Source organism: Sarcophilus harrisii, chromosome 5, assembly GCF_902635505.1.
Source record: "Sarcophilus harrisii chromosome 5, mSarHar1.11, whole genome shotgun sequence".
NCBI classification, from domain to species: domain Eukaryota; kingdom Metazoa; phylum Chordata; class Mammalia; order Dasyuromorphia; family Dasyuridae; genus Sarcophilus; species Sarcophilus harrisii.
In genome coordinates this window covers 10896254-10967835 of record NC_045430.1, presented here as the reverse complement: position 1 = coordinate 10967835, position 71582 = coordinate 10896254, and the positions used below count along the sequence as shown (strand labels likewise).

Below are 71582 nucleotides of genomic sequence, written 5' to 3'. Positions count from 1 at the left end.
GTACCATCTCTCCCTTTTACAAATGGGGAAATTGAGACCCAGAAAGAAATGGTCACATAATTAGGGACACAGTTAAAACTCAGATTCCATTCCTCTGGCTCTTCTATCTACTCTGGTTCTTTCCCCTACAACACAAATCTCCCTATTTATGTCAAGAATAAGACACTCAGGATTCCACCCTAAAGATATTAACAAGTGGTCCCTCCCAACTTTTTCCAATTGCCAAAAATTGTTCACTCATTCGCCCACAAATATTTAATTAAACTCCCACTGTAGAGAAGCCCTATCTAGGTGCTGGAAGGGATCCCGGGATAACCGAGTCATGGGCACGGCACCATGGAAACTCATAGGCCGGCTGCAGAGATGAGAGCCAAACACAAATTAACCTGACCCAAAACAGAATGGCTCAGGGATGAGATGATGATGTGAGAGCAGCTGGCTGGGGGTTTAGAAATGCTTCAGGAGCTGGAAATATGTAGGAGGTACTTCCCAGTCATGTTCCAAGCACTATGGGGCTGAGAACAAAGGTCTAGAATCCTCTCTGTCCTCTCAGAGCTGCCATGTTACTGAGTCTCAGAGAATGAAGAGGCTTTCCAGAAGTGGGGCTGGGGATGAGAAGGGTTCAGGTGGAAGCCAGAGGTAAGAAGTAGGGGAGATGCTCATGAGACAGCAGGGACCGGTGGGTTAAGAACTTAGGGTTTCTAGAATTATCTTTTCATCTTCCAAATACAGGCAAAGATAGTTTTCAACATTCACCCTTGCAAAACCCTGTGTTCCAATTTTTTTATCCCTCCCTTCCCCCAGCCCTTCCTTTAGACAGCAAGTAATCCAATATATGTTAAACATATGCAATTCTTCTATATATATTTCCACATTTATCATGCTGCACAAGAAAAATCAGATCAAAAAGGGGGGGAATTAGGGTTTGTAAAGCACCTTAAGGTTAGAGGGAAGCCAAGGGAAACACTGAAATGTGTGTGTGGGGGGGGGGGGGAAATAGGTATAAGCAAGACTCCAGGCCATACCCAGATTGGGCTATTTGGGTCACTTTAGTTGCCCACAAGGCAGACTCTACTTTTCTGGTACTAGAGACAGCAAGAACCATGGCTGGCCTTCCCTGGCCTGAGCTCAAACCCTCATTACTTCTTCCCTGGATTATTACAAAAGTCTCCAAAGTGGTCCCTGCCTCGAGCATCTTCCCATTGTAGTCCATCCATTCAGCTTATGGCCGCCAAAATGATTTTCCTTAAACATATGGCTGACAATGTCATTCTCCTACTCAAGCAACTCCAATGGTATACACACACACACACACAAATACACACATATACACATATATACATAAATATGCACAAATATACACATATTTGCACACATACACATATATGCACAAATATGCATATATACATATATACATAAATATATATAATTTATATATATACCTTCATATATATGCATGGGTATATACATACATATGTAAATCTGTAGATATACATATAACTATACATACATATATGTGTGTATATACAATCAGTTGTTATATGTGATGATCCCATGACAATAAGGAAAAAAGAGTAAAGGGCATTGAATTGAAATCATAGCCCTGCCCTTTATTGGCTCAAGGACCCCTCGTAAGCCCTATCACTTCTCTGAGGTTCAGTTATCCTGTATGTAAAATGGAAATAACCCTCCTTGACCTCCGAGCTCGCAGGGGACAGCAAGGCAAGTGCCCCGTGGCCAGCGCCTTGAAATAAAAGCTGCCATCATTAAGAAGGAAAGCACCCCCCAGGAGGCTTCAGGAAGCTGGCATCCAGCACGTGCTGACTCCCCAGGGAAGGCTGGCTGGCATCTGCTCAGGGTGGTGGCTTCCCAGATCAATGGGAAAGGGGCAGTTTGGGGCAAACAGATGGCAGGATGCCTGGCCCTTGAATCTAATCTGTCGGTCCCTATTCTGTAGGATTACTTCTCTCTGTTTTCTGATAGGATATAGCTATTAAGAAACATACTGTGAATATATGTTATTTTATTGCACTTGCCATAGAGATCACAAACAGTTCATGGAGGATGCGGTTAATAAAATATGTTGTCTGATGATGAATTTATGTGTGTGCTTGCTATGTGCATATATTTGCCAATCAGAAGAGATTAAGATCACACTCTGAACACTCAGTACTTTTCCAGGAAAGGGAATATGTCACAAATTCAAATATCCTCCCTCAGAAGCGTTTATCTCTGTTGTCTTAGGAAGAAATTTTTTTTCCTTATTGAAAAATGAGACCTTTCCTTTGTTGAGAGAGAGGAGGGAGGGAGAGAAAGAGAGAGAGAGAGAGAGAAAGAGAGAGAGAGAGAGAGAGAGAGAGAGAGAGAGAGAGAGAGAGAGAGAAGAGAGAGAGAGACAGAGAGAGAGAGAATAGAAAGACAGAGAGAGAGAGAGAGAGAGAGAGAGAGAGAGAGAGAGAGATCCTATAGGTATAGCACACTGCATATACTGGCAGATTTTTTTCAACATATAGACTAGCTTTGCTTAATTTTCCCTTATTCCTCTTTTTCCTTTTTTAAAAAAAATTCTTTGTTATAAAAGACGCTCTTGGGAAATTTAAGTGATGGAAAAATAAAAGATACACAACAAAATTTAATTTAAAAAATAGATTCTCTGTTTTTTTTTTTTTTAATCCTCCTCACTCACCACCCAAATCCTCTCTTGTTAGAGACTTATGCGCTTGGTGGTGGCCCCAAAAGGTCACAGCTGCCCGCCCGTCTTGTGCTAGGTTCCCTTGCCCTCGCTGGCTGAAGGGCACTCTCCGGCCACTCTCCGGCCACTCCCAAACTTCCCTCTGTTACAGCAGCAAGGTCCCCAGGTGATCTCCCTTGCTTCCCTAGGAAGCTGCTAAGGGAGATGCTTTGCTCCCCAGGGTTGGCTACTGAGGTCAGCTTCCTGATGCTCTGGCCTGATCTCTGGTGACCAGTTTTCTTCCCTAAAGGGGTGGAGGTAAAAAGCAGAACTGGGAAGCTGAGGCAAGGTCTCTCTGCCTAATCGGATTTGGGAAGGAGATTTTACTAGCCTTCAGTACTTGCCTGAGAGATACAAGTCACTGAGCTGGATGCTGGGGAAAAAAATGAAAAACAATATCCTTACTCTAAGAAGCTGTACAATCTGATAATGTTGGGGAGAGGGGAGACTCAGAAAACTGGTGAACAAATTAGGATGTAACAGAGGGGCAAATGTGGCAAGCCAGGCTTCCCAGGGGCGCTGCATGATAAACTCACGTGTTCCAGATAAGGAACAACATGAGATCGCCTCACAGCTTTTGCAGGGGAGCTGAGATTTTTAAATTCCTGTGGATTCCGCTCTGTGCTGGGGGTAGCTGGCAGGCTGCCATGATGAAGAGGACTATTTTTATTCACATTAAATACTTTTTCTGAGTCTATGTTACATGCCTAGATTTTGTCTCAGTATCTAGACTTAAGCCAACCTAGAGGTTCCCATTCTCTTAATTGGTCAGGGTGCACTGAGTGAATCAATATCAATATCAAGACTCATGAGTTACTAGAAAATAACAGCTAACATATCATGAAGGTTATAAAGCACTTTACACCTAATTTTGTAATTAGTTTTAAATAATTCATTCATCTTCACAATCCTGGAAAGTACTTATTATTATGTCCATTTTGTAGATGAGAAAACTGAAGCAGACACTTACCCAGTTTTACACAGCTACGAAATGTCTGAAGCTAAATTTGAACTCAGCAACTTCTGAATCCATTTTGGGTCTCCATCTTCTGTGTCACTCAACTGTCTCCGATACCCTCACAAATACAAACTCAAGTCCAAGAGGCACTAATGCTCTCTAGCATACAGACAGCATGTGATCAATACAAAGGAGAAATCCAGACAAAGTGCTCAAAAATTGCTTAAAATTATAATTATAAGTTGAATTACTTCAATTCGTCAATGGACCCATCAACATGGCAATCCCATCCACCACCCTTGCAGATCACTACTTATCCATGCCTTCCCATCCTGAGATTTTTTTCCATAAATCCTCCTTCCATAACTCCTCCATAAACAGGGCACCCAATGCATCTGAGGCTTTCCTCCAGTCTTTTTAACATTTTCTGAATATCAATGAGACTTACTTGATCTATTATCCCTCCTCCTAGCTAGAGAACTGCCTTATCTCCTTGTGTTATTTGTCTTTGGCTTCCACCCACTATAGAATGTCTGTGATTCCTTAATAATACAATGTATTTGTCCTTTGCCTTCTCTCGGTATTCTTTTTCACCCAGGTTTTCAATAATAACATCACCACTTCTATAAAGTGGTCACTTCCCCTATAACGCTGTGAGATGGAAGCACAAGTAAGAGAAAGAAGCGAGCCTTTATTAAGTGCCTACAATATGTCAGGCACTGTGCTAAGCACTTTAGAAATATAACATGCCTTGACAAATATTACAATTATCATGTGTCATCTCTTTTATAAATAAAGAAACCTTAGGATTTGCACAGAAATTCTAAGTTACTTCTAGAGCTTTTTGTGATTTTTTAAAAAATATAGCAATAATATAATTTAATCATAATTTATATAGAATATTTATATATCATATGGCATCATAATAAATATATTAATATAACAAATAATTTAATAACATATAATGATATATAATATTAAAATAAAATTTAATATAATATTAATATCAATATTATTGGCATGATTGTTTTTCTAATTCTAATTTATCTTCTTTTTGCATCACTTTATTAGGTTTTTTATGTCTTTTGTTCATATTTATCATTTTCCATTGTATTAATATTTTATTACATTGATAAGCCACAATTTATTCAGTGATTTCTGAAACCATGAGGCTTTGTTTTCATCCATGTTTAGCATAGCACTTTATCCATAATAGACATTAATCAAGTTTTATTGAGTTGAATTTATGGTTCCACTTCTGATAATTAGTCATAATCCTTTACTACTTAGCCACTGGTGATTATGCATTATTTGTCCTCCCCCACACCCCATTTCCTTATATATTCTGGTTGTCAGATATTTTATCATCCCTGCCAAGAATGGCCATTTGTTCCTCTACAAGTATTCAGGCTAACAAGGGCATTTAACACAAAAATGGGTTTTGGTGGTTGGTTTTCTTGGTTTTGTTTTTGTTTTTTTAACACAATAAAGGCCCAAGACATAGACTTGGGGAACATTAAGATAGATCCATCCTCCTAGGATCCCTGAGGATCAGGTACAGTCCTGATGATTCACAACTCAATCCTGAGCTGTCCTTGTTTGTCCTTCATTTTTGAAAAGGCCCAGTGACATCATGGATGATGACTTAAGCACAAATTGGATTTAAGTGAAGCAGAATTGTGCGATGATGTCAGCCTCATTTCTCTCCTCCAGAGTCATTGATGTCCATTGACTGGACAAACATCCAGATGACTGGCCTAACAAAGGGCAGTTACAGAATCTCTAAGTTAGAACAGACTTCAAAGGCCATTTAATACAATCAGTCTCTGAATAAGCCTTCTCTTGGTGTTCTCCCCATCAAGACATCATCATTGGATGTGGCTCTTCTCAACAATTCAGACCGGTTCCAATGATCTTGGGATGAAGAGAGCCATCTGCACCCAGAGAGAGGATCATGGGAACTGAATGTGGACCACAACATAATATTTTAACTTTTTGTTGTTGTTTGTTTGCATTTTGTTTTCTTTCTCATTTTTTTCTTTTTTGATCTGATATTTCTTGTGCAGCATGATAATTGTGGAAATATGTAAAGAAGAATTACACATATTTAACATATATTGAATTACTTGCCATCTAAGGGAGGGGATGGGAACAAGGGAAGGAAAAGATTTGAACACAAGATAATGCAAGGATGAATGTTAAAAATTATCCATGCATATGTTTTGAAAATAAAAAGCCTTAATAAAAAAAGTAAAAAACAAAACAAAACAAAAATAAACAAAAAGAGATCATCAGCCTTCAGCTTGAAATGATCTCCTGAAAGGGTGTCCATCTTTAATAGTGTTAATTTTTGGGAACTGAGGCCTCAAGTTACACCTTTTGACGCTAAGTAGACCTAAGACTAAACCCTCTTCCATGCAAAAATCCTTCAAATCCTTAAAAACATGTGTGTCCCACTCTCTAATCTTTCTCTTCTCCAGGACAAATATTCTCAGTTCCTTCAATAGATCCTTATTTATCGAGATCTTCAAGAGGTAAAACTAATCAAATACTAATGCTCCCAAAGTTCCTCTTAAAGAGTCCCCCAGAGTCTAAGATGTAGAGGCTCCCAAAATGACACATCTTTGTTTTGGGGGAGCCCCTTGCTCCTTCTATTATGTATTTACAACACATAAGGCCTTTTATCAGCTAGGAGCTACAGGGGGTTATATGGAGGCAGTTTTGGTGAAGCTCCTTCAGAAGGTCTTAAGAGAAGAGCATATCTTCTCGCTCCTGACTATATGAGCTCAATTCATACAATCAAATGATAGATAGACACATGAGGAGAGGGGGTAAGTCTGGAACCAAAGGAACTGGAGATGTAGATGGGCAAAGCCCTGAGTCCACATTTCCTAGGCTTGTCAGTACAGAACATGTCAATAGTTTGTGATTGTGTCACTTCCCAGGCCCAAGAATCAAATACAAATCCCTTGTGGGATATTTGAAGCCCCTCACAAGCCCCTCTCACATTTTCAGGCTCATTCTGCCTTGCTTTCCTTTGAAATCTCTATATTCCAGTGAAAGTAGCTTCATTGCTGTCCCCATCTCCTCTCTCCATGCCTTTGCCTTGGCTGTGCCACCTGCCTGGAATGCTCTCCCTTCTCAGCTAGGACCCATGGAGACCCTAAGTTCCCTGATTAATATGGGGTGCTAGCTCATGGCTTCTCCCACAGCTTCTAGTACCAGGCTTCTTCCCTAGCAAAATGCTTTTATTTACTTGGCATATATTGGGTCCAAATTGTTTTCCCTAAGTGGAACATAAGCTCCTTGAAGACAGGATCTGTTCACTTTTGCTTCTGTGCTCAGTGTCCAGCACAGAATGATGCCTGTTGGATGCATGTGCTCTCACTATGGAACCTTAGAGTCATCTGGGGATCCCACAAGAAAGGGGAGCTGCCGGAGGGCCAGGAGAAAGGACCTCCTGTCAACTGCTAGGGGCAATCAAAAACCTAAATTCCCCAGGTTCATCTCCAGGCACTCTACCTAGCTCCCTCCAATTCCCCAGATTGCTTGACCTGGGATGAAGAAAGGACTGCCTTGTTATTGGGAGATCTGGGCAGCAATCTTTCCCATGAGCAAGAGTTGTTTCATTCATTGCATATATATATATATATATATATATATATATATATATATATATATATATGTCCAAGGGCCTTAGATAGTGCCTGGTATATAGTAAGCACTAAATAAATGCTAGGGGATTGATTCACTGGAACGATTAATCTAGGATTTTATCTGAGAAACATTCACATGTTTACTTTTACTTTAGACTTAATTTAACCAAGTAGTTGTTATTCAGTTATTTCAGTCCTGCTCCACTCTCAGTGATTTCATTTGAGGTTTTCTTGGCCAAGATACTGGAGGGGTTTGCCATTTCCTTATCCAGCTCAGTTTATAGATAAGAAAATGGAGGCAAATAGAGTGAAGTGATTTGCCCAGGATCACACAGCTAATCAGTTGAACTCAGGAGAATGAGTCTTCCTGACTCCAGGTCTGGTGCTCTATCCACTGCAGCGCCACCTAGCTGCAGTGAGCAGGGTGAAACTATCCGATTTTTCATTTCTTTCTTAGATTTCATAAAAATCATATTTAAGCTGCTTTTTTTTATATCTTTTGTGTATTGTTCTAGGCTAATGGCCCCAAATCTGACACATTTTTGTCATAACAATAGGGAGGTAACATTTATCTCCCTACAACATTTTCCCTGTGTTAGTGAAAATGCAAAAAAAATGAAAATCAGTAGATGGATGGCATACAACATTGCCTTACTAAAGACATTTATTACTTCAATTTGTTTTTTGTTTTCTCTTGGATTTTCTAAAGAAACAATTCTATCATCTGAGACTGGGAGGTTTTAGCTTCTTCAGTTTGCTTTAATGAATATTTATTAATCGAGGACAGTTACAGAAGATAGAGCACTGGCCCTGAAGTCAGGAGGACCTGAGTTCAAATACAATTTGAGATGTTTAATATTTCCTAGATGTGTGACCCTGGTCAAATCATTTAAATCCAAATGCCTTGCAAAAATTTTTTTCTAAAAACTTAAATAGCTAGGTGATGCAGGGGATAGAGCACCAGCCCTGAAGTCAGGAGGACCTGAGTTCAAATCTAGTCTCAGGCACTTAACACTTCTTGGCTGTGTGACCCTGGGCAAGTTACTTAACCCCAATGCCTCAGCCAAAATAATAATGATGATAAATAAAAATTTAAGCAACTACCATATGCCAAGCACTATAGTTGCTCTGAGTTGTTTCAGTTCGTGTATGATTCTTAAGGATCCCATTTGGAGTTTCCTAGGCAAAGATACTAGATTGGTTTGCCATTTCTTTCTCCAGCTCATTTTACAGATGAGAAAACTGAGGCAAACAGGGTGAAGTGACTTACTCAGGGTCATACTGCTGGTAAGTATCCAAAATTGAGGTCCTCCTGAGCCTGCTCTATGTTTCCTATGGTGCCACCTAGCTTCCCCTAAGCACTATGGTAGGCATTTAGATACAAAACATTGCTTCCACTCAAGGGGATTATATTTCTTCTTGAAGAATAGAGCACATGAGCAAAAAAGAATGGGACAAGGTAAATGAGGAGGCAGCATCACATATTGGAAAGAGAACTGGACTGGAGTAAGAGGGCTGGGGTTCAAATCCCAGCTCTGCTCCTCAGTATCTGTGTGATTTTGGACAAGTTATCAAAATCCTCTAGACCTCAGTTTCTTCCTCTAGAAAAGGAGAGACTCTACCATTTTAGGAAAAGAGAAGGGAGGGAGAAATATTTGGAAGTTAAATTTTTTAAACTGTCTTTACATGTAATTGCAAAAAAAATATTAAAAATTTAAAAACCAAAATGCCAAGGAGAAGAAGGAAGAGGAAGAGGAGGAGGAGGAAGGAGAGAAGAAAGATGAGGAAGGGGAAAAAAGGGAAGGAGGAAAAGGAGGAGGAGGAGAAGGAGGAGGAGGAGAAGGAGGAGGAGGAGAAGAAGAAGAATATTACCAACCTTCGATCCAACTCATTTCTCAATCTTAGATTTGCCCCTGTTGCTTTCTTATTCTGCTTTCCCCACCCATATCCATTCAGTCGCCAGGTTCTATCGCTGGAAAGCATCCTTTTCTCTCCCTACAAATAATCACCACCCAAGTTCGAGCCCTCATCATCTCTCATCCGGGTTGCCTCCACTTCCTTTCGCTCTCCTGTCCAGTCCATCCAGCACAAAGCTGCTGAAACAATCTCCTTACTATGTCACTGCCACTCGCTGTCTGTATAAACTCCTCATCCTCCCTTGGAAATGCGGATTCCACAATCTCATTCTCACCTCCTGTTCTGGTCTTATCTCATCCCACTCATCTTCTTCTTCAGCCAGGCTCTTAGATGGTCCCTGCCCCCCACCCCTACCTCTGTACATTTGTAAAAAGCCCCCTTTTCCCTCCATTTTTGAGGACTTTTCAACCTGGAAGGTTCCTCTCTCCACCAGGTGCCCTCCTCACTTTGGAAGCTCCTCCCAGAGCCTCCCGCCATGCTCCTGACTTTACTCCTCCTGGCTCTGCTCTTGACTCTGGGACCTTCTCCACCATACTCCACATACATCCTTTCTCCCTGTACCCCCTCCTATGCAGATCCCCTCTCGGCTGTGCTCCCGAAATTTTTCTGGGCCATCATGACTTGGCTGCCTTCTCTTTATGTCATACCTACCTTGCCATTGATGAGTTCTTTCTGGGGTTTGCCTTAGGAAGACCGGCCCAGGTTTGCATCAGTCCCTCCTGGCTACATTTCTTACTTTCTAGGTTCTACCACTGCAGATGAGCCCATGCAGATACCTTTTCCTTCCCTTTCAACCCTCTGCCTTTCGACTTCCTTTTATGTATTTTCTTCTCGATTCCAAAGTAAGCTTCTTGAAGGCAAAGACTTTCTCTCTGCTTCTATTTATATTTTCAGTCCTTAGTATACTGCCTAGCACACAGTAAGCACTTAATAAATGCTCCTTGAGTTGACCCAAACACCCCTCTTTGGCCACAATTCTGAGTTCTGTCTTATCCTATTAGAATATAACCTTCTTGACAATAGAGACTGTCTTGTTTTTTGAATTTATATCCCTCATGCTTAGCATATAGTAAGTGATTAATCTATATCTTGCCTCTGGACCTAGCCAGCTCTGGAGGGGAAAGTGAGGCAGCCCTCCCTTACTTCAATCCAATTCATTTGCATGTCATGGTATCACCTCCCTGACATCTCTTCGAGAAGGAAGGGCAATAAAAACAATCAATTTAGGAAAAACCCTCCTATTTAAAAGTTTTTTTTTATTTAAATTTAATTTTAAATTTATTTTATTTATTTAATGAAATATGATTAATAAATAAATGGTGATTGGTTTTTATAATTAAATTAAATTTAAAATGTTTAAACATAAATGGATGCTATTTTTGGTTAAAACTTTTTTGCATCTATTAAAGCTATTAATGGCCCTCCCCGGCAGCAAGGTGGGCACCCACCTGCTGACCATTACTGCTCATTGTCATCCTCCATTGCCCACATAATCTAGGTTTAAGACCAGGATCTCTGCCATTCTCCACAGAACTAAATAGTTGTTCTAGAGACTGGAGTTTAGAAACTTGCCTTTTCCACCTTTCCCTTTCCCCTTCAATGAGATCCTAATTCGATCCCCATGGGATGTAGTATCCTCTCATTCCAGGTATTCAGGGTAGCAGCGAATTATTTCATAGGCCCTAGAAAGGACTTTCCTCATCTCTAAAATGGGGATAATAAGGCATTTATCTCCCAGGCTTGTTGTTCAGATCAAATGAGATTCTCTTTCTAATGAGCTCATTAGTACATGCAATACCTGGCACACAGTAGGCACTATATAAATATTAACCATTATTATTATGAGCCAACATTTAAGCAAATTAAAAAATGCTACTCGGTAGAAGTATGAAGATAAGCTAATATTGTTTTTATAATTTCTCCTTTAGCTCAAATATTGATTAATCTTTTTGAAAATTACAAGTGGATCCATATCTCTAATTCTTATTACTTTATTGTATTACTCAATCAAAGCAAGCACTTAGTGCTTACTTCAATGAGCTCCGTACTGTGCTAGAAGCAACGGCTACAAGCACAGAAATGAAATTCTCCGCTTTCCAGGCATCCATTAAAGGTAAATGCAGTTTATACAATTTCTACTTTTCTAAATTTCCCTGGAGCTTCTCCACACATGGAAATATGGTGAATTTCTGCGCACACTTTAAGGGCATTTTTAAAAAATTACTGTGGATCTGGGAAGGTTTAGCTAAAAGAAGATTGGGAGGGACTTCCATCCCTTATATATTAGCTCACCACCATCAGAATGGGAGATCCTCAGGGGCAAAAGCCGTCTACTTTTAGTTTTTGTACTCCCGGCACTTAATAAATGCTTTTTCATTCCTCATTTAATGCACGCAGGCTTGACACTGGTCCTTCTTTAAGTAAAGGCCTGTCAATTGGATCTGTTTTTTCTGCTTGACCCCAGAAAACACAAATAAGAGCAATGTGGGCTAGGGGCAGTGGAAGGCACAGGGGGATTGCAGGAAAGCAGATTTAGGTTTAATGTCAGGAAGAATGGCTCTCCCAAAATGGGCCAGGCCTCGTCCGGTCCCCTCCACCCTGCCTTTGGAGGCCTTTGCGCAAAGACTCAACCAACACTGGCAGGGACCATGTGGAGATTGTCAGGAAGGTGTAAACCTTGGGGACCGGCTAATCCGACCCTGTTTTGCAAAAGAGGAAATTGAAACATGAGGAAATTAAAAGACTTGGCCACTGGGGAGTCAGAGGCAGGATAGGAGTGCTAGTCATCTCCTGCCTAATGGAAGGAAGAGTAGTGAGTCATTCAGACAGTAAATGTGCATTCAATACCCTGGGCAGGCCTGCCTGTGTGCTCTGAAATCCTCCAAGAGCTACCAAAGTTTGTATTAAATTCAATATATTTGTATAAGCAAACACAAGTACATATTTTATTTTCTAATTATTATATGTTATAATTTATATTATATATAATTATTTTATTTTATAATGCATGTATAATATACACATAATACACACATATATACACATATGATACATGAATGAAGGAACTGCTACTTGACCAGCTTGGGGAACCACCTGTATAGGTGTTCCTTCTGCCTGTGCAGGGCACAACACACGTGTGATTTTTAGGGAGCCCTATCGAATTGTCTGGGACACACTGAGGATCCAAACCTGCCTTGAGCTCACCAGCTTTGGAGAATGAGCTGAGCAGGTTCTAAGAGGCAGGATTTGAATCCATGTCTTGGGCATGTATGTATCTGTGTGTATATGTGTACATATACAAACACATGTATCAATATATGCACACATGTACACAGGTGGGTTGTATTTTTACACTCCCTCATCCCTTTTGCCCTTTGTCCTTAAGCTTGCCCAGCATCAGGGTCTTTTCCAGTGAGTCCCTTCTTCTCATGTGGCCCAAGTCTTTCAGCTTCAGCTTCAGTACTCGCCCATCCCGTGGACAGCCTGAATCCCTCTCTTTGACTGATTGGGGCTCTTTGGGATTCTCCCAGGGATTCTTCTCCAGCCCCACAATCCAAAGGCGTCGGTTCTGGGCTGCTCAGCTTTCCTTACAATCCGGCTCTTCAAGCGATCCACTCCTGGAAAAATCATAGTGAGCAAGGGGATGTCTCTGATTTTCCTACATTGTTCAGACTGGCCAGAGCCTCCTTCAGAGACCCCAGCTGTCACTGCCGCAGTTGTGGAACCCACAAAGGGTTCCCGGCCCCGCTTCCCTTTCTTCTCCCAGTTGGTCAGGAAGTGGTGGGACCAGTTGCCAGGACCTTAGGCCTTGGATGTTAAGCTTCCGGCTGCTTTTCCCTCTCGCCTCGTCCAGAGGCCTCTTAATTCTTCACTTCCAGCAGTCTGAGAGATCCTTAAATCAGGACTGTTCGCATCTCCCCCAGCAACCTTAATCCCACCTCTCCGCTTGTCGGGCGTCTCACAGGTGCGTTCTCTGCATGGCTCGCCCTGCTCTTTCCCATCAGACCGACCCCGCTCCAGCCTAATGTGACTTCCTGGCCTGAACACGGCTCCCTGGGAGGGTCCGGCACTCTGGCGGCCGCATTTGGCTGTGATTCACGGTCAGGCTTTGCTGTCGGCAACAAAGCGGGAGAGAGGGTCTGCTGGAGCCCCCTTGTTGCAGTCTGGTGCATAAATGTGTGTATACCTAAAGGTGGCTTAAATGTGTGCATGTATATACCCACACACATCATATGTAGATATATGTGTCTCTATAAAGATCTGTGTTTGTACGTTCAACAACTGCCCAGTGCCTCATGTGCTCCGACACTTTTCGCTGATCAGTCGGGACCTTCTCTATAACTCAAAGCCTTGGACGGGTCGTCGGGGAATCAAGGTCACGCAGCCAGCCTGCGGCATTTGGGGCTCCTGGCGCTGACTCCCTTTGGGGTCACCGGCCCAAGTCCATGTGAGGAGAGAACGCTGCCGGCTTGGGGGGCGGCCAGGGCAAGCTGGCGTCTGAGCTGCGCTTGGAGGATGGCAAGCAAGGCCTGACCCCGAAGGTAAGGGCCACGAGGGGAAGGGGTGCCCTCCATTCTGGGCCTGGGGCTCTGGGGGCTCAGCCACCAGCCCGAACACGGCCTCTGGGACAGGCTTCCCACCGACCACAATCGGATGCCGCCCTCGGTAAAAGGGGGGGCTGGTATTTCCAAAGCAGCGCCAGGGGAAAAGGAACTCGTGGCAGGCGGAGAAGGAGGCAAGAGGGGCTCTGCTCAGCAGGAGGGCCGGGTTGCCACAGCAACCAGCTACCTCCCAAGTCCACTCATTATGTGGCTTTTGAATCAGGTTTCCTTGTGGGTACAAATTGCAGCATCCCTGGCTCCCCCGCCCACCTGATCGCCTGCCAGGCTGCCCACTCCCCAGCCCACCACCAGCCTGCCCATATTCAGGGAGGGGGGTTAGTCAAAGAATGCCCCCCCAATCTAGCATCAGTCTTCCCTTAGCTGCGTTCTGTTCCTGAGTCACTTAAGAAACAGTCACAGATCTACATGGGATCCCAGAATCAGGGTTGGGAGGACAGCCCATCATTTACAGAGGGGGAAACTGAGGCACAAGGACCCCACACAGGCAGTAGGTGGCAGGGGCAGGTATGAATGGGGGGTGGGGAAGGTGGGAGGGAGAGGGTCCCTAGCCACTTGTCATGAGAAGCAGTGACCACTGGGGGACCGGCGTCCAACTCTAAGCATGGGTATCCACTAAATGTGTGACCCCGGACAAGTCACCTGGTCCCATCTGAGCTGTCAAACCGGCATCCGTCTAGTAGCAGCATCAGACTGCTTGGTCAAGTCCAGGAACATTAGATCGGTTTTCTGAGGTCAGAGAAGTTATATCTGCTCAGGAGGGAACCATCCCAGCCTCCCATTTCTCTCCCCTGAGGCTTTCACCTCAACCCAGCCCTGGAGAAAAGTACCCCCCACACACCATTATCCTTGACACCCTAGAAGCAGAAATCAATTTATCAAAGAGTAAACTTACTTATTGTGTGACCTTTCCCCGACAAGTCACTTCACCCATCTGCCTCAGTTTCCCCATCTGTAAAATGAGCCAGGAAAGGAAATGGTAAACCCAGTCTGATATCTTTGCCAAGAAAATCTTAAATGGGGTCATGAAAGAGTCAGCCACGACTGAAACAGGAAGGTCTGTTTAATTGGATTTCTTGACATTTTAAGCTGAGTGCTTGTTGAGTCATTTCTCCTTTCCCCCCCCCCCCCCCCCCCCCCGAGGATAGCAGGGCAGATCTCAAGTTAGAACAACATTTTGCCCTTTAACCCCACAAAGCCTCCTTCACTGGCATTTTCTTTTTTCAAGGCAACTGCTCAATAAGTATTGATTCCATTGATTGTTTTTCTCCTTCTATCCTCCCTCGAGGAAAGATAGAAATTTCAGAAAAAGTTAAGTCAGAAGCAAGTTAGAGCTTGTTTCTCAGGGAATAGGGAAGGGGCTAAATGGGAGAGCGCTCTCTCCAACTTTGTAGAGGGTCTGCCTACCTGCGGGAGTGCAGCACCTGCTGTCCCCCAACGCCTTCCCTTCTCGAAGTGTGATAGCGGCCTCAGGTCAGTGGCTCTGTGACCTCCCTGAGGTGCATAGTCTGCTCTGTAGGACATGTGCATCTTTAGAGCGTGAGAATCCAGAGGGGAAAGGGAGCTAGGGGCCATCTGGTCTAACTCCCACATCTTATAAATGGGAAAACTGGCTTAGGAGAAATAGCAAAGACCGAGCTGACCCCTGGTCCACTTCCCCTCTGCCTCTCTCCATCTCTAATTCATCTTTATTCAGCACTTGAACACTTGCAATAAGATTTTTTTATCTCATCTGATCTTCCCAAAAGCCCTCTAAAGTGGAGGCTGTTATTATTCCCATTCTACTGATGAGAAAACTGAGGCCCTGAGACACAAAGTGACTTGCTTTCCCTTGTTTAATCTTTCTGGTCATTACTCCCCAGCAAGCCCTAAGACAGGGACTCACATGTTCATCAGAGTCACTTACTTCTCCAAAGTGGAGCCCGAGGTGAGCAGGGCATCCCTGGAGTCCACAGGGTCCACCTGATGCTCCCAGTGACCGATGACATTGTATGGATTGTATTATCCTGCATCAGACCCTTAATTCCTGCAAGGACTCTGGCCTAACTATCCACACAGGGAAAACCAAGTGGATGAGAATGCTCAGTGTCTAGTCATTTATATGCAGTTGAACCCCTTTATTTTAAGGAGCTGAAGTATTGCCCAAGGTCACACAGGGAATCTGGGGGGTAAGATTTGAATCCAGGTTCTCAGACTGCAGAGTGAGGGCACTTCTACTGGACCGCACTGATCTTTGTGCACCCCTATTCTCCTAAACTCTTATTGGTGAAAGGGCACTAAGTCCGGATCCTCTGAAGGGCTAGGAACCCCTGGGAATTCTGGCCCTACAGCCCTCTCTCAGACTTGGAACCAGAGACCGTGGTTTTCAAAGTCACCTTGTCATTTATTATCTGCAAGACCTTGGACAAATACTTAACTGCTCTGAGTGAACTAACCTCACAGGTGGTTGGACTAAGTCACCTTCAAGGTTCTTCCAAGCCCTACATCTAGAATCCTATATTTTCCCTTCCTTTTCCTTCCCTTTTTTCCCCCTCTTCCCTTCTTTCTCCCCCTTCCTTCTCTCCTTCCTTCCTTTTTTCTTTCCTTCCCTCATTCTTTCTTTCCTCCCTCCTTGCTTTCCTTCCTTCATCCATTCATTCATTCCTTTCTCCCTTTCTTCTTTTCTCCCTTCCTATTTCCCTTCCTCCCTTCCTTCCTTTCTCCCTTTCTTTTTTCCTTTCTTTCTCCCTTTCTTTTTTCCTTTCTTTCTCCCTCTTTTTTTCTTTCTTTATCTCCCTCACTTCCTTCCTTCTTTCTTCCCTTCCTTCCTTCCTCCCTTTCTTTTTTCTTTCCTTCCTCCCTCCCTTCCTTCCTTCCTCCCTTTCTTTTTTCCCTCCTTCTTTCTTCTTCTTTCTTCCTTCCTCCCTTTCTTTCTTCCTCCCTCCTTCTTCTTTTCCTTTCTTCCTTCTTCTCTCCCTCCTTTCCTCCCCTCCTCTCTCCATCTCTCCCTTCTGCCATATCAAATTCAGTTCTGTGCTTAGCTGGATGGTCCAGCCTCTGGAGAGGAGAGCCTAGTTAAGAGGCAGATTCTGGAACCCAGTGGGAGGTCTCATACATCACAGGCCCAGGCCCACTCAATTAAGCACTTATTGAAACCCCCTTTATTGTCTATCTGAGAGGCAATGGTAAGAGGAGAGGAAAAGCCCCCTCTTTCTGCATCAAAAGCATAATCTCGATCAAAGGGATTGTTGAGGGAAAGCCGAAGGTGATATTTTATTTTCTTTGAGGACAGGAAGATGGAGAGTTGTAGCTGTTATTCAATGGAAAGCCTCAGAGAAATCTGGGAAATTAAGGCACTGCAAGCATTCCCTTTCAAAAATTATTGAGGCTGCTGATGGTATAATGGGTATGGCTCTCAGCCTGAAGTCAGAAAAATTCAAGTTTAAATAGGTTCTCCCGGGGACCCTGGGCACGTCAATTAATTCTGTTTGTCTCAGTTTCCTCATCTGTAAAATGGGAATAATTACGGCATTTTCCTCTCAAGAGCTGGTGTGAGGAAATATTTGTAAAGCGCTTGGCACTTAGCAGGTGCTACATAAATGCCTATTTTCTTCTCCCTATTACATGAACAAGTTAGCCAGCTGGTGGGACTGGGTGTAAAATGGGGCATACACTGGGGAACACAGTCGGTATCGGTTGTTTTATTTACCCTTTTTGTGAAGAGGGAAGTTCTTGGGGGATGTGAAGTTAATGGGATGTTAAAAAAAATTGTTTAAAAATCTTTTTTTTTTTAAACAAAAAGCTGACTACTTTGAAATTCCACTTACTTCTGCTTCCCTTCCCCAACACACATTCTTTTCCTCTAAAAAACAAATAAATGAAACCCAAATCCCCCCAGAAAAGCCTGGAGAAGGAGGAGGAAGAGTTCTCAGAGACAAACCTCGTTATGGGAATTAGCTCCATTGGCCTTTTTCTCTGAGTCAGTCGCTGATGGAGCTGTTTGTTAATGGCCCAGAAAGTCTGAGGCCTGTTTAACGAGATCCCAGTGGGCCTGGTTTTTAATCTCCTTTCCTTTTTTCTTAGAGCTTTTCTCCAGCTTCAATAACCCAAAAGCATAATAAAGGAAGGGAGTGACTCACAACTCCTGAAGAGAGAGGAGGGAAGGACAGGGGAGAAGGGAGGAAGGGGAATTCAGAGTCTTTTTAGACTTTCCTGGTCGTGTCTACACCTTCCCACTCCCTCATCCTCACAGAAAAAATGAGAGGAACTCAGAAAACAGAGAAAACCATTCTGGAAAGTGTGAGGGCCAGAGCTGTCTGGTCATTATTAGGTGCAAAGCCCTTCTGTGGATAAGGAGACACAAAGGGCAGTCTAGACTGCAAAGAATAAAAACAGGAGGCCGAAAGAATACTCATCATCAATTAGGGTAAAGTCCGTGGTTCTGAGATCACATTTCAGAGATTATTCCAACCATCAAAGGGCACACTTGCATGAGGATTTAGGGTTTAAAAAGAAGTTCCCCAGAATGTGGATCACAACTTAATATTTTCACCTTTTTTGTTGTTTTTTACTTGCTTTTATTTTTCTTTCTTTCTTTCTTTCTTTCTTTTTTTCTTTCTTTCTTTCTTTCTTCCTCCCTCCCTTCCTTCCTTCCTTCCTTCCTTCCTTCCTTTCTTTCTTTTTCATTCCGCCCTTTTTGATCTGCTTTTTCTTGTGCAGCATGATAAATGTGGAAACATTACTCCAACACAGCAAGTAATGTGATATAAATTAAATATGTGCAGTTTTTAAAAACCTATTTCCATATTTGACATGTTGTGCAAGAAAAATCAGATCAAAAGAGAAAAAATATCAGAAGGAATAAACAAAGAAACAAACCAAAAAAAAGTGAAAATAGTATCCTTTGATCCATAGTCAGTTCTCTCTCTGGGTGCAAATGGCATTTTCCATCGGAAGGGGAATATTTTAGATTTGGGATAATCCCCATTGGCCAAGGCAAAATGAGAAATGAAGCATCAGAGAACAGAGAACATTGGTTGGAATGTAGTTGCCCTGAGGGGGAGTGAGGTATCTGGAAAGACAGGTTGGAAGCAGATTATTAAGGGCCATAAGTGACCCAAGAGTTGAAATCTCCTCCTAGGAGCAATGGGGAGCCACTGAAGCTTCTTGAGGAGGGGAGTGAAGTAGTCACTCATGGACTTTAGGAATATCACAGCTGCTGAGCTGTGAAAGGATAGATATATACCAGATAGAGGAAATACCAGATAGAGGAAATAGTGGAAGGAGGGAGTCTGGCTAAGAGGCTCCTGTCCTAATCTAGGAGAAAGATGAAGGGGCTTGAGCTGGGACAAGGAATGGAGAATAGAAAGGACCAGAGATACAACAAGGATTGTGGGGTAGGACAGATAAGCCAGGCTGACTCAGAGCATGGCCTTTTGTAGAGGGAGTTCAGCTGAGATATGTTTGTAAGCCTTCAAACACAATAACAATGATGCTATTATTATTATTACTGTAATTCATGTTTGTAATCCATTTGATTGGAAACTCTTTGAAAGCAGATACATTTTTAAGGCATATAGATTTTATTGTATTTCATTTTTTAATAATAACTTATTTTTAAAATACATGCAAAGATAGTTTTCAACATTCACCCTTGCAAAGCCTTGTGTTCCAAATTTTTTCCCTCTCTTCCCCCCACCCCCTTCCCCAGATGGCAAGTAACCCAATATATGTTAAATTCTCCTACACACATTTCTACCTTTATCACGCTGAACAAGAAAAATCAGATTAAAAAGAAAAACAAAATGAGAAAGGAAAAAACCAAGCAAACAACAAAAAAAGTAAAAATGCCATATTGTAAGGGGAGTTTTTTTTAAAATCCCCAGTGCTTAGCATTCTTCCAATTACCTAGTAAGTGCTTAATAAATGTTAATTGATTGATTGATTATGGTTGTTCAGGGAAAGAGCCTTTTAGTATTTTCTCACAATGTCTTTGGACCTGAAAGATTTATTAGGGCCAGAAACCTTAACCTTTTTTTTTCATCCTGGACCCCTCTAGCAGTTTTATAAATCCCATGGACCCCTTCTTAGAATCATGTTTTTAAACTCATAAAATATATGGAGTTACAAAAGAAACCAACTAGTCTGTACATATTTCCACTTTTATCATGCTGCACAAGAAAAACGAGATCAAAAAGAAAAACAAAATGAGAAAGAAAAAAAAAGCAAGCAAACAACAACAAAAAAAAGATGAAAATACTATGTTGTAGAGGGACTTTTTTTAATCCCCAGTACTTAGCATAGTTCCTGGCATCTACTAAGTGTTTAACAAATGTTAATTGATTGATTATGGTTGTTCAGGGAAAGGGCCTTTTGGCATTTTCTCACAATGTCTTTGGACTAGAAAAATGTATTAGGGCCAGGGAACTTAATCTTTTCCTTTTTTTTTTTTTTTTTTTTTTTTTTGCATCCTGGACCCCTTTGGCAGTTTTGTAAATCTCATGGATCCTTTCTCAGAATCATCTTTTAAACCCATAAAATACATGGGATTACAAAGAAAACCAGCTATTCTGAAATGCAGATATCAAAAAAATCTATTTTTTCAAGTTTATAGATTCCAGATAAAAAATGCTTTCTTGCATTAAGGGCCCAAGATACCTGTAGCAGGTATCTTCCTGCATTAGCTTGGGAGCTGGGAGAGATCTAGTCCCACGCCCTCCCTTTGACAGGTTGGGGCCCCGAGAGGCTTTTTACTTTTGGTAAATTGTCACCCCCCCCTCTTTTTTTTTTTGATGCTCAGAGGAATGCAGCCTGGAGCTTAGGGTCGCATGGACCTCCCAGGATCATTGTGTAGATCAAATGAGTTAATAGATATTGTGACTTTGTTGTTGTGACTGTGGCTTACCACAATCCAGAGATCAAGGGAGTAGAAAATCAGGGTCTCAGAGAAGTGACTCTGGAGGAGAAATCAACCCAGAGGTAGCACAAAGGGGGGACAAGGCTCAGGGGCAGGATCGTAGAGTGGTTAGAGGAGCATCATCGGGAAGTGTGACCCCGGCAGGGCAACTTCAAGGGTCCTGAGCCGCCAAGGCTCGCAACTGGACCCTGAGAAACCCAAAGCCAAGAGACTTACTTCCTGCCTTTGTGGAGCTCTCCTCCCCCACAGGTCCATTCTTCTTATTCCCCAGAACATGGCTCTCCCATGACGCATCCCTTATCATCAGACCTGGGCTTAGCAACAGAAACACAAAGTATAAGAAGGAAAAATCCAAGCAAACCCAAGAGTACAGTTAATCCCTCCTTGGTCCTCCAGGCTTTGGAGCCCATCGCCCAGAAAAAGGAAATTATCGTTAGAAACGTCCCCGATGGGGCCCAGAGAAAGCTGCGGTTACTATGGCTACGGGCCAGGGGGCTGAGGGAGCCATCCGGCCTGGCCCAGCACACTTGGGTCTGGCTCCAAAAGGCCACCCGTGTCTCCCCAGGCCGGACGCCGGCGCCTCAGCTTCAAGCAGGGATGCCCCTCCCACCGCCCTCCAACTGTAATTAATAACAAGGCGATGGAAAATATGGGAATGACAGCACTGGGAGCAATAAAAATAATGGGACCGTTTCACTCAGGGATGAATCAATCAAGGGAGCCCATTAAAGGAGGAGAGCGAACACAGAGCCTGTCACTCATCCGGTAATTATCCAACGGGCAGCACCTTCAGGCCGGCCAGACGGTCCCCTCAGCATGGGCCAGGAGAGGCCCCCCCCCCTGGAGGCCCACGAGGCAGCTTTTTGTGTGCTGCCGGTCCTGACCCAGGCCCACAAGGTCTTTTCATCATCAAATCATTTCAGGCAGTCCAGTAGCAGAGGGAAGAGATTGGGAAGCAGATGATCTGGGGGGAAACTTGCTGAGCAGTTCTGGGGCTCATGGGACTTGGAGGATACTATGCCTGGAGAAAGACACTAAATTCAATCCCCCATTTTACAGATGAGAAAAACGAGTCCCAGAGAGAGAAAGGGACTTGCTGTCATGCTGTAATGATGTCTGAGGCAGGATCAGAACCACGTTAGAGAATTTAGAGCTGAAAGGGATTTCAGCCTGTCACTTCCCAGAGGAGGAAACAGGCCTGGGGATGGTACAGGGCAGGGAGATGGTGGGAGCAGTACTGAGGATCAGTTCCCTTCCCCATCACTTACACCAGGGTCACCATCTTCTTTCCCTCCTGAACTCCCTGAACTCCACACTGGGAGCTTTTGGGCTTCCTTCTTAGAACCTAGACCCTAGAACCAGGATTCTCTGTGACTTCCATTCATTTCCATGTCACGTCACCCTGTGATTACTCCTCTGTCCCCATCTTTTTAATTATCTGTATCTATTAGTCTCTTTCCATTTTTCTCTATCTTTCTATCTTTTTCTCTCTCTGTCTACCTGTCTACCAGTCTATCTTTCTCTTTTCATCTTTCTATCTCTATCAGTCAATCTGTCTTTTTCTCTATCTTTCTCTCTCTATCAATCTGACTTTTTATCTTTGTCTCTTTTTATCTCTTTCAGTCAATATGTCTTTCTATCTCTCTTTACCTATCAGTCTTTCTTTCTCTTTTTCTCTATCTTAATTTATCTTTCTGTCTCTTTATCTTTCTATCTCTTTCTCTACCTGTCTATTTATCTATCTGTCTTTCTCTTTTTCTCTCTTTATCTGTCTTTCTGTCTGTTTTTATCTTTCTATCTCTATCAGCCAATATGTCTTTCTATCTTTCTCTCTTTCTTTCTTTGCCTGTTTATCTATATGTCTTTCTCTTTTTCTCTGTCTTTATCTGTCTTTCTGTCTGTCTGTCTTTATCTTTCTATCTCTATCAATGTCTTCTGTCTTTTCTCTTTCTATATCAATCTGTCCATCTTTTTCTCTCTTTCCATATCTATCAGTCTGTCTTTCTCTTTTTCTTTTTCTATATCTACCTATCTGTCCATCTTTCTGTCTATCTCTATCTTTGTATCATCTCAAATGAAGGAACTGGGACCAGCAAATGACAGAATAGCCGTTTAGTCCAACTCTGTCCCACAATTTCCCCCACAAAGGCTAAGGAGGAACTTCAGACAGAAGAGGGATTGGGAAATTGGAGAAGAAACCACAGGGAGCCTCTTTTACAGCCCACACACAAGACAGGCTACAGGCAGTGGAGTCAATCCAGCCTGGAAGTCCCACCAAGCATCCCAGCAGGGGGGCAGAGAGGAGGCTGGGAATCTGCAAAGTGCCAAAGGAGAATGATCAGAAGACATTTTCACACAAACCTGGGAAGACTTATATGAACTGATCTTGAGTGAAGTGAGCAGGACCAGAACAAGGTATACATATAATAACCAAATACTACAGGGACACACAACTTTGCAAGAATTCAGAATTCTGATTAATGCAGCAGTGAGCAATTTCCAGAGAGGCAACGGACTCCAGATGCACAAGGAAGCAGACATTTTTTGACATGGCCATGGTGGGAATCTCCTTTGTAAGACCATGTACCAGACAAAATAGAAATTCAAAAAAGTTTTAAAACTAGGGTCTCTTTGGTCCTTTCAAGCATGACATCTATAAAAGACTTGCGACCTGGGAACCACACTTAGATAGTGGAATGCATAGAATGGTGGACCAAGAGTCAGGTAGGTTTGAGTTCAAATCCAACCTCAGACACTTACTAGTTATTTGACTCTTTGCAAGTAGATCAGTCAATAAGCATTTATTAAGCACCTACTATGTACCAGGCAATGAAACCACACAGGTGATACAAAGAAAAGCAAAAGACAATATCTGTAATCTGGTAAAGTAGACAACATGCTAAAGACAGGATAAATAGGAAGTAACCCCAAAAAAGAGAAGGCATTAGAAGTAGGATTGGGAAAGATAAAGTTTGGCCTGGGGCTTGAAGGAAGCTAGTTGGGGAGGTCAAGAGATAGAGATCCAGAGGAAGGACATTCCAGACTTCAAGGACAGCCAGAGAAAATGTCCAGAACTGAGGGATGGAGTGTCTCATTCATGGAACAAACAGTCTGGAGGACAGTACCATTGAATCAAAGAGTGCATGGGGGGGAGTGAGATGTAAGAAGACCCAAAGGGCAGGAGGAAACCAGGTTCTGAGTGAAAGGGAGTCACTGGAGTTTTTTGAGTAGGGGGATCACTTTGGTGGCTGAAGGGAGAAAGAGCTACAATGGGGAAAGCCTGGAGGCAGGCCCTGGACAGGGGCATGTCCTTCCTCCTGGCTGGCTCGCCTTGCAAGTGAGGGGGTTGGATGACATTTCTTCCAAGGTCCCTGAAGCTTCAGATGCTCTCCTTTAATCTAATTATTCTGTGAATCAGAGGATATTAGGTGGGGAGGGGCCTTGGAAACCACCCAGCTCCAGGTTTTTCGGAGCCCTGCTTGGGTTCTGGAGCTGAGCTTGCCGGGCCTTAGGGAAATTATTGATTTGTTTTCCATGCCTTCAATCTGTGTGACTCCAGTTCCCATCTCTCTGTCTCTGTCTCATCTGTATCCTGCAGCATAGATTTGTCCCCGATGGTAATGTCAGAAAAGTGGGGAGAACATCACTTTGGAGTCAGAAAGCCTCTCACTTCTTAACAGTAGTGGTCACAGGTAAATCATTTTGCTCTGAGATCCATTTCCTTCCCTGTAAAATGAGGTATCTGGATTAATGGCCTTTAAGATCTTTTACTAGCTCTGAGTCTCTGATATTGAGACCCCAAGATATTTCTCGATTGCCTGCTGTGTATGGGATACCAAATGTCTGGCTGGTTTCCAAGGTCCCCAGGTGGGAGAAAGCTTTGACGACATCAGTTCCAATCTATTCTACAAACCCAGACAAGAAACAGTGCCTTGTTCGGCATCAGACAGCTATTAACTATTGTTGCTAAATGCAGCAGTCTTTCAAATGTGCCATACTCCCATCCTCTGGCCCATCCAAGCACTCTTCCAGGTCTAAACGATGCACCGTGATGCTTGGAACTCACCCTCCTCCCCCCAGGTTATTGTGAAAAAAGCATTTTGTTGGTCGGGTCAACAAGCAAAAACGAAACACTTACTATGTTCCAGAGGCTGGGCTGAGAACTGAAAAAAATAAAGGAAAGACAAAAATAGGTGCCCATTGATTGGGGAAGGACTAAACAGACTATAATCTGTGGGGGCAGTGGAATTGTATTACTGGGCCGTGAGAATACAGTGATAAGTGTGATAAAACCAGAGTAGCTCAGAAAGAAGTGGAGCTCAAGTCCTAATGGCCAAGCTTGGCCCTGGAGGAGAAATAAAAGTGGGCCTCCCCACTCCCCCACTTTTTCTGCAGAAATAAGGATGACAGGTGGGGAATTCTGCACGTAGGCCTGGATTCAGCAGATGCTTTGGGTAGTATTGCTGAGATGCTTTTCAATTCTGTTGTAAGGGATGGTTCTCCAGGAGGGGAGAGGAGATAGCCATATTGGAAATGAAGGTGATATAAAAAAGACAGCAATTATAATTATTATTATATATAATATTTATATAATATTATTATTATTATAAATAAAATTATATATCATATAATATAAATATATATTACATAAATATGTTTGTATGTTGTACATATATATGTATACACACACACACACACACACACACATATGACTCTCCTCACTTTTCTAAATCTGTTTCCTCATCTACAAAAAACAAATGACAATACAGCTTCGAGTCACTAATTCCCATGAGGATCAGGGAAGACAATTCTCTGTCAACCTTAAAGCTTGATTGACTCGAGCAGCTGCTGTTTGTTCCTTGAAGCATTTCTTCCAATTTCTTGAAAAGGAACGTTTTTGGTTTATCGAGGAAAAGAGAGCAAGCTTCCTCCCACTTTTCCTTCTTCTTTCTTCTCAGAGAGACAGCTCAGGCTGGATTTTTGTCCTCTGTCCCACGGCCTCTTGTCTTGATCTCTTTTTAGCCTCCTCTTCCATAGCCCAGGATATGTTCCTGTCTCTGCTTCTCCCATCCCTGAGAGTTATCCCTTCTGCAAGCTGCGAAGGTCAGTTAGAGACAGTTAATTCTGAACCCGTAGGAATGACCTTAATTATTAACAGGGAGAAAATGCTTTTTACTGCAGAGGTTGGAGGGGGATGGGGGAGGATGGTCTGGGAACATTTCATATTGCCTTTCCTGAAGTTTTTCAGTCTATCTTGAGCCAGAGAGTGGTTTATTTCATCAGACTCTGTTCAGAGGTTTGATTTTATGTGGTTTTTGAGGGAACTCAAGCAGCTTCCTGACTTTACTTCGCCATCTTGAATATTTCATATTACCATCAGACCTGGATGGCACAGAGAACTCCCGACTGGTGCCCCCAGTGCGGTCTCTGATGCAATCCCCAACCTCTGGGGACCAGCCAAGAGTTCCCTGTGCCCTGCTAGCGGGAAGGGGCCAGAGGGTAAGTCCACCAGGTCCCACCCGTGGGAGCCTCCCCATCCACCCTTCTACAAAGAGAAAACGCAAGATCTCAAAGATCAGGCGTCTGAACAGATCCTTGCACTGCAGCATGGCAGTATGAGCACAGATGTTCAGCAGTGATTAGGGATCCAGAGAGGGTTAACACTAGTGGTGCTCTGAAGTCGTCTCTAACCATCCAAGGACTTCCCTGACCACTGCTCCTCTGTGTGTGTGTATGTGTATAAATACACAACATATATAATATATAGTATATATAGTATATGTCAATATACTTATTGATATATATATGTATATATACTTATATAGTGATAGATCTATATTTTATGTATATATATATATATATATATATATATATAGTGACAGACAGATAGATAGACAGATAGATAGATAGATAGATAGATAGATAGATAGATAGATAGATATTGGCTTCCCCGTTAGAATGGAAGCCCTTGTGGACAGGAACCATCTTGCTTCCTCAGCTTGGAATCCCATCACTTACTAGAGTATCTGATACAGAGCAAGAACTTAATAAACACTTTTTCACTCATTCACTCATTCAACTAGGTCTGATATATCATGTTTAAGATGGTATATAATCTACTCAGGGAAGATTTTTGCCCCACGTGACTAAAACAAAAGCAAGACGCGGGAAGCAGGACTCTGGAACATTTGCCTGAGTAGAAAAATTCAGATGCTGAGGACGTCGGGTGAGTGAGACACTGCTCTCCCCTGAGGTCCTGATGGAGAAGGGCACATGACGTTAGCCGACTGAAAGCGGAGAAAGAATAATGCCAGTGGAAGCTTTGATGTCGGGTGTCAGATGGCGCCGGGCCAATGCCAGCCTCAAACTGGGCTTCAGTCTGGAGGGAGTAATTAGAGTTGGCAGAACTAAGGAAATCTGAAGCACAAAAGCAGGAACGGCCCAGGGCATAGGGTAAGGAGCGAGTCCAGGAAGCCCCCTGGCCACTGCTGCTATCAAGGTCCAGAGACTTACAGGGTAGCATCTTAGATCCAGACCCAGAGAGGAATTAGAGGCCGTTAATCTGGCTGCTTTCTTTTCCAAATAAGGAAACTGAGACCCACAAAAATACTTGCCTCTGAATCTTGGAAGCCAGCTAGACCAGCCTCCTCATTTTTACAGATAAAGGAACTAAAATTAAGTGGCTGGCTCAGGGTTACATTACGAATATTTAACTGAGGCAGGATTTGAATTTAAGTCTTTCTGTATCCAGATTTAGCAATCCATTAGCTACCTGTAGCCAGGACCTGAGCTGGGATTCAATCAGCATCTCAGCAAGAGACAGAGAGACAGAGTAAGACTAAGATGTAGTGACAGAGACAGAAGGAGGGAGGGATCAAAAGGGAAAGACAGACAGGCAGAGACAGACAGAGAAGAGAGATAAAGAGAGAGACAGAAAGACAGAGACAAAGAGAGCATCAGAGACAGAGAGAGATAAAGAGACAGAGACAGAGAGACAGAGAAAGAGACAGACGGAGAAAAGAGAATGAGAGAGAGACAAGGAGAGAGAGAGAGAGACAGAAGGAGAGAGTGAGAAGGGAAGAGAGAGAGATAGACATAGAGGAAATAAGAAAAGAAGGAGAAAGAGGAGGAAAAAAAGAAGGAGGAGGACAAAGTGGAGGAGGAGAAGGAGGAGGAGGAGGGAAGGGGAAAAGAGAAGGGAAGGGGCAGAGGAGGAGAACATATTGCCTATAGGGATGTCAAGAAACACCAGAGAGAAACAAAAGGATTGGGGATACTTGATCAGGAAAAGGAGCAGTATCACGTGTCAGCTGCCTCTATAAGGAGATAAAACAGGTTTTAATTAAGTGGCTGATAAGGACAATCTTGTGCATACCTAACCAGCATAGCAGGTTGTTTTACATGTAAGAACACCAGCTGGGTAGGTGCCACTTTGGACCTGGAGCCTGGCCAGGCCCAGGTGTCTGCTGCAACTGAGCTGACCTGTCCATGCCGGGCCGCCCTGTTGCTCTGGGCTCCCCAGTTCTCCTCCTCCACTTTTCCCTACCACACTGGGAGACTCCTGGGCTCAGGCAGTCCATCAGAGCCGCAACCTGCCGTGGCCGGCGATATTGTGAGTGGGCTCTTTGAGAACAGGGCCTGAGTGGGATTCATTTTATCCCCAGGAGACTCTCCAACCATATTTTCTGAACTGTAATGAATATACTGGGAGTCTAAAAAACAAGAGTGTCATGGGGATGAGACCCCAGACCACAGGATCACAGGATTCAGAACAGAAAGAGATCTCAAGACCAGAGTCACACAGCTAGTAAATGTTTGAGGCTGGATTTGAACTCAAGTCTTCCTCAGTTTAAAGTTGAAAATCAGTCATCAAGCATATTCTAAGCACTTATGTGTGTGCCAGGCAGCGTGATAAGTCCCGGGGGGTACAAAGGAAAAGCATTAACCCACAATCTATAACCCCTGCCTCCATCCCACTCAGAATCTTAAATCTTTATCATCACTAGCCTTCGGCTCCCTTCTCATCATGGGTATTTTATTCCATGCATTTAAAATCATGATTCTGAGAAGAGATCCAGAGGCTTCACCACCCTGATGTCCAAAGGGGCCCAGAACACAATGAAGGAGGAGAAGCTTTGTCTTAAGAGAGTGATGATGCTGAGAGTGGTGGTGATGATGATGATGGAGAAGAAGATGAAGAAGATGATGGTAATGATGGTGATTGTGATGATGATGATGGTGATGATGTTGATGATGAGATGAAAATGATGATGATAAATATGTTAATGCTGATGGTAATGAAGATAATGAAGATGAAGATGAAAATGATAAATATGTTATGATGATGATGAGGAGGAGGAGGAGGAGAAGGAGGAGGAGGAGGAGGAGGAGGATGAAAACTGTGAATGTGGTGATGATAGTAATAATGAGATGAAAATAATGGTGGTAATGGTGATGATGGTGACGATGATAGCTTACAACTATTTAACCCTTATAAGCTTACAGGGTGCTTTGCATAGCTTTTATTTGGTCCACACAATAATCCCACTATTATTAATTCAGTTTTACAGAAGAAGAAACTGAGACTTACATTCAGATCTCAAATCCAGAGCTGACAGAGACCTCACAGGCCTCTGACTCTCTCCACTGTACCAGACTGTCTCCCACAAATGAGATCAAAAGAAGTGACTTGCCCAAGTTCCAGAGTATCGTAGGATCCCAGATCTAGAAAAGGCTTCAGAAACCATCTAGTCTAAGGACCTCATTATATTGACAAGGAAATTCAGGGCCACAGACTTACCAAAGGTCACACAGGTCATAAGTATAAGAGAAGTCTAAGAGCTCCCTATTTGACAAAAATTTCTGAGAAAACCAGAAAACAGTATGAGAGAAACAAGACACTGACCAACACCTAACACCTATACTAAGATAAGGTCAAAAGGGGTCCAAGATACTAAGGGTGGTATTATAAGCAAATTAGGAGAGTAAGGGAAAGTCTACCTGTCAGATCTGTAAAGGGAGAAATTTGTGGTCAAAGAAAAATTAGAGAATATTATGAAATTCAAAATGGATAGTTTTAATTGCATTAAATTAATAAGATTTTGCACAAACAAAACCAATGCAGCCAAGATTAGAAGGGAAGCAGAAAGCTGGAAAAAAATTTTATAGCTAGTGTTTCTGATAAAGGTCTCAGTTCTAAAATATATATAGAACTGACCCAAATTATAAGAATACAAGTCATTCCCCATTTGATAAATGGTCAAAGGATATGAACACACAATTTTCAGATGAAATTAAAGCCATCCCTAATCATATGAAAAAATGCTCTAGGTCAATATTGCCTGGAGAAATGAAAATTAAGACCACTCTAAGGTACCACTTTATACCTCTCAGACTGGCTAAGATGACAGGAAAAGATAATGATAAAAGATCCAGCAGTCTCAATACTGGGTCCACATCCCCAAAAAATCATAAAAGAGGGAAAAAGAACCCACATGTGCAAAAATGTTTGTAGTAGTGGCAAGGAACTGGAAAATGAGTAGATGCCCATCTGTTGGGAAATGGCTGAATAAGTTGTGGTATATGAACGTTATGGAATATTATTCTAATCTAAGGCAGATTTCAGAAAAGATTGGAAAGACTCTCATGAACTGATGGTAAGTGAAGTGAGCAGAACCAGGAGAACATTATATACAGCAACAAGATTAGGTGAAGGTCAACTATGATAGAAGGTCAACTGGCTCTTCTCAGCAAGGAGATGATTCAACACAATTCCAAAAGGACTTGGGATGGGAAATACCATCCATATCCAGAGAGAGAACTATGGAGATTGAATGTGGATCAGAGCTCAGTATTTTCATCTTTGTTTGTTTGTTTGCTTGCTTTTTCTTTCTTGTGGTTTTCTTCCTTTGGTCTGATTTTCCTTGCAAAACATGACAAATATAGAAAAAAATTATCTTTACATGTATTTGGAAAAATAAAATACTATTGAGAAAAAAATAATAAATGTAAGAGGCAAGATTTGAACTTGGGTTCTTCAACTCCAGAGCTGGTGAGATTTGGGCCCCTGATTTCCAACTTCACCCTTCTCCCATTGCACCATTGTATCAGGCTTCAATAAAAACTCGTGTAGTCAGGCAGCTAGGTGGCACAGTGGATAGAGTTCTAAGTTTGGTGTTCAAATCCACTTATTAGCTCAGTGACCTAGAACAAATTAACTTGTTTCTGTCTCAGTATCACCAACTGTTTTAATAGCCCCTACCACCTGATATCCTGATAATATAATTGTTCATTAATTACTTTAATGATTATTTCATATAATTACATTTCCATTTTATATTATATAACATGTTATAATTATTATTGATTATTATTAATATATTGATAATTAATGTTAATACAGGTGAAATGAGAATATTTGTAAATTATATAAAAATACAGTGGGAAACCTTGACCTTTTTAAGCTAAGGTCTTTAACAGGGTTCTGTCTGACTAGGGCAACACCCATTCAGTGCTTAAGCCTAGGTAAAAATGAAGCAAAAAAAAAAAAAAAAAAAAAAAAAAAAAAAAAAAGGCCTCTTTTACCTACTCTAAAAAAAAAAGGGGGGGGAGGGTTGAGGTGGATAATGATAGTTCCTACCTCCTATGGTTGTTGTGAGAATCAAACAAGACGTTTGTATCTCATTTGCCTGGCGTATTCATAGGTACTTAATAAATGCTTGTTCCTTTCTTCATTTATTACAGTCTGGTATATATATGAGGCAGTCAATAGATGCTTTTCTGGTTGATTGACAGGACTGGGTGATTGATTCGAGTTGTATAGATAGAAAGGTAATATAGTCAGTGGTCATCTCTGCCTATCAAACAACCATTTATTAAGCACCTGCTGTGTACTAAGGTCTGGGCTAAGGACTGGTGATACAAAGAAAAGCAAAAGCAGTCCTTACCTCAAGGAGCTCTCAGTCTAATGGAGGGGACAACTTGTCAGTAATTAGGTATACAAGATATACACAAAGAAAATAAATCTCAGAGTTGGAGACCAGGAAAGAAAAGGCCTTCTGCAGAAGATGAGACTTGGGCTACAGGAAGCACCTACTTCTCCTTTCTCACCTCCAAATCCTTTCAGGAGCAACTAGATCCCATATGGGCTCTCCCTTGAATACAAAGGATACACTCTCCCTAGAGATGCTCTTGCATCATATTAACATGATACAAATGAGAGCAGTCCAGTGCTCTGGACTTTCCCTGGCAAACAGCAGGCACTTAATAAGTGCTTGTTGACCAAATAATTTGTCCTGGGAATCTTTAAGAGTCACACAACTTTTCTTGGCGGGGGAAGAAGGGGAGGTAGGCAATGTCTATCGAGACCTCCATAGCCCAATGGCAATAAGAGTTGGGTTCTGGGAAATGTCTAGCTTGCTCAAACTCGCCTGGTTTTAGCTGCAGCCTCCTGATGCTCTTCGCCTTTTCATCATTTCACTTCTTAAAACAGCCTCTCCCAGAGGCTAGGAAGGCAGGAAGGAGGCTGACAGTAAATCAGTCAATTTAGGCAGCTTGTTAGTAGCTGTCCCGTCGGTGGCTGGGAAGCAGCGCTAATGGACTAAAATGAGATTCTTTAAACTCAGTCCTTGTCCCTGAAATCCTCAGAGAGAGGAATGATGCCAGAGGCCGACAGAAGCATCCTCTCCAACAGCGAGTGTTTGGGTGAATGAGCGGCTTGCTGTTTCAGGGGAGGAAACAATCCATTCCCCTTTCCGGCGTTCATGCAGGAGGTGAATTGAGTAAATGCTGTTGCCCAGCTGGCTCCCTGAGCCCATGAGAGGGCCCTTTTTAAGCTAGAGGATCTTTCTTTCCCTGCTTAATTGGGATTAATTGTCTCTTTTTCCACTCCAGCCATTTACCTGAATAAAGCATCCTGTACCAAGTGCTAGCTCCAACTGCCCTCTGGTGGCTTTAAGATAGGAACAATTTTCACATGAAGAAATTAAAGCCAGATGAAAAGATGCTTTAAATCATTATTGATTAGAAAAATGAAAATTAAGACAATTCTGAGGTACCGCTACCCACCTCTCAGATTGGCTAAGATGACGGAAAAGGATAATGACGAATGTGGGAGGGGATGTGGGAAAACTGGGACACTGATGCACTGCTGGGGGAACTGTGAACAGATCCGACCATTCTGGGGAGCAGTTTGGAACCATGCCCAAAGTTATCAAACTGTGCCTACCCTTTGATCCAGCAGTGTCCCTATTGGGCGTATATCCTAAATTATTAAGTACTTACTACACACCAGATATATTGGTAGGTGGTGGGATCCCAGTTCAGGTCACAAAAGTAGAAGACCGTCAGCAAATGTGCTCTCACTGAACCCCCCTAAAGGTCTAGGGAAAGTAGGGAATCTTTATCTTTTTACTACATTTCTCTGATTTCAGCCAAACCTATTCAACCCAAGTATTGGGTTGGAAAAGATCCCCTGAAACAGAGGAAATGGGATGCTAAGAAACCTTAATGACAAACCCAACCAAAGAAAAGCAATGAGAAGGTTTCCGTCTCTGCTTCTCGGTGGAGGTAGGGGATTATGGGTATGCAATAGTGCATGGATGACTCAACTAGTCAGTTGTTGTTCGCCACACGTCCAGGCTATCTGTTGTGAACTCGAATAGGGAATACACTCTGTTAACAAAAGCCACCGATGATCATGAGAAGCCGGGAGATCTGTGGTCTCCCTCCAACGCGGCAGCCCGAGAGTAGGAACTGTCTCCATTTTCTCTTAGCATGCTCAGAGCTTAGCATGATGCTTGGGCATACCGTAAGTGCTTAATAAATGTATTTCCATTCCTTCATCTTCTAAATTATACCTCCCTCTTCTGTCTATTCACCTTCCTGATTCCCTTTGTCTTTTCCCTTGTTCCTTCCCACCGAAGTCACACTGCACATGCCTTCGAGGGCCATGAGGGATTGCCCCCATAAAATCTTGCTTTTTGAGATCCGGCGTATACTATGGCGAACACCGACATGAGTTTGTTGGGCTATAAAATCAAGCTGTCCCTTTCTTTACCCCAAATCCTGACAGGGCTGGCTGCTCCAGCCAACTCCCCAGTGCCCTGGGCAGTGCCAGGCCCACTCCAAGCATCCATCAGACCTTCGGATGGGTAGTGGGCAGGGCAGGAGCAGGAGGAAGATGGCAGCTGCTGAGGAAGCCCTAGCCCTGGTGGTTGACCGACCATTACGACAGAGCTCTGATTCACTGGCCCAGCTGGAGGAGAACTGCTCTGTTTGTTTTATTGTAAATCCTGCTTCTATTTCACTGACTCAGAGTAAAATATGGTGTTTTATTTGAATATTAAGTAAGTTTACTGGTAGTAGAATTGGGGGCATTCTGGGAGAAATCCAAGATTGGGAAATAAGGACTTAGGACCTGTCTGGTCCTTTCCATGTGAAGAAACCCTCATCACGTCATCTTCTCAGTTCTCGATTACTGCAATGGCTGCCGGGGACCTTCCTGGTCCTCTCCATTCGGGGGGAGGCCCTCATCATGTCATCTTCTCAGCCCTCAATTACTGCAATGGTTGCTGGGGGCCTTCCTGGTCCTCTCCATTCGGGGGGAGGCCCTCATCATGTCATCTTCTCAGCCCTCAATTACTGCAATGGTTGCTGGGGGCCTTCCTGGTCCTCTCCATGTAGAAAAGCCCTCAATTACAATGGCTGCCGGGAGCCTGCTTGCCTCAAGTCTTTCTCTTCCATTTGGCCATTAAAGTGATTTTCCTAAGCACGGGTCTGATTGATGTACCCCCCTCTCCATCCCTCCCTCAGCCCCACTCTCGTTTGGTGTCCAAAGTCTTTCACGACATCCCTCCTCCCCACCCACTTTTCTGGCCTTCTTTCACCTCACATCCCCAATTCTACTTTTCAATGCAGGGACCTCGGCCCCATGGTCATCCCACAAAGGAGCCCCTCCATCTCTCAGCTCTGGCCATTTTCTCTGGCTGTCCTCAGTACCTGGCCTCTTTTATTTTTATTTTTTTGCGGAGGCAATTGGGGTTAAGGGACTTGCCCAGGGTCACACAGCCAGGAAGTGTTAAGTATCTGAGGCCAGATTTGAACCCAGGTCCTCCTGACTTCAGGGCTGATGTGGCCCCTGGCTGCTCAGGGCAGTGCCTCGGCACACAGTGGGCACTTGAACGTTGGTCGATGGACAGACCAGGAGTTCAGGACATTACCTGCCCTACCACATGGAAACCTAAAGTGAGACCTGTTTCACGTGCTTAGGCTCAGATGGTTTCTACCGAGGCCTTCCCCACCAGAGCCAGGCTCGGCTTTTCTGCCCTCCACTAGCACGAAGCTGAAGCCTGGGATGGAAGAAATTGGTCAGAGGCTAAAGCCCAGAATTTCCGGCTCTTCCTTAGGTTTTTCCCAGTTTAAGAGATCGGGCTCTGCATTCTACAGAGACCGGCTCTCAAGCCAGGGAATGGAGACAGGGAGGAGAAATTTCCAGCTGGTGATGCTGTCGTTTCTAGGACCATCAATCCTCTCTTCAGGGGAAACGCGCGTCCCCAGATAGAGGCTGAAGGAAATTATTTCTGTCACCCGGGCACAGTGACACGGCGGGCGTTGTCTCATTCTGCCCATTCTGCAGCCAGCTGTCCACTCCGGACCAGCCATTCCTTTAAGTGATCCCAGAACTATCATCCTCGATAAAGCAAAATGGGCAGAAAAAAAGAACAGCGGAATCGCGTGCAGGGAACAAGTGATTTGGGAGGAAGCCCAGCCCCGGGAACTAATAATTGCTCTATGACAAGATGGCTTGTTTCAAAAACGCAGAGCAGTTAGCAAAGTGCCGAGCTTGGGGGTGGGTGAGGGGAGGGATGGGAGGAGGAAAGGAAGGGGGAGAGAGAAAGAAGGAAAAGGAGGAGGAAGAAAAAGGAAAGAGGAAGGGAAGAAAAGAGAGGAAAGGTGAAAGGAGAGAGGGAGGGAAGGGAGCAAGGAGAGATGGGAGGGTGAGGGGAAGGAAAAGGGAAGCATGGGAGGGAAAAGGGAAGGAAGAAGAACATTAATAGCATCTTTATGCTGCCTTTACTATGCAATATTCTAGCCATTTGGGCAGTTTTGGCTTCATGTTTCGGTCTGTGTTAGACACATTTAGCAGGAAGTGAGGGAGGTCTCCTTTTCAGCATAGGTGGGCAGCTCGTTCTTGCTCAGCTCAAGATCGCTAATTTTACCTAAAATTTCAATTTTCTGGAAGATTTAATAACCGTGAGATAATTTTTAATATGATAATTGCTTCTGTTCCAATTACGATAGGAACCAAAGCAGAGAGAGGGGAAAATTTCCACCCCTAGACCGAGGGCAAATGGCGGAGCCTCGTTATCCTGTGGCTGAATGCCACCGAGGGCCACAGGCTTCTCAGGAACAATCAGAACACATGAAGCCTGGAACTGCCGGCCACATTCCGGGAACGTGCACCGGGAAACCAGAGGTGCTTTGCCCAGAGCCACCCGCCATCCAAGCCCTGGACATCCCAGGCCCGAGTTTGCTTGCGAAGAGTCCGGCACGCTTAAGTGGCCTTACTGCCCGGGGCCGGCCTTAATGGCGCACTGGGAACCAACAGAACCTCTACAGGGGCCCTCCTGGATGCGTCAGTCATCCTTTCCCCGGTTCTGAGAGCGAGGGAGCTGGGCACTTCTGCAGCTGGAGAAGGGAGCAAAGTCTCAGAAAGGGCCCCCAGGAGCCGGGCCAGGGGCTGACTGCCGAGGGGAGCCCAGGGTTTGGGGCTGAAATCATGTCTGTGGCTGTTCACAGTGCTGCCTGCCACTTGGGGATGGGGGCTGTCCCAGCATCCAGAGCATGGCCTACAGTCAGAAAGACCCAACTTCCTGGAGCTCAGCTGTGGCCTCAGACACTGACTTGATGGGTGCCTGGAAAGTCACTTTAGGGCTGTTTGCCTCAGTTTCCTTATCTGTAAAATGGGAAGGGAATGGCAAACCCCTGGGGGACCATGTGGGGTCACAAAGAGTCAGACACAACTGAACGACTGCCTGCCTGCGTGATCTTGGGCAAATTACATCTCTATGTGTGTTTTGAAAATAAAGTTTTATTGACATAAACCCAAAATCTTTATATAGAATCAAGCCCAGAGCCTTTCACCACCCAAATCTGACCCAGTCCCGGGGTTCAGGATTGTCCCTTATCCATTTGTCCTCCATCCCAAGGATCAGTCTGCACATGGGAAGTGTCTGACAAGACTTTATTGGAAAATCATAAAGTGCCATATAAATATGCCCCATCTGATGGCTCCCCCTCCCATAAAGCACGCAGTAAAGGCTCTGTCTCGGGGATGTCTCTCACGTCTCACAGAGCTGCCCCTGGAGCCGAGAAGTCCTGGGGTCCAGTCTCACGCAGGTCAGCTGTGGGAGCCGGGGTAAGCTAGCTCCTGGCCCAGCCCTTGAGGCAGCCTCCTGACACCGACAGCAGAAGGAGCTCCCTCGTCTGGGAGCCCTCAGGAACCGGGTCCCAGGTCTGGGGGGAGGGGCTGGGGGAAGCCGGGCCCAGGAGAGGAATGAGCGTGGGGTCCATGAGAGGGTGAGGGGCAGGGGCTGGAGGCCGCCGTCACACCGGGAGGGGGGCAGAGACTGGGACAAGGCCATGGAATGAGCCCAGCCACTAAGCTGGAGGAGGAACTAGGAAGGAAGGCTAGGGTCCAGCAGTGACGCTCCCTAAAGAAACCATCCAAATCCCGGAAGAGACGAGTGTTTACATCTGCAGATCTTTAATAAAGTTTTCTTAGAGACCCTGGGTCCACAGAAATTACACCAACCGTGATAAAAGTTGGCAGCAGTCCGGCAACCTCAGGCTGTGTGCCCCCGGCTGCTTCCGGAGCCGGGAGTCCGAGAAGGGTCTTCTCATCCACCACGGAGGAGGACCCCTCGACCTTCCCCTGGGCCCTTCCCCCCGGGCCCCCTCTCAGCGCTTGTGCCCATTCCTCAGGCCCATGACCTTGAAGGTGGCGGCAGTCAGCTTCTCATAGACGAGGAACATGAGGGCGGCCGTGAGCACCGTCTGCAGCAGTTTGGCTTCCAGGCCTTTGTAAAGTCCCATCATTCCAAAACGCCTAAGAGGAAACAGGGTGGGAGGTTGGGGCACAAGCAGCCTTGAAAAGGAGGGCGGGACAGACGGCGCCCTGAGCCTATGCCGGGCTGGAGTCGGCCACGGGGAGCTGTCATGTCCCCCTTGGACTGTCTAGTGCTGAAATCTCGGAGCCTGTCATCTCCTTGAGATGCGGGAGACCAGCATGGGGGTGGAGGGGTGTCAGGAACATGGGACCAGGGGCCCTGATGGGATCTTAGCATGGCAGACTGCAGGCAGCCCGAGGGGAAGGGGCCTGGCCACACCAGGGGGCCAGCGCCGGCCTCTGGCCAGAAGTCCAGCAGGACAGCCCCCCCCCCCCAGCCCCCTACAAAATTCTACGCAGCTGCCAGGCCCCAGGAGGTACCGTGTCGCTGGGTCCTGGGACACATCAAGCAGCCGGGGCAAGTCTGTGCTACCCCCAGTGTCCAGCCTACTTATTCCACTGAGGCACAGCCCCCTACAAAATTCTACAGAAAAGGGAGAGGGGCCCTAAGTGGAGAGGGGACATTGATGGGCACCCGCCTGGCTTTTGCTGGCTGGGGAGGGCCGCTGCTTCCTTATGCAGGCCCGATGGCAGGGCCCCCATGTCCCTGGTCTCGGCAGCAGAGATCTCACAAGGAGGCAGAGAGTTCTTGCAGGTTGTCTGTGTGTGTGCCCCCAATTTAAGTCTGGTTTATTTAACAATAAATTCGAATCTGTCGGTGAGCAGAGAAGTCGGCAGGCTCCCACCCCCAGAGATCCTAGCTGAGGTACCCTTGCTGAGAGAGAGCTCGGGGCAGGGCAGGGAAGGGCTCACCTCACTCGCTGGTGAAGAAGGTAAAGAACGTTCCGAAGGCTTCCTAGTGTTCGGTTCTCGGGGTTCAGCCGGTGGCGTCCAAACTGCAGAGAGAGACCCCAAGCGGTTATTTGGCGAGCTGCACTCACAGAGCGAGGAACAGGGAGACGCCTGCCAACGGCCTGTCTCAGGGAAGGGGGCAGAGAAAGCTGGCCCTACAATGAGGGCTGGGGGGACCATCTCCCCTGCTCTCTGCTCTTCCACCAGATGCTGATCAACTGAGAGCCGGGAAACCAATCCCCTGAGAGTTCCCATCGGCTTCTCTGGAACCGAGGACTTCCCTCTTGCCAGGGCCCCTGGCAAATGTCCTATGGCTGAGTCCCCCCAGCAGGAGCTCCAGCGGAGCTGCCTGGTAGGAGTCCAGGCCCCGAGGGCCGTCAAGTAGGCCCAGACATTTCTGCTAAGAGGCCATTTTGGAAGCTGAGTAGGATCAACAGTGAGCTACGCAGGGGCAAACAACCAGCATCCCACACGGCTCACACACACAAGTCAAAACAAATCGACTTCATTCACTCCTAAAATGAAGCTCTGACTTCATTAACTCCTTCGGCACTTGAGGGGTGAGAGACGTGATTATTTTTCCCTCACACTAACAATCAATTATTAAATGAGGATTAAGATTTTTTCTTCTCATTTGCTCATTCGGGGTATAGCCCCTGTAGGCCATTCAGTTAGTCTCTGAAGGAGCAAGCTGACAGAGAAGACAGGCCTCCTTCTCCTGATCCTGGGCAGGACCCCACCCAGCCCCAAGTGTTAAGTCCATCTCCCTGTACTCCTGCGGGAGAGTTTAGGGGAACCCAGTTCATGAAGCAAAGGGGTCTCTTGGAGAGGGATTCCCTTGTCCAGCTGAGTCCTAAGATGCAGGCCTATGCTTAGCAGAGACATAGCAGCCCATGCCCTCATCTGAAAACCCCCTCTTGTTAACTGTTCACCAATCAGGCTTAATTTTCACTTTTCAGGGGACCCTCTTTTTCAAAGGTATCAGTGATCTCCATGGTTTTGTCTTTATTTACCGAGAGAGACCACTGACCACTGATTATTAATTACTCAGAAACTCTGTCTCTTGGGCTTTTCGTGGTCTCAGGGGCAACGATATTGGGTTTGAGAACTCTGTGTTCTCAAAATGTAGACACCCCCCGTTCAAGTCTTTTAAACTTGGGATTTCTAAAACCCCATGTCTCAAGAAATGGCTTAAAACAAGACTTCCTCCAACACAGTGGAGACCACCCAGAGAGAAGCGCAGAACAACCGTGGGCTACGTGTGGTCCTGCGGCTCCTGGCAGGCCCAGCTGCCCGTCAGTATGTCTGGGGAGAGATGGAGAGATGGGATGGGTCTAAAACACCTGGGAAAAGCAAGGACATGGTTCTGGCCCATGATTTGTTCAGTTTTTCCCAGTTAATTGTTTCCCTTCCAGTTTTAACTGCACTGATTTTCATTGTAGAAAACCTTTTCAATTTTTATCACCCAACCAGTCCGTGGCATCCCCTCACACTCTTCTGTCTCCCTTGTGTCCCCACCCCCACCCCCAGGTACAAAGCTCATCAACTCTGGCGCGTTCTTTCAGATGCTGGGTCACGGCTCCATTTGGATGCTCTGGGACGTGACGAGGCCTTCTGTCTCCCAGCAGTTCTCATCGACAGTGAGGCCTTAACCCAGGTGGGGTTAGGCAAGCCTCTGCTCCTGAGACATGCTGGGCTACGGGCAGAAGGCCGTACTCACCCTCAGAATGGACTGCACTGTCTGCATCGGGTAGGTGACTGTGGTGGCGATGGCCTTGGCAATGGCCCCAATGACAAACACGTCCAGAGAAGTAAGCTGCCCAGCAGAGGAAAGAAAAGGGTTGAGACCCCCCCAAGTCTGAGTGGCAGGGTCGACAGTCAGAGGCCCACATACCTGCCCAGCAGGGCCAGAACCCAGAGGCCCACATTCCCGCTGAGCAGGACCAGGACCCAGAGGTTCACACACTTGCCCAGCAGGGCCAGGACTTGGAGGCCCACATGCTGAGCCAGTAGGACCAGGACCCAGAGGCCCACACAGGACCTGAAGCATCCACACGTCTGCTCAGCAGGACCAGGACCCAGAGGCCCACATGCGGGGCCAGCAGGGCCAGCACCCAGAGGTCCACATTCCTGCTTGGCAGGACTGGGACCCAGAGGCCCACACGCTAGGCCAGCAGGGCCAGTTCTCAGAGGCCTACATGCCCAGCTGGCAGGGCTAGGACCCAGAGGCCCACATGCTAGGCCGGCAGGGCCAGGCCCCGGAACACCTCTTCCCCCATCTCCTCAGAGGGAGGCCTGTACCTGCAGGCGTCTCTTCAAGAGCTGCCTCTTGAGTCCTTCGTAGAACATGAACTGGATGGCAGGGTTGAAGACCAGCAGGAGGGAGGGGAGTGTGCCGTTCCACAGAGCCATGATCCCTTCGTCTCGCATGATTTGGCGAAAAGCATCTGAGGAAGAAGAAATGGGATGCTCCAGAACCAAAGGGGCAAAGGAGGAAGGGATCCTGGGCAGAGCAGTTTCTCCAAAAGGCCCAGATGCGCCACTGCTGGAGGGTAGCCAGAGGCCATGGCCTCAGAGACCAGAAAACAAGGGTCCCAGTTCTCCCTCTGACCCTCGGTGGCCGTGTGAGCTCCAGCACGCCCCATCTCCACTGGGGCCCCGGGCAACTGGGAGGCTCTGAGGTGCAGGGGAGCTGCCACCTGCACTGGAGAAGGGCATCTCCTCTTTCTGCCAAGGAAATCACAAGTGCCATCCTGGTCTCAGCCCAACAACTTCAGTGGATATTGAGGGGCCGAGAGACACCCAGTCTACGGCTGCCCTTTCCCATGGGACAATTCTGCCTCATTCCAGGCAATGCTGGAAGTGCCTGCCTCTCCTCCCCACTGCCTATGCCCTTGGCACAAATGTCACAGGACCAGAAGGGCAGATGGTGCCCTGGGGCAAGATCACCAGGAGTCCAGAATGAGCACCCCCTTGGGGCAGGAAGCTGGTGCAGGAAGGCACTCACCCAAGATGCCCTTGTAGTTGGTGGGCACAATGTCCTCATTCCTGAACTTGGCCCCCTGGAGCTTCAGCCGCGTGTTCACCACCCACAGTGGCGTGGTCAGCAGCACGTTCACCACACCTAGGCAGGAGAGGAAGCAGAGGGAGACTCAGGGAAACGTCACCGCCTCTTGTGTCACGGACGTCGGAGCAGAGCCGGGGCCTCTTTGGGCTGGGGTGGGTGGCCACACAAGCCCCTACTGTTAGAAGCAACTCAGGAAGGAACGTGACTGGTGACAGGTGGGAGACAAAGACAGAGACAGAGAGAAACACAGAGACAGAGATAGACAGACAAGAGACACAGAGAAAGAGAGAGATACAGATGCATGCAGAGACACAGAGACAGAGACAGAGAGAGATAGGTGCATGCAGACACAGAAAGAGAGAGAGAGAGGAGGAAGAGACAGAGAGACACACACAAACACATGCAGAGACAGAGATACGACGCAGACACTCTACAACAGTTAATAGCACTGTCTCTGACCATGAAGACTGGGGTTTCCACTGGAAAAACAAGGCACCCCCCTGGATCCTCACTGTGGGGTATTTCAGAGAAAACCTTGCCCACTTTCCCAATGAGGGATCAGAGGCCAGGCAAGGGGAGCAGCAGTGGCCCCGAACAGACGCAGTCACCCCGCCATGCCACCGTGCAGGCTGGGACAAACCGGGGAGGCGGTGAGAGCCGGGGAGGACGTGGCGAGGTGAAGCCCCGGCCCTCCCCCACATCCTCACGCCCCCTCAGACAGGCAGGCAGCAAGCCGGGCTGGGGCAGCCTCCCAAGCAGCGCGCTCCACTTGCTCCTTACAAAGTTCAGGAGGGGCAGGGGCCTAGGTCCTACAGGGAGGCCTTGGGCTGGAACAAGGCGAGGCAGACGCTTCTCTTTTAAAAACTCATCATCCCCATTTAACATCATCTGGAGACTTTAACATATTCTTTTAAAGGACAGCCTGAAATAATTAACAAAGGAGAGTAACGTTTACTAGGGCCGACAAGGCAGGATGGATTCTCCTGGAGTAGAGCGGTTCCCCAGGGACCAGCAGCAGCCCTGAAGCTCCTCAAAGGCCACAGGGAATGCCTGGGAGACAACCTCCCCCGGCTCCCCTGCCGTACAGAACTGCGCAGCTGAGTCTGCTGACCCAAGCACGAGCATTTGATGACAAAAATGCCAACAAAGTGGCTTTCCCTGTGGTGCTGAAGCTTTGCTGTGGCCCCTAGGCCTCCCTCAAGCTCCCCTTGCTCAGAGGACCACGGCCGGCCGCCCACCTGGGAAAGGCCTCTAGGATGGACTGGCCCTGGCCATCTTTGAAAGACCAGATCAGCCATCTTCAGAGGACCTCAAGCAGCGGGCAATGATCTGTTGCTATAGCAACTCCTCCTCTAGCAGCCTCAGAAAGATGTGTGCACTCACCTTCCCCAAGTGGAAACTCCCAGAGGGCAGAGGCTGGTGCTTAAGACTCGCTTAGGGATGTAGGTTGGGCAAGGGTACAGGCAATTGCCTCCTCTGCCTCTAATCCTGCCCCTTGTGCCAGAGCCCAGCCCTCACCTAGGTGACATCCTGGCCCAGCAGCCTCCCACCTCTGCACAGATCAAATCAGGTTCCCTCCTATGGCCAGGACATGACTCCTGCCGAGAGGTGTATTTTATGTTTCTAAAGGAATAAAAGCTAATGAAATATACCTCCCTCCTCCCAGGAGAGAAGTGGGGAGGGCTCTGGGTCAGAACAGTTTACACTATTAAATGCAGAGCTGTATTTACTATAACGGTTCGATTCTGGAGCAGGGGAAGGGGCTGACATGCTGATGTTTTAATGAAAAGAAAATATGAATCTAAGGCTGAAGGTGCCCACCCCACCCCAAATGAACATGAAAAGATCTGACTCTTCCACTGAATCAGTCAACAACCAAGCTAGTGAGACGGGGCTGGGGCTGGAGAGGGAAGAGCTGGCTGCCCCCACCCCTAAAATACAAAGGGACTTCTCACTGAGCCAGGAGCAGCATCCACGGATAAACTGGACATGCTAAGGAAAGGAAGCATAGTGCTCTAGAAGGAACCCAGCAGAAGGTTCTAACTAAGGGGAAAAGGACTGCTATGAAAAGAGGGGCCACATGTGCCCTAAGTGGGACCCCGCATTTCCCTGGCTCCAGTTTGTTCTTGCAGGTCCCAGACTAGTAAATGACCTTAACAAAAGACCGATGGGCGCTGGCTGGCTAGTTGCTATCACCTGTATAATCAACGGGGAACACCCCAGTGAGGGCTCATGAGCAGCAGCACCAGGAGCCTGGCCCCAAGAGGAGGAGTTGGCCATTTTCTGGGCCAGGCCCCGACCCATCAATGCCATGGGAGCTGGGGAGAGTAGCGGAGGGAAGGTCTCACTAGATCTTGGGATGCTGCCCATGAGTGGTCTGGTCTGCCCTAAGCCTTCCTGGATATGGAGGAAGGACCCAGCCAGAAAGTGGGCAGTTCATCCAAGCTACAGCTCAAGCCCCTGAAGTGCAGTGTGAACAAACCTTCGGAGTGCCCACCGCCTGTCTCAGCAGGGAAGAGCCCACGGGCTGGGGCAGCCTCTCGGGCGGCCCCAGAAGGGAGCTCTGCCTTCCAGCTTTTCCCTCCACTGCCTAGAAGGGTTCTGCTCTCGACAGCTGACTGCCGTGGGTAGGAGGCACACACAAGAATAAACTCCCAAGTTTAATGCAGAGTCTGAATAACAAGAGCTGGGTTTCTGCTGCTCTTGGGAGAGAACAATGCTCTGGCTCCCACACAGCTTATTATACCACAACCAGGCTGCTGGCAGGAAAGGCAACATTTTCTTTAATTACTTTGAGAATATAGTGGCAATAAGATTAAAAAACCCCAAACAATAGTGATTATGGGAAATAAAAAGGCCCAAAGCAAAGAACAATCTTCTACTTTAACAACTGCACCCCCTCACTCTGCCCCCGCTTCAGTTTGTCTATCTGTACAAGGCGGCGACATCAGGTCACTTTGGTGATCCCTGTCTGATCAAACCGAGGGCCAGACCGCCTGGTGCACAAGCCATAGCCACGCCCTTCCAGCCCAAAGGTCAGGAAGGCTTTTGTGGCCAGGCAAGGAGGCGGGACTTGAAAACATAATTTCATTACTACATTGCATCTATTTAACTAATTAACATGGGGATGATCTCCAAGATATAACAACACTCTCCTGGCAGGAAGACTTGGTTTAAACTTACAGAGTAGTCCAAGGCCAGGTCAAAGGCCCAGCCAGTGTTGGGGGTTATCAGGGGTCAGGGGACAGAGTCAGTGACATTTGGGCTGGAAGCCTGGCTCCGAGCCACTTAGAAGACCTGTGCCTCAGTTTCCCCAAAGTACTTTTGTAAGGCTCAATGAGGTGTAAGGCATTCCTAACCTTGAGGTGCGAGAGAAAGCCCGTTACTCTGTTAGAGTACAAAGAGAAGGGCAGCCTAGGTATTCTCTTGGGTGTCCTGGAAAGGAGTATGCCCCCCAACCCCCTCGGGGCCCAGATGTTAGAGGCAGGGCCCATAGGAGGGCAGGACCTCCGCCACACAATGAAGCACCGATGACGACCAGCGCCACACGTGCCGACAAAATGTGTCCGGGGCCACAAAGAGCCTGGAGACGGGAGGGAGGGAGGAGCCGAGCGACCCCAGCAGGGCTGGGAGCAGCAGGGAAATCTGCCTGTAGGGGACCCTGATGTGGGGCCCAACACACTGAGTAAGGGCAGAAAGAGGCCAGAAACCTGGCAGGGCTGCCCAGGGCTGCAAGGGGGCTGTCCTGCCCCTTGGAGGGCTCAGGGCTTTGGGCAAAAAGCATAAATGATTCTCCATTCAGAATGGTGGAGATCCCAGCACAAGCAAGGCTTTGGGAAGGAGACAAGAGGGTGGTCTGTACCCTCGTGGCCCCCTGTGGGGCCAGTGGAGGGGCTGAGCCACCAACTGGGAGGGGCAAAGCTAAGGACTGCGGACAGTCTGGGCAGAGAGGGACCCTCCCCACCCACAGCTCTTGGCCCCTGACCTCTCTCTGCCCCTTGCAATCTCAACAAGTCCTTTTAGTCCAAGTCCCCCAAGCCAACGAGAAGGTGGCAATCTGGGCTTTCCCAAGGTGGCAGAGCCCTGGAGCTGAGAGCCAGGGGAAACATGAGCCAAATGGTGCCTTCCCCAAGGTCACTGCTCTGCACTAGAAGAAGACGGTCTCGGGGCCGGCACTCCAGGGAAGAGGGGCAGAGTCTGGGGGTGGGGAGGGGAGCAGCTGCGGGCCTGCTGCAAGCTCTCCTACAGGAACCCACAGCCCCATCATGGATGCGCTAATATTGCCCATTCTTTTTTGTCACTCATTCTTTAGAACTTCTTTTTTACCTCAACCCACAAGGGGAGACCACCTGGCAGAACGCCAAGGGCTGGAGCCAGAGCTTCAAATCCTACATGGGACAGAGCAACCCTAGCTGAGTGACTTAATCTCCCTCCAGCTCAATGTCTTCATCTGTACAATGGGCCTACTTATACATGGCTCCCAGGAGCTTCACAAGCTTCGCAGCCCCAGAAAAAGGGCAGGTGTGATCAGCAGAGGGGATTGGGGGCTTCCATATGAGTAGCCTGGGCAAAGGGCCTAACCACAGATCACCCTGAAGGACCGTGGCCCTGTCCTGGAGCCCCAGCCGACCTCCCGCCAGGCCTCATCTCTAAAGAGCAGACAGAAACGCCCTGAGCCGGGGGGTTAGCCCCAAGAAGCGGGGACAGGAAATGGGACAAGCCAGACCCTGTGTCCAGGTGGCGTGCTGCCTCAGCCATCCCCCAGGCCTGGAAACTCTCCTTCCTTCGGCCCTCCCGCCCAGGCGAAGCTTCCTCAAAGGTGTTCCCCATCAGCATCTCCCCCCAACCCTGTCTGGCCTGCTTGTGCCCCACTGTTTGCCGGCGTCCTGCCCATCAGACCATAAGCTCCTGAGGGCCAGGGCTGACTTTCTTTGTATCCCCAGTGTTCACACAGTGCCTGGTACACAGCAGGTGCTTAATAAATACTCTCTGACTTGGCTAAGCCAGTGGAAGCCACAAGCCTTTGCTGAGCACTAATTAGTGCTAAAGTCTCCCCTCCTAGGATACATGCAGATCACCACAACTGATGCCTGAAAATGGGTATTTCCCTCAGAAACCCTTGTTACCTGCGACAAATCCAACCACCAAGTCCTTTCCTGTTGTTGAATGTTGCCCTTTGACCCAGACAGCTTTGAGGCTATTAAAAGTATAGAAATAGACAAAATTGGAGCAGCAAAGACTGGAGATAACTGGAAACCACCCTCGGTACGGTGCCAGGCTACGAGAAAACACAAAGAAACCGTCAGCAACAAAAATCGTCAGAAATGGGCCCAGACTGGCCCGCTCCCTGCCCTTCCTGAGCTAGTCAGAAGCTGTAGATTCTATTCTTTGTGTTCTTTTGGGAGGAGGCTTGCCTAGGGTCATGCAGGGAATAAGTGTCTGAGGCTGAACTTGAGTCCTCCTAACTTGGGGCTCATTGCACCAGTTTGCTGCCCCAGAAGTCCTTTATTCTTTAAAAAGCCAAATGCTCAGGACTCTGGCAGGAAGGTGGCAAGAGCACCTATAAACAAAGACGACTAAGTCCGTCTGACTCCATGACTCTCACTGCCCAGCCTGGGATAGACGCCGTGGCGGGCCCATGCTGCTATTGCTCTTTCCCAAAGGATTTATCCTGGTTTTCAGCTACAATAAGCACATATAATAAGCACATGCAAAATGCAATGCACAAAATGCCCACTTGCAGACACATCTGATAAGCGGGGCACATGCCTAGGAACTCCCCACAGAGATTCAGCCCCACCTAAGGGAAGCCAGGTCTTGATTTTGCCAGCTGTAGCCGACTCCTGACTCAAGGGGCAGGCCAGGATAACAAGGAAGCCCTTGTCCTAAGGGCCACCACCACCTGTCAGCAGGTACAGTCAGGCAATAACCCTCCTCCCCGCAGCACCACAGGGCCTCAGGGTCCCGCACTTACAGGCCTTCCTCTTTAATGATCTCCATCAGCACTGTGTGTGTAGTCTTGGATTTTCGCTTCTCGTCAACTAGCAGATCAAAGAGAGACCATTAAAACCCTCACTTGCATGTACTCATGGGCTCCCCGGGTATCCCTGCAACTTCAAAGAAGGCAGGCTGGGTCCCCCTGGATTTACAGAGGGAAGAGGAAGGAGTAGGAGTGAAGGGACAGGCAAGGCTGGTCTGCAATCTACACTGCTGGAGGGAAAGTTCTCACGGATCTATGTCCTCTAGGGAAGAGACAGGCTTTATCATAAGTCTTTTGAGATCAATAATTATACTCATCAGAGAGCTATTAAATTTAAGAAAAAAAATTTAATCGGCATGAATTCTTACCCCAGGGGTACAAGACCCCAAAATTTCTGAGGCTCTACTAAACTTAGATGGGGAAAAAACTATATCTTTATTTCATTCTATTTGGTTTTCTATAGAATCCTATCTATCTTATTTCATTTATTCAAAAACACGATTCTGAGAGAGGCTCTAAAGGCTTTGCCATTTGGTCCGAGAGACCCAGGACACAAAAAGGGGGAGAAGGCCTGCTTTATAGTGTGGGGATGACTGTGCTGACTACTAACTACTGCCCTAGTGGTTCACCTCATTCTGCATCAGCTCATGCAAATCTTCCCAGAGTTCTTCACTCCATTCATAGATCATCATGTATTCAGTCATTTCCCAAATGATGGACAAGCAAGCAATAAGCACTCACTAAGGAAAAGGTGAAACAGCTCCTGTACTCAGGGAGCTCACATTCTGATAATGGGGGGAGGGGAGGAGTGTACACATGTGTGTGCGTGCACACACACGTATATCAGTGCATCCTTTTTGCTACACCGAAATGCTGCAATTACTTTCTGAGTACAGATGGGCCTTTTCCTTCTTTTTTCAGGCTCTTCAGGATATACGTCTGCCTAGCAGTGGTATCCAAGGGTCAAAGGACATGTGCAGTTGAGGGGCTGTGAGAGTAGAGTTCCAAATTGCTTTTCATCTTTTGCAAAGCAGCCAATGTGAAAACATTCAAATCCCCAAATCTGCCAGTTTTCTGAGAACTCAAGTGGCTTAACTTCGTGAGGTAGGAAGGGTTTATTAAATACAAAAACTGATTAACTCAAAGCTCAATCATTCCCCTCAGCTGTCACATATGCCCCTTCGGTCTTCTGGCATTGGTAAGAAAAGGTAGAGCCTGCAGATGGCAGGCACAATGGCCAGCTCTGGAACTCTTTTCCTGCAGTAAATCAAGTAGCCATGTCCAGACCAGCAGAAGGCAGAGGGTTTCCTGCTTTTGTCTCCACTTGGTGGTGTGTCCCCTGGACTCAATGCTGACTTTGTTCAGAAATGACTGAACAAACAAAGGCCATCAGCCACACGCTTATTTCCCAACAAATCCCTGCTGGGAAGGTTGACTTGGCAGAATGTCTAAGAGCCAGTGATGCAAAATACTTGGTGATCTTGCATTTCTGCATGTGCCTCAAAGCCCTTTTCACAGATTTGAAAATCACTCATCTAAGAAAGCAAGCAAGAGCGAGAGGAAGAAAGAAAAGGAGGAAGTGCAAAGAGTCCCAGCCTGAGAGGGACGCCCTCAATTCTAGGCACCACGTTTGGGGGATGCTGCCAAATAGGGTGACTGAGGGCCATGAAGACGAGGAGTACATGAAAGGAAGGGAGACATGAAAATGAGGGGAACCCAGCCAGCCGTCTGAGTCACTGAAGGGTGTGCAGGCGCAGAACGAGATCCATTATGCTTGGCCCCCAAGGAGGCCTGGCCAGGCCCACTACACCTTAAGAAGGGGAACGCGGCCTAATGAGAAAAGCTACATGAAATCAGAATGGGCCAGCGTCTAGTTCCCAGAGGTCCCTGAGCCAGGGCCCCTGCCCAAGGCGTGCACAACGGAGATCCTATGGGCTGGCCTCTGCACCCCTGCATGATAGATGGGAGTCAAGCCATCTCACTCACTTTCTTTGCCTCAGATTCCAAAACCCCTCTGGGAATGCTCACTGCTGCTCATTAGCAGGGGACCCTGACAACAAAACCCCGAGCTAATGGGAAAACACCACAGCAGGGTCTCAAAGGAGCCCGCCCCTGTGTGCTGCCCCAAGACAGGATTGTGGGCAGCTACCTACTATCGAGCAAATCAGAGCGAGCTCACCCAGAGCAGAGATTTACTCACCCTGAAGTCGAAGCCTGGCAGTGTCCAAAGGGAAAAACACTGTCATGGCGGTCACACTTCCCTGCAGAGTAGAAAGAACATTTAGCTGGTAGTTTCACAAGGAGCTGGAGCAGCCAAGAACCTCTTCACCATGGACGAGGTGGTCCCTGCCGGCTGCCCCCAGCCTCCAAAACCCAGGCTTTGGGTTTTGGAACCTTTTAGTCCCTCTGGGAAATATGCCTTCAGAAAACTTCTACTAAGCATAAGGACAGTAAAGACAACAACATTTCTACAGCATTTTAAAGATTCAGGGATGAAAGAAGTGAATTCTCTAAAACAAAAATGATTCCATAATCATGTGTTTATCAAAACAGATTCTAAAAATGCTGAGATAAATTCAGGAGACATTTGGGGGAGAACCAATTTTCCCTGGAAACATTGCCAGTTGCTCCCTACTATTGAGAGAGGCACCAAATAGGAATCAATGGGAGGGAAACTGATCATTTCCACACTCCTTAATTATTCCTCAACAATTTCTTTTCCTCAAATAGGAAAAACAAGGATAACAGAATTCAAACCCAAAAGGAGCCTTTGGGACCCCCCCTGAGTCCATCCTCCTTATTTAGCAGATGAAGAGCCTAGGGCCAGTTAATTAGTCACTCAACAATTTCTCTTCCTCAAATAGGAAAAACAAGGATAACAGAATTCAAACCCAAAAGAAGTCTTTGGGACCCCCCTGAGTCCATCCTCCTTATTTAGCAGATGAAGAGCCTAGGGCAAGGAGAAAGTTGCCTTCCCCAAGGTCACATGGTAAAGCCAGGATTAAAATCCAAGTCTTTTCCCATTTAATTTACATAATTTAATTGCTCAGCATTATTTTCCATAACAAACTTGAACAACTGTCCTCCAAGATTTCCTTTAAGTTACTGTGTTGCAAAGAAAAACACACAAAAGCTTCTTTTGAGAAATAAAAAGGAACTCCACAAAGACTTATCAAAAAATGCTTATCAATGCTCTGTGGGAGGGATTGTCAGTCATTTGTGTCTTAACTCTCGTGATTCTGAGGATCATAACAGTCATGGGGCTTTCTTAGGGAAGATACTGTAAACACAAATGAAATGACTTGCCCATGTTCACACAGCTGGGAAGCATCTGAGGACATGTTTGAGTATGCTGAGACCAGGCCAGAGCCCTATTCATTGGGACATCTAGGTGTTCCAAGGCTGATACAAGGAAAAGAAAGAAAAGGAAGGAAGGAAGGGAGGGAGGGAGGAAAGGAGGGAGGAAAGGAGGAAAGAATGGAGACAAGGAGGGAGGAAAGGAGGGAGGGAGGGAGAGGGGAAAAAGGAAGGAAGGAAAGAAAAAAGGGAGGGAGGTAGGAAGGAAAGAAGGAAGGAAGGAAGGAAGAAATGCTGTCTCTGTGCTCAAGGAAACGAGATATATCCAAAAACATGAGGATTATAATGTACTATGGGGTAAAGTAGAGATCCTCCAAGAGGCATAGGAAATGCTAAGAGGAAGATGCAGGTTTCAGGGGGGGACACCAGGAAAGGCCTCCCCAAAGTTGTAGTCACCACGCTGGCCTAGGGAACAGGAGTTTGAGAGGTGGGGAGGAGGAGAAAATACCCCAGCACTGAGGATGGGTTGAACGAATGTAGGCCAGCAGAAAGTGGGAGGTCAAGTTCAGAGAACAGCTTGCAAGCTGATTTGGCTGGAAGGTGTTGGGGGGGGGGAGGGGAAGGAAAGTGAGAACCAGACCATCAAGTTTAGGCCTCAATGACCCTGTGTGGGGTGTGTGCCTTGCACATAGTAGGCACTATGCTGGATGTACAAAGTGCATCAGTCACTTGCTGACCACTGCTCCCTACCAGGAAAGAAGCCTGGCCTCGGCACCTGTGGGCAGCTGGGCTGGAGGGCAGAGAAGCGGGCCAATCTCTCTCAGGGCCCATGAAGTGTGAAATAAAGAGTCCAGGATTCAGAGGAAGAAGATGGGGCTCCCTATTCCATGACACTTCCCCAGCTCTGACCAAGTCCCAAAAACTCAGCTGAGAGGGAATGCACACTGGCCAGCCTGGGCCGTCCCCCAATGGCACCCCAGGGAGGAGCCCGCCAAAGGGAGAAGGGGGCTGGCGTGGTAAAGATGCTGCTGTATGAACACGGGCTGCACAAAAGCTAGACAAACACATGTGTCCCCCTACAAACAGCCCCTACCCCGGCCAGCAGACTGACTCAATGTGCTCCCACAGCCTAGTGTTCCCTGCAAAGTAACAAAAGTCAGGCAGGCATGCAGCAGAGACGGTCCGGTTCCCCAGACACACAAACACAAGCTCCCCAAGGTCTCACAGCCGCTGGTACCTTACACCACCTGCCCAGTGGTCAGAGAGCCGGAATCAGTGAGGCTCCCTGGGCCTCAGCTTCTTGACTGGCTTTTCAGACCCCTCATTTTAGAGACAATGAGTCTGATTCCAAGAGGCCCAGGATCCAGCCTGTGCCACTGTCCTGGCTGATGTTCCAAAGTGAATTCCGACTACGTCACCTCCCTCTCCCCAGCAGTTCTAGTGGCTCCCTACTGCCTTCAAAGCAAATCTAAAGTTCTCAGTCTGGCATTCAAATCCTCCCCCTTCACAGTCTTCTTATACCCCTTCCCCATACACACAGGGCCTCCTGGCTGTTCCATGAGTCAGATCCTCTATCTCCAGACTCCAAGCATTTCCTCCTGCTGTGACCCACGCCTGAAATGCTCTCCCTCATCTCAACTTCTTGGACTTTCCCAGTCCTCCTCAATCTCAGTGCCTTCCTTCTGAGATTCTCTCCAATTATAACACACGTAATGACTTACAGGAACACAGAATTTAGAGCTAAAAGGGACCTTAGGAACCATCTTAATTCAACATCCTCCTGTTTAAGAAAACCAAAGGGCAGAGAAGGGATCTGATCCACTAGAATATAACAAGCTCCTCAAGGGCTAGTTTCTAGCCACCCAAATAACTGTTAGTTACCGAATGTTTGTTGGGCTGCATTGTATACAGTGATGGATGGAAAGTATTCTATATACATGTAAAAATGTCAGTCCTGATTACAAAGCCAGGACAACCTATATCACTCATCCATCCGTATTTCTATCTCCAACAAACATCGCATTAGGAAACAATGATCAGCCTGAGTCAGCCATCTGGTGAATGGGAAGAGTGGGTTGGATTGCCTTTGGGAAATTACAAGTTCCTTTAATAAAGACCCTGTACTTCCCCCAACAAGAGAATCATCTTTTAAAATATCAATATTCCACCAGAGTTAATGTAGGGCCATGAGTCATGGAACACAAAAGTCTGCCAGGAATTAAGCATATCACCCAGAGGGCAATAGTGGGGGCGGAAGCAGATGCATCACAGGACAAGAATCATGAATAAGAACAGGAGCAAAGGATGGCTGAAAAGGAAAGGATGGACTCATCCCATGGCAAAAAAAAAAAAAAAAAAAAAGAAAGAAAAAAAGAAAAAAGAAAAAGGCAACAAATTGATGGTTAGCTGGTGGGCTGGTTAGCGTGTTCAAGGCATCAAGAGGAACAAAGAAAGATTCCCTAACAGGCTTGGATGGCCTGCAATCTGCACTGCTGAAAGGAATACCCATCCTGATTAGTACTGGAGTATTCTACTGGTACCTAAACAAAGATAATCACAATCTGATTCACCAGTGCTCCTGTCCCAAGGTCCCTGATTATTCAAGATTCCTTCTCATCATCTCCTGCCCAACAATCACCATACATTTATTGAGATGCCTGCAGGTCTGAACTATTAAGACCCTTTTGTAGGGTCTTAGGTAGAAAATAACTTGCTAGTCCAATGAGTCTGCTCGTTACTGCGTTTTCTGAAGTCTGAGGAGTAAAGACTAAGATGGTAGTGTAGAACACTGCTTTGGAAGCAAAGGATCCGAATTCAAATCTTGGTTCTGCTGCTTATCAGCTATGTGATCTTGAGAAAGTCTCTATTTATAGGCCTGTTTGGATCAGATGACCTTTTTGGCTCTAAATCCAAGAAGCTTTTTAGGGGGAAGAGGATGTTGCTCAAACTTTTAGATTTTCAATGTTCAGCATTTCACTTATATTATGGTAGTCTGGAAAACTCACCACCATTCAGAAAGTTATTTCCTGTGGCAGTTGTTTGTAACTCCAAACTTACAAAAAACATTTCAAACCCTGATGGCTGAAGGCTACGAAGGTGGAACCGGAGATGGCCTGTCAGTCTGTTCCTAAGGCTGTCCCAGTTCAAGAAGACCTGAGCTTTCTATAGCCAGAGTAGCTGACTTAATGAAGGGATAAAACCAGTGGGCACCGAAGCTGGGTAGACCCCTCTATTGGTAAACATGTGCAACATAAACTAAGGATACTGGCTTCCTTCTACCATAGATCCAAGGGTGTTCTTGAAGTCAGGCCCAGAGAGAGAAGGGTATAAAAATTAATTCAAACAAGTATCTGAAATCATTCTGAGGACAGTCTGCTGGAATTCAGAGGGACGAAGATTTATCCCAAACTGGCCTTCCAGTTTTTCTCCTTCATCTTCAGCATGAATAGCTCTAGTATCCAGCTATAACTTCACTGTCATGCTGGGGAGAGTGCTAGACTTGGGATGGGAATACTCAGAAGTAAAGAGAAGCTCTGAGTGACAGGGGCAAATCAAGTAGCCACCTCTCAGCCTCACTTTCACATCTAAGGTCCTTTCCAGGCCTATGATCCTACAATAAAATGAACACTATGTACACTCATCTTCTGCCAAAGGCTGTATAAACCTGTTTTTTTTTTTTTCCAACAATGGTTTAGTCAGATTGACTTCATCATGTCATTTTTCCCCAGAGAACTATCTGTGCCAGTTTGCAAGGAGGTTACTCTTATGCATGGAAGATAAGGCAGAGTGTGATAAAATCCCACCAGTCATGAATAAAAATAAAGTCATAATTTCTGTCCTCCGGCTCTAAGAACCTGAGTGGGAGCTGGGTTGCCACCTCTGAAGGAATGGCCCCAAAGCACCACCAAATATCCAGAAAAACAACGTTTTCTTGTCCCCAAGACAGACACATTTTAGGTATAAAACTGATTACTTCACCACCTCCCCTTCCAGGAACCTTGGGCAGGTATTAATATTCTCCACACAGTAAAACCCCAACCCTCCAATCGTGGAGAACCTTGCCAGACTATCTCCATTCTGATCTTTCCAAAGAAGCCACTGTCCTAAGCCCTGGAAGGAGCTGGCACCATGAGTTTGGATACAAGAGAAATTGAGTCTGAATATCTTGAGAATTAGCCCAGAAGGGCGGAGAGACAAAGCCTTGACATTTTAAACTATTTTAAGAGCTGGCTTGGCAGTAAGACACCCTCGAGAACCTTTGGCTGGATGAATAAGCTCAACTCTTAAGACTATATTTGGTGATTCTGGCTGTATGTTCCCTCTAAATGGGAGCTAATGACAAATTTGTAGCATCTAATACTGCATCCAAGTCCCCCCGCTGTGGTATTTGGCCTCCTCTCTGGCTCTCCCAGAGTTCAAGACATGTTCTAAAAAATGGCCTCAGAGCAGGTCACTGGCACATTGCATCCCTGGCACAAAGAGCAGGAAAAGGACCGACACATGAGGCTGGAACCAGGTAGCAGGAGCTTCTGATTGAGAGGAAGCGTGGGGTGCAGGAGTGGGGGCCAGACTTCCTTCTGAGGAGACTCTGAGCTCCACTGGTGAAGACGAATGAAGGCCGGACCATCCATCTACAAGGGCCTGAAAAGCCGAACAATCCATCGGTGCTGGACTGGATCAAAAATAGGGACAGGGAGAGGGAGCAGAGGGGACAAGCTAAGTTTCAATGGAAAATTAAGATGCTAACTTCTGTTGGCCATCTGAAGCGAGTCCTTCACCATCAGGCTTCCCCAGAAGCACCTACCAAATGGAGGATATCCATCCCTCAGTTGCCCCCCATCCGCCTCTTGGAACCCAGCAATCCCTTGGAGGCTCCAGCACCAAATAAGGCTTAGGTAAGCCCTCTCAGAGCTTTAAGACAAAACAGAGATAAATGAGTCAGAAAGTCCTTGGGCAAAGGCACAGGAAATCACAAAACAGTGCTAAGAGATCCAAGGGAGGAGGTTCCTGCTCTCCAGGAGATGACAATCCAGGTAGGAATGAGGCACTCAACAAGCATTTATTAAGTGCCTACTATGTGCAGGGCCAACCACAATCCCAGTGCTCAAAAAATCTATATATGGGTAAGAAAACATAAAGTGATTTAGTAAATAAGGGAGACAACCCAGGAGGCCGGGCTTTGCAGGGAGAATCAGAGCAGGCTCGGCAGAGCCAGCAGCCCCTCAGGTGGGGAAGGGGAAGGATGACCTGGCCAAGTTTTGGGAGATGGTCTGGTTGGACGCACAGACAAGAGATGAGTCATTGACTTCCAAGAAGAAATCAGTCGGCCGGGATGCAGGGTACGTGAATAGGAGTCTTGTGAAATCAGGCTGGAAAGGTGAGGTCAGGGTGAAGTGAGGAAAGGCCCTAGTGTCCGTCTGGGAGGCAGCTTGGATGGCCTGTGAGCAGGAGGGACGTGGGTCCTCCTCTACCTCAGAAGGACTATCTTGGCATCTATGAGCAGGGTGAACCAGAAAGGGGAAAGCCTGGAAGCCAAGAAGCTTGGGGGGGAGGGGGAGGCTGGGAGTGTGGAGGAAAGGGGAGATAGAAGCTAGGAGAAAAGATGGAGGGAAAGAATGCAAGGGACTGAACTAAGTGGCCTTGGTCCCCGGCAGACAGCAGAGACCCTCTAAGTCATGACACCATGAGGGACCCGGCACAAGAAGTTGTGCTTCGGCCAAACACTTCCCAGGCCTTTGAGGGAAGGGGAGATCTCTGTGGCCTGGGAATGGGCAATCCGAATAATCATCAAGAAGCACTTCTGACGCCCTTCAACTATACCAGGAAGGGTGCTTAGACTAGAGACAGAGAAAAGGTGAGAACAGGCCTGGCCCTCAAGGAGCCGACAGCCTAAGGATCAGGACCAAGAGTTGGCAGCAAGCAAGGGGGCTAGGGTCCTGAGCCCTGACAGAGGAGTCAGAGGAGCTGTGTTCCAATCCCTCCTGATGCTCCAAGATGCTGACTTCATAATGCTGGTTTAAAAGCAGGTGACTGAGGCTTCTCACTCTTGTTTTCCTTTACCTTAGTATGGTCATTAAGGAGGTTCTCTTGGTTCTGCTGACTTTGCTCAACATATGGATCTTCCCAAGTTTTTTTCTGGACACTTCTAAATATATTCAGCCAGATCCCAGAAAGTGGAATCCAATTTGTTTTCCAATTCTTGTTCCCCAAAACATTTGATTCTCAGGTAAGAAAGTTGCTGCAAGCTGAACAGATGCTTTTCTATTGGTCTGCTCATGTAGGAGGCAACTTCCAGTTAAAACACATAAGTGTTCTCAGAGTGTCCCAGTCATTCTGCTCATCTTCCCCTTACCTCCCAACTTCTGTAAGTGGGAACAGGACGAGCTGCTGCTCAGCACTTACAAGTATCTGAAAACGCATCTTCCCTCAGAGTTAATGTCTCAGCCGAGCGTAAAATGCAGAGTACTGAAGGGAAGAAGAGCAAGGCTTCTGATGTGCTGAGTCGGAGTAGCCTGTGGTGCGTCCAGGGCAGCCTAAAGGAGCTCAGAAGAGAAAGGTTGGCTGGATCTAGAGGTCCAAGCCTCAGCCTTCTTAGTGTGACCTGCTAATAACCCACAACTTGCGTCACAGGGCCGTGAAGAGCAAGTCAGATACCACTTGGGATGGGCTTCTTCTTTGTAAGCCATTTTAGGAGCAATTCCCATCTTGTACCAGAATGCCAGGAAATGTGGGACAGTATCCTTGAATCCCATAAATGCAAATTCTTGAACTGACACAACTGATAAGGAAACATTCCCTCCCCTTAAAGGAGGAAGGGAGAGGGAGCCTCCAGATACCATATGGCACAGGCTGACATGGTCACTTGTTTTTGTTTAAACGTTTTTCCACATCATAAAGGAAAAATTTAGTGGGGTGAGGAGGCAGTGAAGAGACCATGACTTCAGTGTCAGAATGAAAGAGAATAAAGCATTTTTTCAAAAACAAAAAGAGAGATCTTCCTTTTAGCAAGAAGTCTGGCCAACTTTCCAAGACTAATCCAGACTGTTCCTCTCTTCAGTGGGAAATTGCAGGAGAGTTGCTGGGAAATGATTTTGTGAAAAAATAAAATTACTGTTAGTAATAAAAACATGGATATTTAGACTAGAAAGGAGTCTAAGAAAACTAGGCCATTTCCCAAAGGCTGCTTAATTCCTGAGTTGAGCTCACTGCATCCCTCCCAAGGCCATTCATCCAATGAGCTATCAGAATGCAGACGGAGTCCCTCTTTCCAGATCACCCTGAAATAAGGTGCTGCCATCTTTCTGGCCTTGGAGCAATCAGCATAAACAGGAACATGTGGAGGGAGTTTGCCTGGGAGAGCTTCCGATGATGGCCCACAAACATGTTCATTTTCTGCATCATCTGATAGTAGTAACTTAGGGGTCAAAGTTGTCTCTGCCGTTCCAACTTTTAAGGAGTCAACTATGGTTGTGACGCTGTGCCGGAAGAGGGCCTGCTCCCTGTGAGCCCCTTGTGAGCAGGGTCTTGTTTGGGCTTTTCCTCTATATCCTCAGCACTTCACACAGGGCCTCCCATTTAAATAAATGTCAACAATCAATAAGGACTTGAGGAACCTGGGCTCTCTGCTCCTTACAGGAGTCTGCTGGGGCTCTCTATCAGTTCTACTTGGCACCCTCAGCCCCCTCTCCCGCACCGTCTTCTCATCCTTGCACGCCACTTGGTGTCCCAATCAGGAACACCGAATGCTCTGTTGCTTGGCTCTGAACATTCTGACTGGCTGTCTTCCATCCCTGCAATGATCTCTCTCCTCACTGCATCCTCTCAGCTTCTCTGATGTCCTTCACATCCCAGCTGAAATCCCAGCACCTACAGGAAGACTCCTCCACTCCTCTCAATTACTCCGAGTTACCCCATATAAAGCTTGTTTGCACCTATTGATTGTGTCCTGAACTAGACCGGAGCACCTGGGGGACGGGACTGTCTCTGGCCTCCTTCTGTATTCTCAGCACTTTGCACAGGGCCTGGCACACAACAAGTGCTTACTGATGGAGATTAGCACATTCACTTAACAGATCATCAGCAATCAAGGCCAGAGATTGGGACGAAGGCCGGCAAAAGACTGAACCCCACACAGGTCCCCCAAGCAAACATTCCCAGCGCTCATAGCGAAACACAGTTGAACTCTGGGAACAGACAATGATGGGGACTACAGAGTTTGGAGTTCTGCCGCCAGAAAAGACAGGCGATCTGCCCTGAGGAGCACACACAGCTCTGTAAGGTAATTCTGAAGTTCCGAGCTGCTGGCTCTTATTCCCCTCCTGGAGAAGTCAGTGGTGGAAAAAGAAAAGCCCCACCAAAGAGCACCGAGCTTCCAAAAGCTGTCTTAGGAAAACAGGAAGCAGCACAGCATGGAGTGAGAAAATTAGGCCCGTACCCAGAGGGATAAGTGAGAGCACCAGGGAGACACACATTACACACTCTGAAAAGCTGTGGACAGCTCTGCAAAAACACACTGAATGAACAAGAAAACATTCATTAAACATATACTAAATATGGGTGAAACAATTGAGCTTTAGTGGAGCAGGGACCTCTGGATCAATAGTTTGGTCTAGCAGCAGAGAGCTGGAGAAGGTAAAGGCAAACCACTGCAGCACCTTTGCCAAGAAAGCCCCCTGACTCAACTGAAAAACAGAACAGCTCTGTAGTCAGAGAACTTGGGTTCAAAGTCCACCTCTGACAGCAGACTTCGGCAATATTCCCTCGAGCAGTCATGGAACCCCTGCTTCAAGGCCTCTCCTGGGAGATCATGACTCCACAAAGGAATCCATTCCAGCTGTGAGCAGCTCTGTTAAGGAAATATGGCCTTTTTAAAAAAATAATAGCTCTTTATTTTTCAAAATAAGTGCAAAGATAGTTTTCAACATTCCCTGTTGCAAAACCTTGTGTCCCAAATTTCCCTCCCTCCCTCCCCACCACCTCCTTCCCCCTAAATAGCAAGTAATCCAATATAGGTTAAATATGTGCAATTCTTCTAAACATATTTAACATAACCTTATTGTAAGCAACAGTCTCTTCTGTTTAAATATTACCCACTCATCCTACAAACCCTGTCCTCTGGGGCCTAAGCAGAACCAAGCCAACAAACCCAGGACTTCCCTTCCAATGTGCACATTCAGTTGGGCCTCCATCTAAGTCTGCTCTTCTTTTAACAGTTCTGTCAGTGACCTGGTTAAGGACAGAACATGGAGTAAGGAGGGAGCTACCCATAGAACAGACTCACCCAAACCTTCAAAAGCTCCTGCTACTAAGAGAACACGCCAATCCCTTGAGGACTTCCACAGCCTAGTTCCAGACGACTTTCCCAGTGCTCCTCTCCATGCACTCAAAGCTCCAGCTCACCTGCCCTACATCACCTGCCTCCCTGGGCCTCCTCAGCTCCTCCGAGGCTCAGCTGCAGGCCAATTCCTCTCTAAAGTCTTTCACCTGAAGCTCTCTGGCATACACTTTCAAACTTGGTTGATACATGAGTTAGTTTTGCTGAATTACTTACTACCTCCTTTTCCCAGCCTTTTGTTTTATTATTTGCTGAGGGAGGGTTCTGGGAGGGGAAGAAACACATTGGTCCCTTTGATGTAAAGGTCAAAGACAACAACAAAAAACTTTTTCTAGTTCTCTCCCTCCTCCAATTCTCTACAGCATGTTGTCAAACTTTTTCTCTTTGCAATCCCTTTTTGCCCAAGAAATTCTTACCTGACCCCAGGTATATAAAACAAGTATACAAATTAAACATTTACTGATAATAAGTCATAATTTTGCAACTCCCATATTCAATTATGTGACCCTGTATGAGTCATGAACTAAAGTTTAAGAGGCTGAGTTTTAGAGCATTTGGGGACCTCTCCTTTGCTCCTTTCACCCAACTTTGTACTCTGATTATCTGTGTAGATGCATCCCCACTTAGGAAGTCATACACACTGTTAGGGCAAGGACTAGGTCATTTTTGATCTTCATATGCCCAGCACCAAATACTGTGACTGCACATCGAAGGCATGAAACAAACATTTATTAAATTTAATGCCATTTTTCATGTGAAAACACCCTGAATTTTTGCACAATGTCACTTCTAATTTTCTCCTTGGCTCCTTTCCTAAAATGTGATACAGAGAGCAGAACCCAGGCCTCTCAAGGTGGCGAGATCCGGACAGAATGCTCCTCTGTTCCAATCTCTCTTGGACCATCAAGACAAAGTTATCAGCTGTTCAATGGATTTCTCACCGAGCTTAGAATCTACAAGCCTCATCCCTCCCCTGCTTCCATTATGCAAGAACTACTTTCTAGTTGGTCTCTACTCACTGTTTAGCTACAGGACCTGTATGATATCCCTTTCCTAATTTCTTTACCTATGAATTGGAATATCATCAACTTGACCTACTGCAATGTTGTCTTGACTCAAGGATTCAAGGACTTATACCAAATTAGCAAAATCGAGTACAAGAAAAAACTACAAAATTAAAAAACAGAGGAACAAGAAGACATAGAAAGAACCGCAAATTTAGAATCTGGACACCTGGGTTTTAGTCTAAGCATAGTAATTATTTCCCTCTGGACTGGAATTCTCAGTTTTCTCATATGTAATATGAATATGGGGAGGAGGCGACAGGTTGACTTCCCCAGAGTCACATAGGTAGGAAGTGTCTGAGGCTGGATTTGAACCCCGATCGGGTCCTCTTGACTTCAGGGCTGCTGCTCTAACCACTGCACTGCCTAGGGGCCCCTTATAAAATGATTTTTTTTGCTGAGGCAATTGGGATTAAATGATTTGCCCAGGGTCACCCAGCTAGGAAGTGTTAAGTGTCTGGGGCCAGATTTGAACTTAGGTCCTCCTGACTTCAGGGCTGGTGCTTTATCCACTGTGCCACATAACTCCCATAAAATGAATTTTTAAAAAAATTTTCCCTATCCCAAGGAATCCCCTAAAAATCAAGAGAATGTACTTTCCCTCTGGAGTGATCTTTTATCTCCTTCCACTGCCTCTTGTTACCTATTGATTTGTGTGTCGCCTCTACCACTCAAACCTAAGTTCTTTGAAGAAAACTGTTTTTTGATGGGCACAAAATAAGCACGTGTTGTTTGCTGATTGATAATAGACACAAAAATACTTTGTGAAGTTAAAATGGATACATTTCAGACCAATTACTCAATCTGAAATACAAATGTTCTGACGTACATGTGGCCTTTACCCAGAATAGGAAGGTGAAGAACAGCTCTACTTATTTAATACACATTGAAATTCGATATTCTGTGCCCACCATCTGTTGGCACTTTGTAAGGAAGACTAAGAGGTGCCCAGTTCCTCCCTCAATATGCTGACAATCTAACGGGGCAGGGCAGAGGCAGAAGCTATCTATTACATGAAAAAACAGAGCCAAGGTAAAACAGAAATGCTGACATTTCAGAAGGAATTTCCCAGTTGGCTGAAGGTTCTTGTACAAGAGCTGAAACAAGAGTCGAGCTTCTGGAGATGACCGGGGAAGTCCACAGGCAGACTGGGGAAGGCTTTCTTTGCAGGTGAGAGGAAACCCTGAGCAAAGGGGAAGAGATGGAGGACAAGAACCAGGGGGTCATCCAGTCTGGTTTGGGCACAAATTAGAGACAGGAAGAGGAAGCCCAATAGACTCGGCTCCAAAGTATCCACCTCGTCTAGTGTCTTACATGGACATCATTTATGAGCGGTCATTTCAAATGAACAAGAGCCAAGCACAACGATGAGTACTCTGCAGGCCTCACTCTAGGAGCTGAGTCTGATGAGGGCAGAGAGTTCACATGGAATCAAAGAGGTGCAAAGCACTAGCAGACATCTGCAAAGGCAGAGCTCACTTTCACCTGGCGACAGGAGGGGCAGATGGGCAAGGGGCATCCAAGCTGAACAGATGCTCCAAAAAAGATGGGGGTAGGCTTGGCCACTCTAAACACAGATAGAGCCTGGACCAGGCAGGAGAGGAGAAAGGAGCGATTGGAGATTAAAGGATGTTGGTATGAAGCTGAACAGTCTCAGAGCTTCAGTCAGAGTAGGAGCCCCTTAAGTTGTTGAGGACATAGTGTCCTATGAGCAATTAACTCGGGCATCATTGGCAGGAGCCTGGGAGAAACAGGAGAAACCCTGCTCCTTTCCTGACAAAGGTCCGAGACCCCTCTTTTGACAGGCCAGAACCCAAAACGTACTCTGAAAATTACTGATTAACATCATAATTATCATTCCAAAATCTGATTTGATGGTGAAACCAGGGATTGCTCAATCTTTATTATATAAATATATTTATATATTATATATATATTTCACGTGTGTGTGTGTGTGTGTAGGCGAAGGCAATTGGGGTTAAATGATTTGCCCAGGGGTCTCACAGCTAGTAAGTGAGACTACATTTGAACTCAGTCCTCCTGACTTCAGGGTTGATGCTCTATCCACTGCGCCACCTAGCTGCCCCTTTTAAATTTTTCTTTATATAGTTTTTTATTTTTAAAACACATGCATATAGTTTTCTACATTCACCCTTGGAAAACCTTGTATTCCAAATTTTTTTCTCCCTCCCATCCCTCCACATCTTTCCCTAGATGGCAAATTATCTAATATATGTTAAACATGTGTGATCCTTCTATATATATTTCCACAATTATCATAATGCAGAAGAAAAATCACCCCAAAAAGGAAAAAAAAAAAGAAAGAAAAGAAATGACTGCTCAATCTTCTTGAATGATTCCAACAAAATAAGGTATCTATGGCATCACAAGGCATTAGAATCTAGTTTTTTAAAAAGTCATCTGGGTAAAATTCCTTTTAAATTCCAACTTTCTTTTTTTTACAAAATGAATCTTTTAATCAATGCAAGAGACATAGATAAAGAAGGACAGACCTGTCTGCAGCATTTCTTTCTTTGGAGTCTTAACAGATTCTGCTTTTTGGTTTGACAAAACCAAAATAAAACAAAGAAATTTCAGTCATCAACTGGGAAATGCCTGAATATAAGGGAATATTATTGTTCTAAAAGAAATGAGCAGCAAAAAGCTAACAAACTGTGCATACCCTCTGATCCAGCAGTGTTACTACTGGGCTTATATCCCAAAGAGATTTTAAAGGAGGAAAAGGGACCTGTATGTGCAAGAATGTTTGTGGCAGGTCTCTTTGTAGTGGCTAAAAAGTGGAACCTGAGTAGATGCCCATCAATTGGAGAATGGCTGAATTAAATTGTAGTATATGAATATTATGGAATATTATTGTTCTATAAGAAATGATCAGCAGGATGATTTCAGAAAGACCTGGAGAGACTTACATGAACTGATGCTGAGTGAAATGAGCAGGACCGGAAGATTATATACTTCAACAACAATACTGTATGATGATGGACGTGACCATCTTCAACAATGAGATGAACCCAATCAGTTCCAATAGAGCAGTAATGAACTGAACCAGCTACACCCAGCGAAAGAACTCTGGGAGATTATTATGAACCACTACATAGAATTCCCAATCCCTCTATTTTTGTCTGCCTACATTTTTGATTTTCTTCACAGGCTAATGCTATACTCTTTCAAAGTCCGATTCTTTTTGTACAGCAAAATAACTGTTTGGGCATGTATGCTTATATTGTATTTAATTTATACTTTAATATATTTAATATGTATTGGTCATCCTGCCATTTAGGGGAGGGAGTAGGGGGAAGAAGGGGGAAAATTGGAACAAAGGTTTGGCAACTGTCAATGCTGAAAAATTACCCATGCATGTATCTTGTAAATAAAAAGCTATAGAAATAATGAGCAGGCTGATTTCAGAAAAGTCTGAAAACTTACAGGAACTGCTGCTGAGTGAAAGGCGCAGAACCAGAACATTGCACACAGTAATAACATTATGTGATGATCAACTATGAGAAACTTAGCTCTTCTCAGCAATGCAGTGCACCAAGACAATTGCAATAGATGGGAAGAAAAATGCAGTCTACATCCAGAAAGGAAATTATGGAACCTAAATGTGGATCAAAGCATACTATTTTCACTTCTTTTTCCTGTTTCCTTTTTCTTTTTCATGGTTTTTCTCTTTTGAACTGATTTTTCTTTTCCAATATGACTAATATGGAAATGTTTAAAAAAAAAAAAAAAAAGATTGTATATGGGGCAGCTAGGTGGCCACAGTTGGATAGAGCACCAGCCCTGAAGTCAGGAAGACTGGAATTCAAATTTGACCTCAGACACTTAACACTTTCTAGCTGTGTGACCCTGGGCAAGTCACTTAACCTCAATTGTCTGGGGCGGGGGGAGATTATATAGCTTATAGGATGCCATCTTGGGGAGGGGGGGTCAAAAAAAGGGAACTCAAAAAAAACTTACAAAAATGAATGTTGAAAACCATCTTTACATGTGGTTAGAAAAACAGGATACTACTGAGGGAAAAAAATAAAGGCCATTTTGCCAAAGGGGGGAAAAAATTCAGTCCACTTTTTATACATGTTTATAAGATGTAGCCTTCCCTAATGTCGCCCATTCATTCCACAAAAATGCAACAGTAAGGAAAGTGTAACAAGATGTTTTCTGAGCATGTTCCTGTGGAGATGACATGGCGGACAAGCAGCATTAGTGAGGCGTTACTTGTGGCTGCAATGTTGTCTACACTTGTCATAGCTATAGTCCAACATGTAGGCTTGGATCCCATGCTGTTCTCAACATGGCATGTGCTTTTCCTCAAACCGCTCTGACTTGTACAAAACCAGAAATGTAGTCAATGATTATTTGCCAATACATAACTATGTGGTTTCTTCTTTTCAAAAAGAACCGTTCTCTGTTAATACCAACATGGTATTATAGAGCTATCTTCAAATGTCCGAAAATCTGTCCCGAAGAAATGGACTCAGTCCAACGGCAGAACCAAGAGAAATGGATAAATATGATGGTCAAGAGGCAGCACCAGGCTTGAGCTGGGACCAAACCTCTCAGTAATGACAGCAACCAGAAAGTGCTTCGGGCAGCATTGGGAGGTAGAGTGTCTCTCATGAGAGGTCTTCAAGCAAAGGCTGAAGGACTATTTGTCACAGAAATAAAGGGAATTCAAGAACTGATACAATTGGATTAGGTCTCTGATATCACTTCCCACTCAAAAACTCCACATATGATCCATGCATATCTACCCCGAGGATTTGTGGAGAGATCTGAGGGCAGAAATTTCCTAATTGTAACATGGCACATGGTGTTTAATGCATGCTTGTTCACTCGTTCGTTCAATATGTAGTGCAAACATATGCCTCAAAGGTTTGTTTTTTTTTTTTTTTTCAGAGAAAAATCCTTTTAAGTGGAACCAGCAGACCTACCTCCTGGTCTGGCAAGTTCAACTACTCAAGAGCTACATGACAGCCCACTGAAGCTTTTATGATCCTAAGCTTAGGATGTTTAATAAAAATCCAGCTACTGGCTCACTGGGGTTTCATCCCAAGCAAAGCTCCATCCTCCCTGACCCTCGGTGACATAATGGGGGGGGGGGGGAATGTTGCTAAGGAATGGATGTAGTCCATGTAGACTTTGCTTATGACATGAAAAAGTAAGAACAGCTTTTCTACTTGAGAGCTAAAGGAAAAAAAAAGAAAGCAGCCTCTCATTGAGGGAGGTGTGTTCTTAGGACAGGCAGGGGTGCCCTAGAGGCAGAAAGAAGGCTAAAGCAAAGCATTTTACTATAGGTTTACATTTGTATTTGAGAATCTTCATGGGGACAATGGGAAAAATAAAAACCCAGCAACACATAAGTTTTGAAATACATAAAGTGTTACATAAGGAGGATTATATAAAAACAATGGTACATTATGAACCATGTACCTGGAGGGAACACCAGGAGAAATCTTGTTCTAGGCAGATCTGAAGCAGCCCTTGCCCCACTTGCCGTCAGTCCAAGAAGTGGGGCCCAGGAGCCCAAGAGAAGCCGCACCCTCCACTCCCAGCCCACTTAGTAGCACCAAGCAGGGAAGGATGTCTCATGTGGGCACCTGCTTCTGGGAGTGCTGCAGCCAGAGGCACTAAGGAAAAGCTGGGGAAAAGGTCCCCTCCAAGGGACTGTCAGAGTTCAGCATCATAGTTTTATCCTTGGAAATGACATGAGATGACGTGTTATCATTTGCCGTTGCTGCGCGGAACGTCCACAGAGCTCTCCACTTGCTTCATACCTGAACCCTCACCTAGGTGGTGTCTCTCCTACTCGAACAGGGACTCCTCCAGGACAGGGGCTGTTTCTTTATTTGTACCCCCAGCTCTTATTGAAGTGCATTACACATAGTAAGCACCTACTAAATGCTCATTTCCTTCCTTCATTCATTGGTGATATTGTGTCATCACCAGGATCCTTTCCTCCCTGGGGGCCTGAATTGTACCCCTGCCTATCCTTTATTCACTCTGTCTCATCTCAGTGCTCTCCCTTCTACGCTCCATCATCCTACATTCTAGCATTTTTCTAGACGGGGATCACCAGTTGGCTTCCCTTCATTTTCCCCAAATAAAATTCTTCCTCCTTCTGAAATCTCTCAGTTCCTGGCCCTCTTAACTGCACTTGTGCTTTGTCTATACATCTCAGCTTCTCTACCTGGCTGCCCCACGAAGCAGCGACTCCACCTTCCTCACCCACACAGGGTACTGCACAGAGCAAGTGTCCAATGTGTGGTTATTGAAGAGTTCCAAACTGCGATTTGGGTAGTTTGGTTTTTATACCTCTGATGTTCCTTCCAGCTTGAAGTTTTTGAGGCTCAGAAACAAAAATCATTTTATGGAGAATTAACGGAGAAGAGACCTACTTCTTCTTCCGCAAAGAATTTAAATGAGTCTGGGAACATAAAAACAAACAAAAACTGTGGTCCCAGCACTTTTGATCTAGCTGGAACTCAAGTGCGTACAAACTTTCTAAAACCACATGGACACACCCGGGAGAACTGACATTATCCATCTTATCTTGGAACCCAGAACCACCGAGAGGGGTGGGACCGTATGAAGAATCAAGGTATGTTCAATCATGAAATGCTTCTTTAGAGTCAAGTTTTGCGGAGGAGAGCAAGAGCGATGGTGAAGAGGAGGGTGCTGGGGAGAAAAGGAGCCCAGTGAGGTTTGAGGAGAAAGCAGACGGAGAACCCTGGAAATCGAAGCAAAGGAGGGGCAAGTTTTACTTCTAGTCACCCGAGGGCCGGGGTTACGCTGGGAGCAGCGGGGACAGACCGAGGCCTCCCAGCAGCCCCGTGGGGAGGAAAGGATGGAGCCAAGTCACAAGGAGGGAGCCAGGAGGAGGGAGGGAGCGGAGACACCCAAACCAGGGGAACCAGAAAAGCCGGAAGGAGGGGCCGAGGAGCCCTGGGGAGGGCAGCGGTGTGGCCTGGGGGGGAGGGGATCTCGGGGGAGCCCAACGGGGCCCCCGGCTGGCCGCCAGGAGCGGAGAAGGGGGCGCGGCCCGGGCCGCACCGCCTTTCTCCCCAGTGCCCCCGTTGGGAGAGCCCTCGGGGGCCATGACACAGCTCGCACGGGAAAGGGAGGAGCCTTTGTAATCTGCCCGCCCAGCACCCTCAGTGCGGCCCGGCAAGGGGCTCAAAGGTCGGGCCTCAGTTTCTTCTTCTGTCAATGAGGGGTGGCCCGGGCCCCGGAGCCTCAGTTCTCCTTCGGGACCACGGCCCCTTTCTCTAAGTCCCGGGATGTCCAAGGGCCCCGTGGGAGTCTCCCCTCAGCTCGCTCCCGGAACATCCGGGGGGCCAGGGCTCGCCCTCGCCCTCACATCCGGGTCCCCCTAAGCCCACTCCGCTCCCCCCGCCCCCCACTTCCGGGCGCCCCCAGCCTCCCGGGCGCCCCGCCCCCTCCTCACCACGGCGCCGGCCACGGCGTGGACCAGGCTCTCGTAGGACAGCACGGCTGCCATGGGCTCGGCTCCCGTCCGACCCCAGGGGACGCTTGGGCCGCAGCTGTCCCGGCGGGCGGAACTAGAGGAGGGCGTGCTGTGGGCAGAGGCGGTGAAGCGGCAGCCGGCCCAGCGTCGGGCTCCCAGCGTCCGCAGGCCCCGCCCTCTTCGCCGGCCTCCGCCATGGCAACCACTTCCGGGTCGCCGGCGCCTCGGAGAGGGAAGGCGGGACGCGCGGAAGCGTGTCCTCGAAGCAGCCAATGGGTGCCCGGCACTCAAAGCACGCGCACTGGCCGATTTTCGCCCTGTTCCCAAATCCTCTCGACGCGAGCTTTTTCCTTCTTAACGCACTCTTGGTTCCCCCCTTTTTAAATCGCTGCCAACTCTCCGAGTCTCCCCTAGCCCTTCAGAGTGCGCCCTGGGCCACAGCGAAGGACGGTCCCTCGAATTAACGCGAGCAGGGCTGCTGAGGGGCGGGGCACCTCCCGTTCTGCCCCAGTGCAGTTTGGGGCGTCAGGAAGCGTCGGATCAGCGTTTATCAAAGCACCGACTTGGCTTAAGGGCAAAGCAGGATGAGCCTCCGGGGCAGCAGCGAGCGGAGCGCCCCCCTCTGTCCTAGCCCCTCAGCCGGGACTGATCCACATCCCTGCCCTGCAGGATGCCCAAGCTCCTGCAGGAGCTTGCAGCCAGTTTGTGTCTCGCACCGCGCGCGCGCGGGATAACGGGACGCACAAACAAGACAATATAGTGTTTGCCCACAGCAAACACCTAATAAATGGTTTTGCTTTTTTTTTTTTTTCCATTTTGAATAAATTCTTTATTATGGTGCTTATTGTTCTCCCACAGTTCAAAGAAATCGGCGTTCCCTACATAGAAGGTTCTATTGCATTCGCACACGGCACCTTCCATGCGCATCAGCGGGCATCTCCTTCGTTTCTGGTCCTCAGCACCACCACAAATGCTCGTGAGCGTCCAACGGCCAAGGCCTCTGTGGGATGTCTCTATTTTGATGCAACGTGGCCCGTTCCCATCCACCGCGGTGGCACTGCGGGACTCAAAGACTTCAGCACCACCAAGAGAAGGCCGCCATTGAGACGTTTCTGGCTTCTTGAAAGGATGACATGCTCCCATGTGCTTGCTTCTTCTTCTCCAACCTCCAGCAACCTGCGCCAAGTGCCCCACCTGTCCACCAGGGCTGCTCTCTGATGGTGAACTCGGGGACAAACTCATCAGCCATTTTTAGTGTTGATTTTCCCTGGTCTCTATTCCCACTTCTCTTTGTGCTTCCACACTGGATTCTCTCTCATCTCCGGAGATGGCACACTTTCCTCCTCTTACTTCTCATTGCTATTACTTGCCCTCAAGTTCTCTTACTTCTCATTGCTATTACTTGTCCTCAATTGGCTCACCCTTTCCCAACCAACCTCTTACTATGGGATTTCCAAATGTCTGTCCTTGGCTCTCATTACTTAGCAATCCCTGGATCACTTTGACACAGTGGCCTCTACCACTCCCAAATACCTATCCTGATCTGCATTCTGAGCTCCACCTCCAAAAGCTTACAATGAATCTCCATCTTGTTATCCCACAGGACCTCAAAAATTCTATATGTAACCCAAACCGAGTTCATTTTTCTCTTCTTACATCTGGTCTGCCTTCTGAGTTCAGTTTCTGCCCATGGCACTCTTCATTCAAAGACTCCCATGCTTCCATTAATTTGTTCATTTTTCAGTCTTGTCTGACTCTTCATGAGCTCACTTGGGGTTTTCTCAGCAGCTGACTGGAGTAGTTTGCTATTTCCTTTTCCAGCTGATTTTACAGATGAGGAAATTGAGGCAATCAGGGTTGAGTGACTTTTCCAGGATCACACAGCTATCGAGTACCTGAGGCCAATATTCTGTGCAAGAGGTTAAGAAGCATCCAGGTCACCTTAGAAGGACCTGTGAACCCAAAGACCCAGCCACTATCCTTCCTCCTGAAGCAAGACACATATCAAAACCCCAAGCACTGAAGAGGCCCTCTGGGTGCACGGAAGACAGTTTTTCTGGCGAGCTTCTAGAGTTTTGGAGTTTGCAAAATTCTTTACAAAAACTCATCTGATCCTTATAATGCCTGGGAGATTAGTGACTATACCACCCACACTACCCACAAGGAAAATTAATCTAAGGGAGATTAAATAATGACCACAGGGATCCCATAGGTAGTGTCTGAGGCAGAATTTGAACTCAGCTCTTTGTAATTCCAGGCCCAAAACTCTAGCCACCTGGCTAGCTGCCTCTTAAGGTTTACTGGAGAAACGAGAACCTTCCATTTCTAAGTTAACATTATCCTAAATTTCTTTTGCCAAATACTTTTTTAAAAATGCTATTACCTGCTTCTTTGGACAAAACTCAGTATAAGGAGGGGGCTATGTGGCCAGCACATATAGTGTTGAGTCTGGAGTTGGGAAGATCTGAAATCAAAACTAGTCTGACATTTTACTGCTCTGACCAAGTGCCAAATTTTCATCCCTTAGCTAAACCTCACCCTCAATTTGGTACCCTTGTTCTGCTTCATACACTAAGCCTCTGGAGCCCCCTCCATCAAAATGTTCTCTTCTTTGCT

The 71582-nt window shown here is 46.3% G+C and overlaps 1 protein-coding gene across 2 annotated transcripts; it reads right to left on the bottom strand.

Annotated features, from left to right (window-relative positions):
• Positions 1–37000: 37000 nt before the first annotated feature.
• Positions 37001–69120, bottom strand: SLC25A17 (solute carrier family 25 member 17). Of its 2 annotated transcripts, none has more exons than XM_031940904.1 (9): positions 68946–69120; positions 49983–50043; positions 47777–47843; positions 46929–47080; positions 41743–41859; positions 41037–41182; positions 40456–40551; positions 38697–38779; positions 37001–37883 (listed from the first exon to the last, which is right to left on the bottom strand). In XM_031940904.1, the coding sequence occupies exons 1-9, from the start codon at positions 68997–68999 to the stop codon at positions 37736–37738; spliced, it is 924 nt and encodes a 307-aa protein (XP_031796764.1). In that variant the 5' UTR covers positions 69000–69120; the 3' UTR covers positions 37001–37735. The 2 variants fall into 2 exon arrangements, with proteins under 2 accessions (XP_031796764.1, XP_031796765.1); XM_031940905.1 differs by lacking the exon at positions 68946–69120 and adding an exon at positions 60360–60829.
• Between the last annotated feature and the right edge of the window lie 2462 nt (positions 69121–71582).

Excerpts from the sequence above, each read along its gene's own strand:
- SLC25A17 (XM_031940904.1), bottom strand. The coding sequence starts at position 68,999 with ATGGCAGCCGTGCTGTCCTACGAGAGCCTGGTCCACGCCGTGGCCGGC. Across the intron at positions 47,081-47,776 it reads ATCATTAAAGAGGAAGGCCT|CCTGGCACCGTACCGAGGGT; the intron begins GTAAGTGCGGGA and ends GTTTTCTCGTAG. Across the intron at positions 41,860-46,928 it reads GGTGGTTGGATTTGTCGCAG|GTGTGGTGAACGTGCTGCTG; the intron begins GTAACAAGGGTT and ends TCTCCTGCCTAG.